We start from the raw sequence: 69,337 nt of genomic DNA on the forward strand, positions 1-69,337 counted from the left end.
GCCAGTGGATTGAGGGGTTGTTCGCCACTGCGTCCTCCCGGATAATGCTTAACGGAACACCAGGACCAGCAATCAAGCACCTACGGGGCGTGCGCCAAGGAGATTCCCTCTCGCCTACGCTCTTCATACTAGCCATGGACATCCTTCACCGACTGATGGCAAAGATAAGTGCAGATGGAGTGCTGAGACCTATTGAGCCGCTTGGGATCAAATTTTAGTGCAGCATCTATGCTGATGATGCAATCATCTTCGTCAGGCCAACCATACAAGAAGCCCTCGCGGTAAAGGATATCCTTTCCATCTTTGGAGCAGCGACCGAACTCCAAACCAATCTGCCCAAGTGCTCCATAACCCCGATCTATGGTGGCGAGGAAGTCTTGGATGACATTGTGCGCATCCTAGGCTGCCAGGTGCAGCAATTCCCGCTACACTTCCTTGGATTGCCCTTGACCACCAAGAAGGTGCCAAAGGTAAAGCATCAGGCACTGGTCGAAGCGGTTGCAAGGAAGCTCCCGCCCTATCATGGATCTCTCATGGCAAGGAGTGGCCGCTTGGTCTGGACCAAGTCTGTCCTAAGGGTGATTCCCATCTACTCGATGATGGCCGACAATTTACCTCCATGGGTGCGCAAAGAGATCGGTGTGATAAGCCGAAAGTTTCTTTGGGTCGGCAAGGATGCCTCGGTGCACGGTCGATGCATGGTGGCCTGAGAAACTTGTTGCCAGCCAACGGAGCTAGGTGGGCTTGGCATTTCAAACTTGAAGCTGCCAGCTACGCCCTCCAAACTAGGTGGCTTTGGCTACCAAAAGACGGATGACACTAGAGCGTGGAGTGAGCTGCCGATCAAAGCCGACCTTGAGGTATTGGCTTTCTTCAGGGCTTCCGCATTCACGCTCCTCGGTGATGGAAACTCTTTCTTGTTCTGGAAGGATTGATGGATCCAAGGAGCCGGTATCTGCGACATCATGCCCAACCATTCGCAAAGGTGCCCAGAAGAATCAAATCAACCCAGACGGTGTGCCAAGGGCTATTGGGACGAGCGTGGATAAGATCGATCAATGGCGAGCTCTCCCTTGCTGAGGCTGCCGAGTACCTAAACCTTTGGGCAGCCACCGAGAACATCATCCTTACCGATCGCCCAGACAAAACCATCTAGCGATGGACGCCCGATGGGGAGTACACGGCAAAATCGGCCTACTGCAAGCTCCAAGCAGGTGGAATCAATTTCTGTGGCCACAAGTTACTAGAGCTCCTGGGCGCCGCTCCGAGTAAAGATTTTTCTTTGGCTGACCTTCAAGAAACGACACTAGACCAATGATCGCCGAGCGAGACACAAACCGCAAGCACAACCTAAGTGTTTCCTGTGCGTCCAGACGAACGAGTCCATCGACCACATACTGACGTCCTGCCCTTTCACCAAACAACTGCCACCGGTGCAGCAAACAATCATCGCGTGGTGGAGGTGCTTTCGTGCGTTGTGGCATGGGCCGGCCAAGAAGGGGTGTGGACTCCTTGTTCGCTCTAGTCTCTTGGTATATTTAGAAGGAGCGGAACACGCGTTGCTTTTAGGCAACCACGCTTGAGCTGCTGACCATGATCAAAGCAGACGCCGAACAGTGGATCAGCACGGGAGAAAAAAAGCTTAGGAGTGCTTGGCTTGGGGTAGCTTCGCTGTCCACCGAGGTTGTTTTCGTCTTTTGTGTTTTCTTTTAGTTCCTTGCTACGGCAGGCGATTCCTTGCTACGTCGTTTCAAACCTCAATTCTTCTAATATAGTGATACACAATCCCTTGCGTATTCAAGAAAAAAATATAGACAAACGGCGTGCTTGCGTGGCCGGCAAACCGGAGACGAGCCCATGCGCGTGCAGGAGGACCCCGCCACCCCGCTGCCGCACGGTCACAGCTGAGTCGTGGGTGCGGGACGAACGCATGTCGCATGCAGTGACGACGCAGCCTTTTTCCGATCGGAATTCGTTGCCGCTGCGCCGGCTGACCAAATACTGAAACCTGAAATGCATTGTCAGGGCAGGGCAGGGCAGCTCGCGCGAACCGTCCGCCGGCGCCGTTTTGGCCTGTGGCCCCGTGCCGTCCACCCGCGCCAGCGCCTGTCCAAGCGCATCTCTGATCTCCAGACTCCACGATCGCTTCCATTGCTGGCTTGTGGCCTTGTACAGTTGTACACTTGTACCAGTAGTATCTTATACGAGTATCTTAACCAATATGCAGGCTGGATCATTTCCGTATTTGCTTTTTGCAAAGTAAGCACCGGCTACGTATATACTACTGCTACATCACATAGAGCCAAACACTGGAGCACATGCATGATGCCATCGGTCCCCCGCTCCTTGACTTTGACAGGATGCGAGGACGCTTTCGCATCCTGGACGCCGGCGACGTCAGCGCGTGCATCAACATCACCATCGCCCGGCCGGCTCCAGGAGCAGGTCGAGAACTCGTATATATAAACAAACAGGAGGGCACCATCGATCGCGGCTCCCCAGACCCAGAGGTGCTGTGCTGTGTAGCAGCCAGGAGGAGATGGGGAAGGAGGCAGCGGCGGCGGCGGAGACGTCGTCGACGGTGGTGCTGGCCGTCAACGGCAAGCGGTACGAGGCGGCCGGCGTGGCCCCGTCGACGTCGCTGCTGGAGTTCCTCCGCACCCAGACGCCCGTCAGAGGCCCCAAGCTCGGCTGCGGCGAAGGTACGTTACGTCAGATCAGATCAGAGCAGTGCCATTGTATTGTTGAGCTTTTGTCTCTACTATAGGCAGTTTTATGTTTCGTTCTTGGCTTCTTGCCAACTTCCAAGCACATATGACAGCTAGTTTTCTTTGGAGTATCTTATTATGTATATAGACATATTATTATATATAGATACATAGTAAAACAGATATACTAAAAAAATAAAAACAACTTATAATTTGAAATGGAGAGAGTATTTGCGTGCATGTGCATTCGCTTCGCCAACTTTAGATTGCAGATCGAGAGGTTTCCCTGATGCATGGGCGCTGGCGCTATCTCTCGTCCATTTCATCCATTGGAGTGGAATTTCGATTGGAAATGTCGCTTCGATTTTCTTGTGTACTTCATATTTGTTTTGCTTGGGATGTCACCATCTCACGGATCGGACATCCCAAGAAGCTAAGACCAATCCATCCATAGAGATCGAAAAGGCACAACCTTCCTTGGCTGCTACTCTTTCATCAACCTCTGTGCCTCGATACCAGCTACAAGGAAACACAGGTGCTTAAAGATGCTTCTTGCAAACAACAATAGTTATAGCTAGAAAGTCAATATGATGTGCAATGACTTTAAAATATACATATCCCTGAAGATGCTTCTGCATTTTTTATACACTACAACCAATAATGCAATACTGAAATGTACAGAGTTTGACTCTTTCTCAAAATAAAAAGACGTCTTGCATTTTTCTATTGAAGGAATACCGTCCTATAGTATTTGTTCTCAGGCAGGACTGGACAAACCGTCTCACTTAAAAAGAATCATTATATTTTACAAAAATCAGGTACTATTATACTATAAGAACGATGCATACTATGCCACTTTGTTATTTGGGACATACTATGCCATTGGAGTATTTGGGACATACTATGCCATTGGAGTATTTGGGACATATTAATATTATGCCATTGGAGTATTGGGGACATACTATGCCACTTTGTTAAAAAATATATATTTGGGACATACTATACAGGAAGCTAATACTACAAGAAACTGGAATTATCTTTTGAACTATACTATTGTTTCATAACGAGGTCATAGTGTGAACTTTGAAGGATCCAAGTATGCTAATTTCCTGCACATTCGTCATATAGAATTAGCATCAGCTTCTACATTACTCTGAATGCAAAAATATCTGCAATTCTGCATGTACAGTCAAGATAAAAGAGCTAAACTCATCCCACTTCTACAATTTCGCATTGTGGCAGGTGGCTGCGGTGCATGCGTGGTCCTCATCTCCAAGTACGACCCGGCAACAGAGGAGGTGACCGAGTTCTCTGCTAGCTCCTGCCTGACGCTGCTCCACAGCGTGGACCGTTGCTCGGTGACCACCAGTGAGGGGATCGGCAACACCAGGGATGGCTACCATCCCGTGCAGCAGCGCCTCTCCGGCTTCCACGCCTCGCAGTGTGGCTTCTGCACACCCGGCATGTGCATGTCCATCTTCTCCGCGCTTGTCAAGGCTGACAAGAAGTCTGATCGCCCAGCCCCTCCCGCTGGCTTCTCCAAGATCACTTCCTCGGAGGCAGAGAAGGCTGTCTCAGGCAACCTTTGCCGCTGCACTGGGTACAGACCCATTGTTGACGCTTGCAAAAGCTTTGCCTCTGATGTTGACCTCGAGGATCTGGGCCTCAATTGCTTCTGGAAGAAGGGTGACGAACCTGCAGAAGTCAGCAAGCTGCCGGGCTACAACAGTGGCGCCATTTGCACATTTCCAGAGTTTCTCAAATCTGAGATCAAGTCTACACTGAAGCAGGATAATGATGTTCCTATTGCAGTCTCCGACGACGGCTGGTACCATCCTAAGAGCATTGAAGAGCTTCACAGGTTGTTTGATTCCAACTGGTTTGATGAAAATTCTGTCAAGATTGTGGCTTCAAACACTGGGTCTGGAGTGTACAAGGATCAGGACCTCTATGACAAGTACATTGACATCAAAGGAATCCCAGAGCTTTCAGTCATCAACAGAAGCAGCAAAGGAATTGAGCTTGGATCAGTTGTGTCCATCTCTAAAGCTATTGAGGTGCTGTCTGATGGAAATCTGGTCTTCAGAAAGATTGCTGATCACCTGAACAAAGTGGCTTCATCGTTTGTTCGGAACACTGCAACCATAGGTGGAAACATAATGATGGCGCAAAGGTTGCCATTTGAATCGGACATTGCAACCGTGCTCCTAGCTGCACGTTCGACAGTCACAATCCAGGTGGCTTCCAAAAGGCTGTCCATCACTTTGGAGGAGTTCTTGGAGCAACCTCCATGTGATTCTAGGACCCTGCTATTGAGTATATTCATTCCACATTGGGGTTCAGATGATGTCGCCTTTGAGACTTTCCGAGCAGCACCTCGCCCATTTGGAAATGCTGTCTCATATGTAAACTCCGCTTTCTTAGCAAGGACATCAGGCAGTCATCTAATTGAGGATATATGCCTGGCATTTGGTGCCTACGGAGTCGACCATGCCCTCAGAGCTAAGAAGGTTGAGGATTTCTTGAAGGGAAAATCACTGAGCTCATTTGTGATACTTGAAGCAATTCAGCTACTCAAAGATACCGTTTCACCATCAGAAGACACTACACATCGTGAATATAGGATCAGCTTGGCTGTCAGTTTCTTGTTCAATTTCCTATCTGCCCTTGCCAACAGTTTGAATGCACCATCAAATATTGATACTCCCACCGGGTCATATATTAATGGAACTACAAATGGTAGCACCGTGGACTCACCTGAGAAGCATCTTAAGGTTGACAGCAATGATTTGCCAATACGTTCAAGACAAGAAATGGTTTCTAGCGATGAGTACAAGCCTGTTGGCAAGCCAATCAAAAAAGTCGGAGCAGAGATCCAAGCTTCAGGTATATACTCTTATACTGACGCATAAACTGATTCAGCTTGAACTTCCAAACATGTTCCACTGTGGTGAACCTCTTTTCTTCTGTATACTCCACAAAATAATCATCTCAGGGCTCTTTTTTTTTGTCTTTAGTACAATAGTTTGGTCAGTGCATAACCATCTGATAAGCTTCCATCCTAGCATGCTCTACTGATTGTATTTCCACTCTTAAAAAACACACTAAATCATATTCATTTTTCTTATACAGGGGAGGCTGTGTATGTTGATGATATCCCTGCTCCCAAGGATTGCCTCTATGGAGCATTTATCTACAGCACGCATCCTCATGCTCATGTGAAAAGTATCAACTTCAAATCACCCTTGGCTTCACAGAAGGTCATCACAGTTATAACTGCAAAGGATATTCCAAGCGGTGGAGAAAATGTTGGAAGCACCTTCCTGACGGTGCTAGGAGATGATGAACCACTATTTGCAAATCCAATCGCTGAATTTGCTGGTCAAAATATTGGTGTTGTGGTAATTTTCTTTAGTATTATTTCAGATTACACAAAAATAGAAATATGTTTTTATTTTACCAGGCAAGCTTACCGTGTCTTGTTGCTTTTCAATTCACTCAGATTGCTGAAACACAAAAGTATGCTAATATGGCTGCAAAGCAAGCTGTTGTTGAGTATAGCACAGAAAATCTGCAGCCACCAATTCTGACAATAGAAGATGCCATCCAAAGAAACAGCTACTTCCAAACTCCCCCATTTTTTGCTCCAAAACCAGTTGGTGACTACCACAATGGGATGTCTGAAGCTGACCACAAGATTCTATCAGCAGAGGTACAGAACACTATATATATATATATATATATATATATATATATATATATATATATATATATATATATATCACACACTCTGAATTTCCAGCAAGGCCAAACACTCACGCCTAGTATTTTTGTGCCCACAGGTAAAACTTGAATCCCAGTACTACTTCTACATGGAAACTCAAGCAGCACTAGCAATTCCTGATGAAGATAACTGCATAACAATCTATTCCTCGACACAAATGCCCGAGCTCGCACAAAGTTTGATAGCAAGGTGCCTTGGCATTCCATTTCACAATGTCCGCGTCATCAGCAGAAGAGTAGGAGGAGGCTTTGGTGGAAAGGCAATGAAAGCAACACATGTAAGTCTTGCCTATAACTAGAGCTTTTATTCACTCAATATTTTGCAATTTCAACTGATTGTATTGTCAATTGAACTTCATGATTTTACCAAAAAAACTGTCGAGATGCAAATGTGTTAGAGATGACCATGATTTTTTTCTCCTCTTTGTCAGACCGCATGTGCATGTGCCCTTGCTGCCTTCAAGCTGCGGCGTCCAGTTAGGATGTACCTCGATCGCAAGACGGACATGATAATGGCTGGAGGGAGACATCCAATGAAGGCGAAGTACTCTGTTGGGTTCAAGTCAGATGGCAAGATCACAGCCTTGCACCTTGATCTTGGAATCAATGCTGGAATATCAGCAGAGGTGAGTCCAGCATTGCCACGTGCTATCATAGGAGCTCTCAAAAAGTACAACTGGGGCACTCTTGAATTTGACACCAAGGTCTGCAAGACAAATGTCTCATCAAAGTCAGCAATGCGAGCTCCTGGAGATGTGCAGGGCTCTTTCATCGCTGAAGCCATCATCGAGCATGTTGCCTCGGTGCTCGCACTGGACACTAACACCGTCAGGAGGAAGAACCTTCATGATTTCGAAAGCCTTCAAGTTTTCTTTGGAGAAAGTGCAGGTGAAGCTTCTACATACAGCCTGGTTTCCATGTTTGATAAGCTGGCCTTGTCTCCAGAATACAAGCACAGGACTGCAATGATTGAGCAATTTAATAGCAGCAATAAATGGAAGAAACGCGGCATTTCTTGTGTGCCAGCCACTTATGAGGTTAATCTTCGACCAACTCCAGCTAGGGTATCGATCATGAATGATGGTTCCATCGCCGTCGAGGTTGGAGGAATTGAGATAGGCCAAGGATTGTGGACTAAAGTGAAGCAGATGACAGTGTTCGGATTGGGACAGTTGTGCCCTGATGGTGGCGAATGCCTTCTGGACAAGGTTCGAGTTATCCAGGCAGACACATTAAGCCTGATTCAAGGAGGTTGGACTGCTGGGAGCACCACTTCTGAAACTAGCTGTGAAGCAGTTCGGCAATCATGTGTTGTACTCGTTGAGAGGCTGAAGCCTATCAAGGAGAGTCTCGAAGCTCAGTCTAACACAGTGGAATGGAGTGCCTTGATTGCTCAGGTGAGGATAACACTAAATTCTAACTTTGTTGGTAACATGTCCCTTAATTTGATTGAAAGAGGTACCAAGAATTACAGTTACTTAAATCCTTTGCCTCCCTTCATTCCATCATTAATCAATCAGTAGCAATGTCAAATAAGTCTAAGGAACTGGAACTCGATATCAAGCAGTTTAAATTGTTCATGACATTTGTTCCTCATCTACAGGCAAGCATGGCGAGTGTGAACTTATCAGCACAGGCATACTGGACTCCTGATCCATCTTTCACAAGCTACATGAACTATGGAGCTGGCACCAGTGAGGTATTCTGACAATGCAACTGCAATTACCAAAGCCAATTGTTGTAGGTTGCAGCTCCAGTTCTTCTAAAGCTGGCATTTCATTGGAAACTTGCAAATGAACATGCAGGTGGAAGTTGATGTCCTGACAGGAGCAACCACCATTCTGCGAAGCGACCTGGTGTACGACTGCGGGCAAAGCCTAAACCCTGCTGTGGACTTGGGCCAGGTTAGTTACCAAATGAACACAACTCATGTAGACCATTGTCTCAATGAAAATGTGCTCCTCCTCTGAACATTGTTCATCATTCAATCAGATCGAAGGCTGCTTTGTCCAAGGAATAGGGTTCTTCACGAACGAGGACTACAAGACAAACTCCGACGGCTTGGTCATCCACGACAGCACATGGACTTACAAGATCCCCACGGTGGATAATATCCCCAAAGAGTTCAATGTTCAGATGTTTAATAGCGCCCGTGACAAGAAGCGTGTCCTGTCTTCAAAAGGCAAGCATCTCCTCACAATGTTTCATCCCCTCTCAACATTCATGCAGACATTGTTGTCAACTTCTGATAACTGCTTATGAAATAAATAAATAAATCTGACATACCGCGGACTTGTTTGCAGCTTCGGGTGAGCCGCCGCTTCTTCTCGCGTCCTCGGTGCACTGCGCGATGAGGGAGGCCATCAGGGCGGCGAGGAAGGAGTTCTCGGTCAGCACCGGCCCCGCGAACTCCGCCGTCACGTTCCAGATGGACGTGCCGGCGACGATGCCCGTCGTCAAGGAGCTCTGTGGCTTGGACGTCGTGGAGAGGTACCTCGAGAGTGTGTGTGCCGCCGGTGCCGGCCCAAACGCGACGAAAGCATAGATCCAGCAGGCCTCACGCTGCAGTCGGCGCATTGCCAGTGCCAGGGATGATGAGTAGCGCAGTGCTCTGAGGTACAGTACAGAAGAGATCGAATTGGGGGAGGTCAAGAGATGCGAGGAGCGATGAACAGTGTACAGAGTGAAAAATAAACTAAACTGTACTAATAATCATGTGTTGGACGGCCCGTGTGTGTGGATTGTAAATGAAATCGTGTGCTTCGACAGGATTTTGAAGAAATTTTGTGTGGATTGTGGATAAAATCGTGTGCTTCGACAGGATTTTGAAGAAATTTTGCAACGCATGGTCCGTGGGTGCATACCTTCCTTCTGGGTGAGTGCGCATCAGCTCAGAGCACCTAGGCTAGGCATCGCCGGTCGCCGCTGCGCTTGCGCAGGCTACCGCATCGGCCTCACACTATCGACGGCCACTCCTTGCTGGACTATCGGGTGGCAGGCGACTGTGACAACCACGGCGACGAGCCTAATCGAAGCGGCGGCGCGGCGCGGAGGCGGGAGGGAAATGCTCTGTTCCTGATTTTGCGAGACCGCTACCGGCTAGTAGTACCCAGCGTGCCCGTCACGATGAGGTTTCGCCGCTGCCGTTGGGCTGCTGCCGCCGGCCCACCGGGCTGCTTTGGAGTAAGATTTGGTGTTTCTCTTCCTTAAAGCATTGACAGATTCTTTTATATATATATATATATATATATATATATATGGAAAAAAACTTCAACTATACTCTTGCCACTTGTTTTTTTTCGAACGCGGAGCTACGGACGTTCAGTTGTGAGAGCATGTCCAAAGCTTTTCTAAATCTCGCTCTCCAAATCATTGTTTAGAGAGTTATTTGCATACAAATTGTTTTATATAAATTTTCACTCTCCAACAGTTTTTTTATATCTCATGCACACTCCATAGAATCATTCTTTTTTTTCTATTTTTAACTAGCGAGAAATTTAGAATAAAAAATAACTATATTTAAATAACCATTTAGACAACTTGTTGGAGGTTAGTTTTTTATTAAAATCTTTATTCCGCATTTAGGAAAAATTTAGAGTTTCTTAGAGTTGCTCTGATGAGTTTTTTTTTATGGGAGAGAGTATTAAGAGCATAAGGACCATTGGGGATTCACTTATTTGGACTAGCCTTCTTAATGCTAGTAAAAAGACAAATAAATTCATAAGCAAGGGACAAAACTCAAAGCGGAAAAAAGTTTGATGCTACAATGTTTTGGGAATATTCTTTGTCGTTTGATGAGCCTTTGTGTATCAATTTCCCTTAACTTTCCTACGTGATGAAGAACGCATGAAGTACGTGTAGTTGATTGCGTCGTGGCTCTTTGACATGCATCGTAGTTCTAGACTAGAAGATGGCCCCTACACGATTTGAGAGGTCTTTGTTTCTTTTGGGGTGGGGGGGACAAAAACAAAATATTTCAATTCCAAATTTTAAATCCAGATTTCAGAAAACGGGAGAAAGTGGTAAGTTATCAGTTAAGTTTGTTTATAACAATGAGAACCATTGGTTGATATCAATTTTTAACCGCGGGGTACTGCAACTGTTGCTAACTAATATACAAATGTCCTAGTATTACTGAATTTTTTACTTTTAATCTTTTTCTAAAAAAAATTACATCGATCAACCGGTGAAGTGAAACAGAGCACAACAGCGAAACGAGAGTAAAAATTAGGACCACCCTCATCACTCCACTCCCACCCTCCACACCTGGGCGTTGGACCACGTGATAGTGGTCCGCCAAGAGCTACTAGCCCAGTAGCCCTTTAGGCTTGTTATAAGAGTGTTTTCAATGTTTTCCAAATAGCTAGTTTGAGAAAAATTCTATTGATTTGTCTAGCATAATTTCTCGAAATTTCTCTCACAGCTCAGATAGCTCTCCACAATAATATTTATGTTTTTTATTATTATTTCTATGTCTTATCTAATTAGCTAGTTATAAATTATCGTTACGGACGCGAGTGGCCGGTGAGTAATTATGCACTGCCACTGCCCCCAAAAACAACTGCTTTCCCATCTCGAATCATTGACGCCCGCGCAGCGACAAAACGTGAAGGTCAGCATCTTCATTTAGGCCTTGTTTAGTTTCTAAAAAAATTTGTAAAATTTTTCAAATTCTTCGTTATATCGAATTTTGCGGCACATACATAGAGCATTAAATATATATAAAATAAATAACTAATTACACAGTTCAGAGGAAAAATTTAGTCAGAATGATTATCGAGGTTTTGTACATAAATAGATGATGTCATTAAAAAAATTTAGCACTATATGCACTAATTTTTCACTGAAATCATAAAAATCCGTTGGGGTCAGCGGACCTGACGAGAAGCCGTAGCTCCGCTCCTGGCACAGTTTATCTGTAATTTGTGAGATAAATTTTTTGAACCTAATTAGTCTATAGTTGGACAATATTTATCAAATACAAACGAAAGTGCTACAATGCCTATTTTATAAAAAATTTTAGAACTAAACAAGGCCTTAATTTGTCAAAATGAGAGCCAAGAAGGTACTGTACGTTGTATACATCCTACTCGCATGCAGCACTATATATACGGGATATATATTGCCTGCCTGAGCCCTAGGTGTGTCCGGCGGTGTGACTGTGTGAGTGTGACGCCGGTGAGAAGAATCGAGGCCTTGTTTAGTTCACTCTCAAAACTAAAAAGTTTTTAAGATTTTCTATCACATCGAATCTTGTGGCACATGCATAAAACATTAAATATAGACGAAAACAAAAACTAATTATATAGTTTAGCTGTAAATCATGAGACGAATCTTTTGATCCTAGTTAGTTCATGATTGGATAATATTTGTCACAAACAAACGAAAATGCTACAGTATCGAAAACTTTTCACTTTTCGGAACTAAACAAGGCCCGAATCGTATCGTAGTACAATTTGTTAGGCGTGTTGCTGCCGCTCGCGCTTCCACATCATCACACAGTGAAGTGACAGTGCAGTAAAATTAACACACTGATAGAGGTTAATAAGGCTAGTTTCAATGAAAGTTTCATGAGAGTTTTATTTGCACTAAATAGGTTGCTATATAGGCTTTTTTAATGACATGACACTGTGTATTTAAGAAGAGAGAAGAAATGAGTTTCATCTATGAGTCTTGGAATTAAATGCCTATAAAACTTTAAAATGAAACTCTTCATTAAAAATAAATATTTTATTCAAGTTTTATTTTATTTCAATGACAGTATCATAAAACCATCCATCGAGACTCACCAGCGAGGCGCATGCAATTTGCAATGCATGATGGCTGGCGCGCGCTATGGCTAGGCCCACTGGCCTCGGCAGGGCGGCGGAGGTACGGAGCGCTGCCCGGCCGCCAACCGACACGTGGCAGAGTACGGCAGGGGCCCTGCGAAAGCAACCGGCACGTGATGCCCAGCACACCGGTGTCAGCGGACCAGACGCGCCCTCTCGTGTCCCCCTCCCTCATCACACACACCCCCCATCCCCATGCACGAGCCTGCTGCTGCGACGCACGCTACCACGCCGCCCGGCCGCCCGCGACGCGCGAGCTAATGATCAGTTGATCACGAGCATACATCTGCCTGCAGCTAGCCTACTGCCCTATTCTATGCTGCAGCGCGCGGCGGCGCATGCATGCACGCCGCTGTGGCTGGCGCTAGCTATACGTGCGGCGGCGGCGCGGGCGGTGCATCCAGATCGATCCACATGCTCTGCATGCCCACGTACGTACGTACGTATGAGTACGTGTGAGTGCCAGCCAGAGCCTGGCATAAAAGTATGTACTAGTACGTGGCTACGTGCCAGTCGATATACGTACGCGCTGGTGCTGGAAATGCACTGCCACCGCCGTCGTACGTCGTCTTCGATCGACCGTTGTCGTTGATGGGTCTCACCTATGTTACGCGGATACTCCAAGAAGGGTGACGTATCCGTATCCGATACTCGTCGGATACACGGATACAGATACTCGGATACACTATTTTAGTAGGTTTTGTTTTTAGAAAGTACGTATCCGTATATCCGATACGTATTGTATCCGATACTCGTACCCGTACTCGTCGGATACACGGATACAGATACTTGGATACACTATTTTAGTAGGTTTTGTTTTTAGAAAGTACGTATCCGTATATCCGATACGTATTGTATCCGATACTCGTACCCGTACTCGTGTAACGTAGGGTCTCACTGAAACTGACGCCACGCCTAAACGCAGGACCTGTGGTCGTGATCATTATGCGCGCACTTCCATCGACGCGGTGTCGGGATGTGAACTATTGTTGTGTACTCCGTACTGTATCGTTGATGATGCATGGAAGACAAGTACTACGTATATATGGCTGCCTTGCCAAGTTTTCCAACAACCGAGACACATCGCGTTTCGCATGCATATATATGCGGTTGGCACCGCGGGGGACCCGACCCCGGGGCGGAGCCATGCATCACGACCGGCAACACCAAATGTATCAGTGTCAGTTTCCTGTGAAGTGCAGCGGTTCTTTTTTTTTTTTTTTTGACTGAGGCCGTGTTTAGTTCACATAAATTTTAGGCTTTTGAACTACCGTAGCATTTTCGTTTTTATTTGACAAACATTGTCCAATCAAAGAGTAACTAGACTCAAAAGGTTCATCTTACAAATTACAGGTAAATTTTACAATTAATTTTTATTTTTATTTATATTTAATATTTTATATATATGACCAAATATTCAATGTGACGAAAATCTTAAAAAAAATTTCGAACTAAACAAAGCCAGAATGCAGCGGTTTAATTTGCAGGGAAGGGTGCGATCAGGTCTGGGCGCCAGCTGCCAGCCTGCCAGCGGAACCTGACCACGCCGAGCTGGCGCCGCCGGAGAGGTGAGCTGTGTTAAACTAGGCTCGTGGATGGATTCTAGGCCTTGTTTATTCGTCGCGAAATTTAAAAAACTTATACTACAGTGTCAAAATCTAAAATCATTTCACAACTAAGAGCATCTCCAATAATTTTACATATTGCTTTTTGCATTTTGATTTTTTGTCAAAATTTAAAAAACACATCTCCAACACTTTTGCATATTGATTTTATATTTTTGGAAACTTGACAAATTTCAGAGAAGGCTTGGCATTTATGCAAGTCCATCTGCGACTTGGCAAACACCGATCTATCGCGTCCCTCTGTATTGCCATGGCGCGCGGGCCTCACCACCGCGCTGCTCGTGCTCTACGGCCTCTATCCGCTACTCGCCGACTTCCTTCGCCCGCTGCAGTGGACGCTTCTCTGCTCCGTCCTACTCCGCAAGACACAGCGTGCTCTCGTCACTTTCTAGGAGCCCCCGCTCTGTGGCGGCCTCAGCGCCGCACTGCTCGCGTTGTCGCTCGCCGTGCTCCGGTCCTCGACCGCCACGCTCACCGTAGTGTGCGCGCGCGCTCTTCAGTGGCGGAGCCAGGGGGCTGGCAGGGGCCATGGCCCCCCCTAACATGTGTCAACAAACATTTTTATTAGTATAAATTTATGATTTTTATTTATATTAAGAGAAAAATATAACAATTTTTCTTATATATATTCATCAGTATACTTTATATAATAAAATTGTACTCCCTCCCTTCTAAATTACTATAAGTCATTCTATGAATTTTAGAGAGACCAAGCATCCTAAATTTGACCAAATTTATACAATAAGATAGTAATACTTATGATATTAACTAAGTACCGCTAGGTTCTTCATTAATTATATTTTCGCAGTATACCTATTTGATGGTATAAATCTTTGTGATTTTTTCTACTTTGATTCTCCAAAATTCTTAGAATGATATATAATTTAGGATGGAGGGAATACAAAACATAACTAGATAATACTAAAAGTGCCTTAGAAAAATAGAGACGCGTCTCTCAAGCTAGTTTACAGAATCATCTCAAACATCTTTCTGTTAAGGGTGTGTTGTTTACCACCGGAAAAATAACACATTTGATCCTAAAATACATATAGAAAATGTGAGCACCTACATCAAGTCGATAAATCAAGCTAGGCGGTCGCCGATTATGCTTAGTTTTGATAAGTTGGATTTTTTTGGTTGGCCCTCCCTATATGTAATTCCTGCCTCCGCCACTTGCGCTCTTACGCCATCCGCTTCCGGACTCGCTGGCGTTCCCTCACCTCCTCCGCTGGCTCGTCTCCTTCTTTCTCGTTCTCTTCGAGCGCCTCAACGTGAGTGACGGCAGACTTCCTCAACGTGAGTGGCGGCCAACCGCGCGAAGAAAGCCCACGAACGGACCGAGACCGCGCGTGAAAACTTTCGGCAGTTGGGTCCACATTTTGGTAAATGACAAGTCAGATTTGTAAAATTTTTGAAGATATTTTATTTTTCTCCTTTCCATTTATTTTTTAGAGTTGATAAACTACAATAAATAACAAAGAAAAAATATGTGCTGGAGATGCTGGCCTGATTTTTGATGGGCTTGCATTGCATCCCCGGGGTGGGCGGGCGCGCGTCACGTGGGCGGGGGACGGGACTGCATGCGTAAGCACGAGTGGGCACGTGCCGCGTTGATTCTGGGGACCCCCACCCCACCAGCGCGCGCCTCGGGATCCTCGTCGCCCTCACGTGATTCGATGCCACGTTTGGTTGTATGTATGCCCGGCCGGCTGCTCGGAAGCTTATCAGCGGCTAAGGCCTTGTTTAGTTCTGAAAAGTGAAAAGATTTCGATACCGTAGCACTTTCGTTTGTTTGTGACAAATATTATCTAATCATGGACTAACTAGGATCAAAAGATACGTCTCGTGATTTACAGCTAAACTGTATATTAGTTTTTGTTTTCGTTTATATTTAATGTTTCATGCATGTATCACAAGATTCGATGTGACGGAGAATCTTGAAAACTTTTTGATTTTCAGGATGAACTAAACAAGGCCTAACAAAAAATGCCTCTAGGTGAAAGTGAAACTTCATTCATCTCCGGAAGTCAGAACCATACAAATATACCATGCACATGCATGCATACATGTTGTACCGTGAATAATCTATGATAGTAGGTGTGTGTTAGATGGAAGATCAATACAGTTTAGTCAATAAAACACATTAAGATCATTCAATAAACTATGGATTTTGATGTTCCGCCATCAGTGCTGGAGCAGGGACGTGTAGACAAGGTCGATGTAGTTATTCAGAGTTAGGATAATGCCAATCTTTAGGACGCCAACGACACTGGCCAAAAAACTTGATCGGTGTCGGAGTTAAGAAAGAAGGGCGGCGGCCATCGGGTCGATCCAGCGTCCTCTTTAGATCAGACTGAGGAAGTGTTAGGGGAACTTTTCTCTGTTAAGCCGTAACCCAATGAGAAGTCGGGTCCTCCTTTTATATTGCGATGTTCGACTCGAGCCCACATTTATTGGTTGGCTTGGGCGCTACCAATCATCACGTGTACGTGGAATTCCTTCGTAAGCCTTCGACTAATTCGATCAGGGAAAACAGTCTTACCCCTTCGTAACGGCTCGAGACAGAAATCACATATCCATTAGTTTCCAACAATGTGAACTTTGTACAATGGGATGCTGCAGAAGCAAAACTAACGAGACAGATGCCCACGCACAAACTGGCCCTACATGTTAGCTGTTTATTATCACGCCGTGCTTGTCTCCCAACATATACAGTGTGATATTGCTTGATTCAATGGTAGATGTAGCTAGACGGTAAACTTTAATAAAACAAACCAAAACAGAGCCCTGACCCTACCGTGACCGGGCCATAGAGCTCAGAGGCCCTGCCGGAGCCCGGAGCGAGGGATCCCCACATACAAAGCGCCGACACTCCACGTTGCCTTGACGTACGTACGTCAAACCCTTTAAGGTACTAACTACCACCGTAACCAGGCAAAGCAAATCCCTCTTCCTCAGCAGCAGCGCTAGCCGCTAGCCGCCACCGCCAGGCCCCCCTTGCCTCGCCGTCGTTAAATTGCCCGCGCACTCTCACGGCTCACCTCATCATTGATTACTGCATGCATGGAGGTAGTACGAGCAGTAGTGTCAGTCGTAGAAAACTCCGGTGTAGAAAACTCCTGTTGCAGTAACATTATCTTATCTTAGCTTATCCGAACTCTCAGCGTAAACGCCACTCAGTCCAACGGCGACTTAGGCCTTGTTTAGTTCACCTAAAAACCAAAATTTTTTTCAAGATTCTCCATTGAAGCACATACATGAAGCATTAGATATAGAGAAAAATAAAAATTAATTATACAGTTTGCCTGTAAATCACGAGATGAATTTTTTAAGTTTAGTTAGTCCATAATTAGATAATATTTGTTAAATAAAAATAAAATGCTACAGTATCGAAATCTTTTCTGAACTAAACAAAGCCCTAGCTCCGATCCGTTCCCTGCGCACACCCGTACCCATGGCCATTGGAGGTTCACCTCCTAATCTCCACAAGCCAGCTAATTTATTATCTACTCGTCAGATCGGGAGCTGCCATTGGCGATGGCTCGATCATGACAAGTGTCCACTTGTCGAAACCCAATATACTTCTCCACAGTTTAAACCGAACTGTAATTAATTGGCTTGTTATAAACATCACATACGTACTGTACGTGTATTTTTCAAAAAATGGAGACAACTGGAGTACATCGATCACACGGTGTGGCCGGCAGGGCCGGGGAGAGCTAACGTGTAAAACGACAGCTTCGCATCATAGCTCACGAATCAATATTCCGTGTGTGTCAGGCGCACCATGTGTCAACATGTCTAGTGTCGGGCTTTGTCGCAGCTACTACTACTACGTGGTACCCGCAACCTACAGCAAGCTAGCAAAAGCTGGCTACCCCACCCCAGTTTAGGCCTTGTTTAGTTCCAAAAAAATTTTACAAAATTTTTTAATTCTCCGTCACATCAAATCTAACACATGCATGAAGTATTAAATATAGATAAAAATAAAAACTAATTGCACAGTTTGGTCGAAATTGATGAGACGAATCTTTTGAACCTAGTTAGTCTATGATTGGATAATGTTTGTCAAATACAAACGAAAAAGCTACAGTGTCAATTTTGCAAAATATTTTGGAACTAAACAAGGCCTTAATTGGGCAAACTGTGTGTTACAGCGACTAGTAATAATCAGGCTTGTTTAGTTCACTCTAAAATCTAAAAACTTTCTAAAATTTCTTATCATATTGAATTTTACGACACATGCATAGAGCATTAAATATATATATATATATATATATATATATATATATATATATATATATAATAACTAATTATATAGTTTAACTATAATTTACGAGATTATCAAATATAAACGAAAGTGCTACAGTATTAAAATCAAAAACATTTCGGGTCTAAACCAGACCTCAATGAGCCTGATCATATAATTCACCGTACGAGAAGGTACCACACGCCCCGCCGGCCTCTGTCATCGTACGAACCGGCACGGCCGGCCGGTGACCGATCGTTAACCGAAAAAACGGCAGTAAAATACTTCCGTCGAATGGAGCCGGGACGACGACACCGACTACCATGAGACGGTGCATGCGTGGCTGATGCTGACATTTTTTCCCCCCTTTTCCCTGCTTGCGTACGAGTACGAACACCCCTGCGAGGCGAGCAGCATATTGATACGCCAGGATGCTTCGGCATCCAGTTCCATGGACAGCTGCATGCTCAGGTTACAGCAGCTCATGGAGTCACGTGGTCGTGTGCGTGCATTGCATTGCGGTTAAGGCCCCGTTTATTAGTTCTCAAAGAAATTCTTTTCATCCTATCACATTAAATCTTTATCCTATCACATTAAATCTTTGAATGTATATATAAATATTAAATATATATATTAAAAATAACTAATCGTATAATTTATATATAATTTACGAGACGAATTTTTTAAATTTAATTAGCTAATAATTAAATACTAATTATTAAATAAAACAAAAATACTATGGTAGTTAAATCTAAAAAATTCACAAACTAAACTAGGCCTAAAGTAGTAACCGGATTCTTTCTTCGCCCCTGTCTATTTCTTCAGTTTTTTTATTTTATTAAAAAAAATAGGGACTGCTGCTACGTACGGGTAGTGGCACAGACAGTAACTAACGGAATTATTATGCTAGGGAGTAGGGAGGGAAGAGATGAGACGAACGGTGGTGGTGGAGTTGAGCATATGAACGTGGGTGGGCATAGAGAGTGGATGGATGCAGTACATGCGACGGGGCACGTGCTGCCGTGCTGGGCTGCAGCTTCCTCGCCCCTGCACTCTCCCTAATCCTATCTTATAGATTTTTGTCCAACATAGTTTTGTGCACACACATGCACTGGTGCCACTAGCTAGCTAGCTACTGTAGCTCCAACTCTCTCTCTCTTCCGATCACCTCACTTCCCAACAATCCCTTCCTTCCTGAAAGGGTAACTTTAGGTGTACCTCCAAATCTCTTTATTAAAGAAAATTTGTACTACTTTTTAATTTTTTTACAGAAGTAGTATAAATATTTGAACTAAAGAGGTAAAAGTGCATCTAATCATGAGCTCCTCCGACCCCCCCCCCCCCCCCGAGCGCAGCACTATTTCTTCCCCTTCGTCACGCACACCTCTCCCCCTCTCATCAGGCATCACTCCACTCCACTCCATCCCCCTCCTCTCTCTCTCCTCACCCCTCCCACGTACTCACTCTCGTCACTGGGACTAGTAAAAGGCCACTGCTAGCAGCTACTAGCTCGTACTCTGTAACGACCAGCACTGGTCACTTATTACTCGTTTCAAGCAGTAGTAGTACGTCGTACGGTTAGCTAGCTCTTAGGCAGCTAGCTTAGTTCTTGTGTTGGCGATGGCGTCGGAGTGGGAAATGGCCATGGGGGTGGAGCTCGGCATGGGAATGGGCACGTACCACCACAACGCCTCCAGCATCACCACCGCGCCGATGATGAGTAGTCACCACAACGGCGGCGCCAGCTACTCCACGGTGCACCACCACCACCATTACTACGGGATGCCGCCCATGGGTGACGACGCCGCCATGCGCGTGGACGACCTCTCCACCGGCGGCGGCGCTGGCGCCCACGAGTTCTTCCCCACCGCGGCCACCTCGGGGCCCATGGTGGGTGAGCCGTCACCCACCGTCAACTCCTCGGATCACCAGACGTCGTCGCTCCTCTCCTTCGCTGATGAGTTCTACATACCCGTAAGTACATGCCAAAATTAAACACATGAATGTGTCACCTTCTGTACTTAGACTAGAGAGTAGGTTTCGATGCATGAGATCATCGCTAAACAAATATAATTGCGACATGATGCATGATTCAGAGCGAGGAAGCTGCCGAGCTGGAGTGGCTATCCAAGTTCGTGGACGACTCATACTCGGACATGCCGAATTACTCGTCGGCCGCGCATCATGCCGCAATGGCGGCGGCGGCGGCTGCTAACGCAGCAGCAGCCGGCAATGGAGGAGGCACCTCGGCCGGTCAAGACAGCTGCGTCACCGCCGCGGCGCCTGGCCGCGGCGCGCGTAGCAAGCGGTCCGGCCGCGCGACTGCCGCGGCGTGGCAGTCCCTCGTGCCGCGCCCACCATCGCAGTCGTCGTCGCCAATTCCATCATCACCGTCCTGCTCGTCTTCGGACTTCACGTCGTCGTCGAACAAGCCGGCACGCCCGACGAACGGCGGCGGCAGCCGCGGCAAGAAGAGCCCGGCGGGGACGGCTGGGGAGGAGGTGGGCATGGTGGACGGCGGCGTGCGTCGGTGCACGCACTGCGCGTCGGAGAAGACGCCGCAGTGGCGGTCGGGGCCACTGGGCCCCAAGACCCTGTGCAACGCGTGCGGCGTGCGGTTCAAGTCCGGGCGGCTGATGCCGGAGTACCGGCCGGCGGCCAGCCCCACGTTCGTGCTCACGCAGCACTCCAACTCGCACCGCAAGGTCGTGGAGCTGCGCCGCCAGAAGGAGCTCATCCTCATCCGCGGAAGCCACCGGGACGCCGCGGCGGCCGCGGCTGCAGGATCCGCCGGCGGGCCGAGGCCGGAGGAGCTCATGTTCCGTGACTATAGCGGCGTGTGTTAGCTTAGCTGCTCGGCAAGGCAACCGGCCGGCACGGAGGAAGCTCTCTCGCATCGTGTGCATTGCATTGCATGCATGGAGCTTAGATCCTTTAATTTTGCGAAATATTTCAGATATTTTCATTTCCCTTTTTGTTAATTACCTGCTTGTAAGTTCTATGAGAGATCAATGAATTCTTTTCTGTTGGTATACATATACATTGTGATCGTTTGTTGAGTGACAGAGAAGCTCAACAAATTTGTTTTCAAAGGAAACGAAACCATGTAAATACTTTTAATGTCTCGTCATTCAATCTGTCACTACTCGATCGATGATGTAAAAAAAAAAGGTATCTTTCACTACTCCATGCTTCTTTTTTCCTTCCCTGGTTAGTGGTAGGTACGTCAAGCTTTTCAATTTCAACGGAGTAAACGAGAGAGAAGAGAGCCGACAATAATGGTGGGTGTGGTCCGGCACAGCACGTGACTTGGGCCTATGCATGGTGGCGTTTATGGCAGAGGACGGAAACGGAAAGAGTGGGCAACGTTCCGGTCACGTGATCGTTCGTGCCTCCCGGCCCTGCACAAAAGGCGTTTGTTTTCTCCGTGGGGCTACGGGCTAGTATGCTGCACAAAAGGCAGGACGAGCAAAGCGGGCTCGAGGTCTTGCTTGGGCGGCTAACTTGTACAGTGCACAAGCTCTTACCAAAGCGCTTAGAGGGAGAGAGAAAAAATTACCGCAACAAGCGTCTCTGATAGCTAAACTTACAATAAATAAAAAAATAAATAAAACAAAGGCGCTTAGCTCGTTCGGTACGAACTGTTTGTGCGGCGATGAAGCCTAATTTGGATTAGGCTGGAGTACACGTTGGCAAAAAAGCAGCCCAACAGCCCATAACTGTCTATAAGCGTTGACCAATGTAACTAGGCTCTAGCTAGTAGACTGGCCTTAAGAGTCCGAAGAGCTAGGCTTTAGCAACCCACCCATCGTCCTGGCTCAAAAAAAAATGCATAGGATGATCGTTCTTTTGGACGCTTGGCTTCAACCACCACCGGCTTCTTCTCCCTTGCGTCACTCTCCTCACCCTCCTCTCTCGCACGTGTGTCCCGACGGCCGCCCCGCATGCCTCCCCATGCAGCGGCACCCCAACGCCCCCTCCTCCTCCTCCTCAGTGCAACCCCCATCCCTCGCGCGCGGTGGCCCCCCGGCGAGGACACGCTCCGGTAGCAGCCATCGAACTTGCATGCATGGAGGCATAGGCAGGGGAGGCGCCGTCATCGGACTAATTGGCCATGGACCTCGTGCACCGCCTCTGGGGGGTCTTCGTGTCGGGCGACTCGGCCGGCAGCACCATATATAGCGCACCACATCGTCGTGCGCTTCGGCTCGCTCGCGGTGCTGGTCCCGTCACTGTCCGTGGAGCACGAGCGGTCGGAGGTCTAGTGCCCTGGCGATGCCTTCCTCAATCGGCCCCTCAATGACTGTCGAGTTCGCGCTCGCGACATCCTCCACGACCGCGTCGTGGACTAAGCTCACGGCGCTCGAGAAGCCCATCGAGGTGCACGTACGATTTCGATGGCCAGCAACACACCATCGACAATCATAGTCACACTATCGCCACCGTATCGTATCTTCCTGCTTAGATCGAGGCTACCTCAATGGCAACAAGACACTTGTGGCTATGGATCGAGGCTACCTCGTCTTGTGGTTGAAGAGATTGTTTGGAAAGATTTCGGATGGAATCATGGAAGAAGTAGAAAGACTGCAACAGGGCTCACCACCTATTCGACACAATGCTTCAAAGAGGTGACCATATCAAGCTAAAGATGTGGTGATTCTGTGTGAGACAAGACCAAATAAACTTTTATGGAAACCAGACACATCCATACTTGTGCCTTGTTTAGTTCCGAAAAGTTTTTGGATTTTGATACTTTAGCAATTTCGTTTGTATTTGATAATTATTATCCAACTATAGACTAAGCAGACTCAAAAGATTTATCTCGTAAATTACAGACAAACTGTGTAATTAGTTTTTATTTTCGTCTATATTTAATGGTCCATGCATGTGCCGAAAGATTTAATGTGATAGTGAATCTTGAAAAGTTTTTGAATTTTAGAGTGATCTAAACAAGGCATTGCTGGGGACCGGCTTAGGCTAACCAAGCTTCAAATCTAGCCATGGAGTGTGTGCGCATGCGACGACCTCTGCCGACTTCCATGTGGTCGTGGTCTCCGGGTGCCTGCCACGTTTGGTTGGCCTGCTGCTGCTATACGCCTGCACTGGCGGACAGAGTGTTTAGTACCGCTGCAGCCACCGAAGATCGTCCAGCACGCCCTGGAAGTAGAAGATGGCAATGGGCACCCGAAATCCGAAACTCGATGGATTTTTACTCTATTAGGTTAAGGGTTTGAGTCAATTTCTCTACCTATGGGTCTGTTAATGGGCAAAATGCTAGACCCAGCGGGTTTGTGGGCATGGATCTAGGAATGTAATACCCAAACCCGTGAACCCATGGATTTTTCAAATCCATAAACTTGTATTTAGATAATCATAAACATTTTGTGAAAGATTAATTAAGAAAAAAGAACTAAGAAAAGGATAGCTGATATATGCCTAACCACTAGCACGTTGGTACTGCATAGGTGTTGATACAATTGTAGCCTAGTTAAGCCAGCAGCCTTTGGTGTAGATGGATAGAGGCGGCAGCAGCACACTGCACACAACAGTGCTTCATTTTGATTGTCCGCCTCCAATCCATGGCATGGTTGGGAGGAAAAATAAAATTAACTATTTACAACAGCTATAGTTATTTATTTTGTATGTATATGTATATTATTCTCATATATATACTAATTGAGTCTATTGTTACTGTTGGGTATAGGCGACCCGTGGGTACCCGAAACTCACGTGGGCACAGGTTTGGGTCAAATGTTGTATCCGTCATGGGTCATGGGTTTTTTAATGGGTTCATATAATTTTGATGGGTATAGGTTTGGGATAGTAAAACCCAGCTTCTCCGACCCAAGAGAAGCGCGCTAACACACTCGTGTATGGGCCACAGTGGGCTTAATTAGTAGTTGATAGAAGGCAGCTGGGTCTGTCCAAGGCTGCCAAGCCAAACTGCCAAATAAAATCAGGTGGGCATTTTTCTCCCCATTGAACCTTTAAAAAATACCTACTTATAAGTGCTGCTGCTCTTACAAGTGCTGCTGTTCCATAACAATGGACATATATGTGTATAAAAATTCTAATTCCACTAGTTCTGTAATACTAGAGTGTATTCTTATTGGTATAGCTTATTAGAGCAGATTAATACAACATTAGTGATGCAACCTTATTTTTTTCCCCAAAGCTAGATTACTTGGCATGAAATCCATAAACAATTTGCATCAATTTTTTGAGATTGAGCCAAACAGTACTATTTGAAGAGAAATTTTACAATAGTTAGAAAAATATGAACCGTCCATGATTCGAGATCGGACGGTGTAAAAATAGGAGGCACCAGCATGAAAGTACTCAAAAGTACTCAGTCCGTCCCAAATTGTAAGTCGTTTGACTTTTTTAATATCAATTTTGACCACTCGTCTTATTCAAAGTTTTATACAAAATATCACTTTTTTTGTTGTGTATTGGTTATTAATAAAAGTTCTTCAAGAATGACTTAAATTTAACTATATTTGTACAAATTTTTTTGAATAAGACAAGTGGTTAAATTTAGAGTAAAAAAATCAAATGACTTAATTAGGTGGAAAAGTACCAAATCAGATAGGACCAGTACCGAAATTGGCTGCGCGCGAGGGAGGGGAATCAGTACCGTTTGAATCGCGGGAGCTAGCAGAGCCTGCCAGTTCGGTTGCCGGCGGTCGGTGGTGATACTTGGATTCGTCGCAGCCGCAATGGGCGTATTCCGCCGCCGCCGCCAGCGTCAGGTTGCCGGCCGTCGGTGGTAGGCGATCCCTTTGCTTTTGCTCTGGTCTCCCTATTTCTCGACGGGTTAATCAGATGCGCTGAGTTTTGATCTGACGGACGTCGTGCACGTGCGGGTAGAGATAATTAAAGTGGACCCTTACATAGGGCACACAGTGCCGCCAAGACAAAACACCAGTAATAATAACTTCTTTCTCCGATAAATAATAGTAATAATAGCTTCTTTCGTTATTACGTATATGAGCCTAAAATTAAGTGTTTTTTTTGCCCAAGTATTAGATCACTTTCTTTCAAGATGTGGACAAATTAGCCAGCGACGGACTTGTGTCATCATCAAAGCAAACGAGCTAAACCGTCCCAGCGACAGTCATCGATGAGCAGGGCGTCCAATCCTTGGAATGCAGCGTCATCGTCTTGCTGCTGCAGAGGGGCTGCCGGCGCGTGCTGTCCCGCCGCCAGCGCGTCCACCGCCGGCGCCGGGCGCGCGCGAACTGCGGCTGCCGCGGCGTGCACGGCGATCTGGGCCTGCGTCCTGGCCAGCTCGCACTGCGCCGCTCTGATCTCTCCCTGGAGGCGGCCCACGATCCCGGCGCATCCGTACACCGGGTCCTGCACCCGCCGGCGCGCCTCCATCGCCATCGTGTCCGCTGCTCTGGCTCGTTCGTGGACAGGGAGATTCTACACGTACCACAGAAAATAAATAGCACAGCAATTTACTTGATTAGCTTTTAATTATCTTTTATGACGTCGTCATGCATGCTCCATGCCAAATTGCCAATGGAAGATGGTTCACAATGAGTTTAGCTAAACGAAGAAGAATTGTGTTATTATGCTTATATGTACAGCATTAGCACGTAGTAAGTACTTACTATGTGTTGTTATGCTTAAATATTTAAGCACCAGGATGCTTAAATATGTAGTTACTACGTGCTAATGCTGGACGCCAAAGTATCCTGGTTAGCCAGTGGCAAGGAACTAATAAAAAGAAAAAAAGTTGTCTACGCATGCATGCAGTATGGTGTTGGATGAAGTGAGGTGCATGATTCATTTATTTACCTGGAGCATTCTTGCGACATTGCTGGCGCCGAAGACCCTCTGCACGCATGCGTATCTCTGGGGATCCGATGCCGGGAAGTAGGGTGCGAGGACGCAGTCGTGGCCGCACTTCCTGCGCTGGTTCTTGCACGCCGCGCACCGCTTGCCCGGGCTGCTGCTGGCGGCGGCGGCTTCCGTGTTTGTTGCGCTCGTCGACATGATCTAGCGCAAGATTTTGCCGAGGGGGAGAGAAGATTTTTGCAAGATTTTGCAGAGAGAGGGAGAGAAGATTAGCTGGGAGATTTCGAAGATCTTGCAAAGATACGCTGGGTGCTGAGAAAGATGTTGCGTTTTATGTATAGCATGGGCGTGAGTGTGTATATGGAAGTCTTCAACGGCTAAATTCCATGCCGGGAAAGAGAAGAAATATGGCAAGTGGCAACGGCTCTCCATCTACCATGCATGGAAAGCAAGAAAGGAGAATTGCTGCTGCCCCATAACAGCCCAGCTCAATATCAGATGGCATATTCTTTTCTTCTCCATCCTTGTTGTTTCCTCACAGGTCCCCGGCGGGCGGCGGCGGCGGCTCGGTGGCGGAAGCTGCTCGCAGGTGGAACGAGTTCCGTCGGCATGGGGCGCAGGAGGGGTGGAGCAGGTTCCCCGAGCTAGCCTCCTCCACCATCGCAATTCGCACGTCATCGCTCCCCTCCTTCCTCGTGTTCTTGCCCCTCGCAGGAACCATGCTGCTGCTTTCAACAGCACTTGCTTGAACACCAGCGTATTCACTTTGTTCTGACAAAGCTGCCGGCCAACGCTTCTGGCAAGTCTGCACCACGGCTCAAAGTCTTGTGGACTGAATGTGATCTGAATGTTTGTTTCAGAGTAACTGAAGGTGGTTTCTGAATTGAGATTTGAGATCGAGGTCGTGTGGACTGAATGTGATCTGAATGTTTGTTTCAGAGTAACTGAAGATTGTTACTGAATTGAGAAAGCGGATGTAGACTTGTTGTGTCAATTTGAACATGTCAAGACTCTAATTGGCTCAATTTACTGATGTTAATTTAATATGGCAAAAGAGATTGAGGCTTTAACGTGGTAAAACAAAATCAATTTCATGTGAATTTTCAGAAGTGCTATCCTTCTTCACTTCAGCTACTGCATATTGTCAGCATATGTGGATAACTGGCATGCTACTAGAATGCTCATATGTAAAATAGCAAAAGAAAGTTAAATTGAACCAGTATTCTGCATGATTTTCATCTCTCGAAGTCTTGTGGTTAAACAAAAACAGAATTCTCCATGCTGAACCTTGAACACAGAATTGCATACAGTCCTTCACCGTGCCTAGGATTGCCCAAAACCGAAAGTACCTCACCAAAACATCAATCTCTAAATAGTTCAGCATCAAGAATGTCATTCGTAATTGGTCTCTGCAAAGCAAAATAATATCTAATATTTGTTTTTTGTAAAATGTCCACTAATAGTTATTTGTTCACTTAGCTAATAAGTCATGGCTTAAAGTACTGTTCACTGATTTATTGTAAGAGAAAAACTGCTGAATGGTTGATAGATTTGACAGCTCAAGTGAACACTACTCCTTTAAAGTACCACTTGCTTCTTCCCAAACTTGTTGAACCTTGCGAGAAAGCGTTCCCCAACTTGATGGGCCGTGTTCAGTTGGTGAAGGAAAAAAATTCGCGACACTGTAGCACTTTCATTTATTTGTGGTAATTATTATCCAATCATAAACTAACTAGGCTCAAAAGATTCGTCTCGTAAATTTCGACCAAACTGTGCAATTAATTTTTATTTTATCTATATTTGCTCTCGTCCGCTCCGGCGGAAACTCGTTTGTTTCCGTCAGCTACACGGCGATTCTATTTTCTCGCGCCCTTTTACTAGTCTTCCAGCCGTTCCCCCCTCGCTTCAATTGCTCTGCGCCGCGTCGCGCACCAGGGCCGACGAGTGCTCTCTGTTTTGGCGTTGGTTGATTCTTACCGTCGGATGTCCCATCTACGACGCACAAACGTTTATGTCCCAGTGACGTAAAGCAGAGTGTGTTAGAGGATCCCCTTCCGCACAGGTTTGGGTACGCCCAAAAGCAGCACATTCTCATCACACTTCCATTTCGTGCAGATACTAAATACCTATTATTATTTATTTACACAAACACATCTCATGGAGCCACCAAAGAACTAAAATTTATCGGTTTTCGCTCACTGAATTCACCTCTAAGAACACTCGCGGCCCTTTGAATTGCCCGGCAGACTTTCCACACTTCATGCTGCACTGCCACCTCCCGTTCCTTGTCACTCAGATTGGCCGACCGTGAGATGGCGTCCGCGATCCCCGGGAAGAACGAAAACTTGCTTTCATAATCCTCCGGAGGCGAGTACAACTAGGGAAAGAAATGTAAGTTTTAGTTTTGAAAGGAAAATAATGTACAAGTGCGCTGAAATGTGTTTCTCACCAGATGCTTAAACCATCCTCTTCCTTGGAGTCCTTCAGGTTGCAGGAAGCTTCTTTCGGCAAGTAGGAGGCGATCATTCAACAATCGCCTTCTCATCCTAGCGTGATCATCATATAAATCCAGCTGCTGTAGTTTCTGGATTTTGAATCCAAACCAACAAAATAGCACATCATCAACTAGCTTCAAACACCAGTTCCAAATTGGAGAAGAAATTATTCCATTGATCACTAGATTGTTGAAATTGACCGACACTACTCAAATCCATGAAACCAGAAGCATGGCATAAATTGATACCTTCATCTCCTTCACAACTTCCATAGCTGCACCAGAAAGATCATTGACGAACCCATTCATCAAATTTACTGCGTGGCCATTGTCCGTCAGCGCAGAAAATGTTTTTATATGCTCCTGTAACATTGTAAATTTCAATCAGATACGCAATAATAATGACTGAAAGCAAATTGGTGGTGTTATGCAATGTGTGAGTTGTCGTAGATAAGATTTACTCAAATGTACATCTCCATGTTCCAAAAAAAATCACTGTGAAGTTACAGATTCAACCAAAGTCACTCATGTCACACATATTAAGTGGTATTCTCCAAGCAATACACCTTTGCAATGTAGAAATCAAGTGTGCACATGAAAGTCAACGAACCTGTAACTGTGAAGAGTCAACGTACCTGTAAGTCTGAAGTGTAAGCTTGATAATCAAAAGGTAACACGGGATCATTGGCCAATCGAAGAGCTAATAGTCCCCAAATTTCTGTGACTGATGAAGCAGAAAAACTGCATAAGCACTCCTAGGATTACCACAAGAAATGCTAGCAATACATTATTTTGGTGCACCAAAATTTCGAAAATTGTTGAGTATTTAGTAGCTAGCTTTACAGGCAACAGTTCATTCTTATTGTTGACCCTTTTTGTATCAGTACATATAGTTAAATCATAATTTTGATCAGAAATGTCACAAGCAAGGCAACCTTGTGCTCTTCAGAACAAGTTTCTATGCAAACTGTGTTTTTACTTACTAGCCAAATGACGAAGAAATAATGGATCGCCATGCTTTTCCATCCAATTATAAGTGTCAAGAGCAGTATGGTAACCAGGAAATTCTGCATTAGCACTGCATTGGTTAGTAATGATGACCACACACCATGTTAGAAGAATTTACATGACACGTGATAGAACAAAATAGAGTTAAAGGAGAAACTGTAGGTGTGAACTCCAAGGTGATTCGATAAAAAAATATTAAGAAATAACTATAGGTGCACATAGCCTCAAAATTGCATGTACAGCTAAGACAAAAGACTTCAAAATGGTTGAGTTGCAATGATCCTCAATTGAAGGTCCAGCAGAATAAATATACATTAGCAAATACATTTTGGACATGTCTGATCTCCAATATGTTATTTTCTCTTAAGGAAAAAAAAAACTATTCTGTTTTGACATACCTTCTCCATAGTACAAGTCTACAGAGGGAATTCCAGCATGATGTAGAAATGGAGCAAAATCGGAATCAGTTCTGGCAAGCCTTTCTATCTGCAGAGTTGACATTGTTTAGAAATAGGACAAACAAATAGAAGGCAAGCAAAGTCTTGACTTGGCAGCATTTTCCCCTCAAATATATATATATATATATATATATATATATATATATATATATATATATATATATATATATATATATATATATAAAGCAAGCAGTGATCAGTCATTCAAAATAATCGAGCTCTTTTTGTGAAGAGCTGTGAGCTGTAGAAGTGTTGTGGAATGTTGCAAGTTACTTGTTTGATACAACTATGAAAACTAACCCCTCTCTCTATCTTCCTTGAAACAGCTCTCTATTGCCATCCATTTGTAAAAAGCAAAAGACCGAAAGCCGAAAGTAGAGTCCAAGGTGCTGCGAAAATTGCACGAAAGCAACAGCTTCTAGAAAGCAGCTTTAGATTCCATGTTTGGTTTAAATGCAGAAGCACTTCAAAGTTCAAACACAGCCTAAGCCAAGCAGATAAGGAAGTGACGAGAAAACTATGAGAAAGTAAAAGGGAGTTATAGGCAAAGTCAAATTTAAAGAGCATGCAGAACCAAATTGTTCTGCCCTATTTAGTCTAAATTCAAACAGGTCATGGAATAAGGACAAAACTATCATAAAGCAAAAGAATAGGGTAGTCACATGCAGAAACCAAGCATGTTCTTTCTTCTTTCTTGGTGGTAGTGGGGTGCGGGTGTGGTGGGGTGGACATGGCAAGATCAAGAGGACTGATGGGAGCATATGCCCTCCTCCAAGTGGGATTTGCAAGAGGCAGGCACCTCACATAAGACAGTACATTCCTGCCTCTACTACCATCACAACACAAAAGGTTCGACAAAGCAGTACAAAAACTGCAATTAACAAACTATGCTCGATGTGGCTCAGCTGTGGTGTAACTGAATAACCATCTTGCAACTAGAACTACATGACAATGCTAGATAATAGTGCGAACAATCTCTACATATGCAGAACAAATTTTCAAAATTCTTAATTCTTACTTTGATGCTGCCACTCATTTCATTCCATGTATCATGAACCATCTTTCCTGTAACATCAGGATCCTTTACCTGGGAAACAAAAGTTTCAATTATAATCCAGGTCATGTATTCATTCTGGCAGTCTGGCTTAGCCATACAGCAGAAAATGGTATTAACATTATAATTTTGAGTACTACTATTGATCGATGCCTCAAGTTGTTTCAGACATATGCAAAAGGTTTGATGATGTTAAATTTGTCCAATAATAAATAATTTGGTTTCAACATCATTTCAAAGCTTAGCTAGTTTGTAGACCAAAACCAGAAAAATACAATAGCTCGACTAAAAAATGCTTCTACCTGTCTCGTAATATCAACCAAGAGTTTGTCCAACTGGGGAGTAGAGCCAGCAAAAAATCCCACACCTTGCACAGCACAATCAACATTCAAGTAAGCTACAGCTTTGGAATGCAGATCTTCGAGGTTCTCTTCAACCCATTCAGTTGATCCAATCTGGGGAGGAAAAGAACATTCAAATTGTAGACAATAAAAGTAGCAAGAAGTAAATGTGCTGCCAATTAGATATCACATACAAAGTTGATCTGATATAACAGCAAAAGAAAAAGGGGGGGGGGGGGGGGGGGCATGGGGGGGCATTATATTGAATCGGCAAGAATTAGACTGCAACACTGCTATTCAGCATCACCTGTGTATTGTCATGAGTCAAAAGACAACATATCCCAGATATTTAGGTAGTTGTGTCATTTGTGATTTTTAAACAATAAAATGACAAAATGTTAAGGGCATCTCTTGGTCCATTTGCAGTTATACGTCATGTTTATACAGTAGCATCTTATCATCTTTCTTCCATGTCTACTTACCATCCCAAATTCTTCAGCGTCCCAACTACAAAGAATGATGGACCTCCGTGGTTTCCATCCTGATTGCAGCATTGTTCCAAGACGCCGAGCGATGTCTAGAAGTGCAGCTGTCCCGCTGTTAGGATCAACTGCTCCATAGGTCCATGCATCTCTGTGGTTACCGAGTATCACGTAACGGTCAGGTTCTTCTTGCCCTTTTATGATACCAAAAATGTCTCGTATCTTATAAAACTTCCTGTCCTCCTTAAACAAAGAGATAATAGCAATCATAGTGTATCCATCTATAAAGTACATGTACAGAAGTATTTACACAGAACTTGCAGCAATATGGAAGTCTAAGCACATATTCATGTACATTCCATACCACAGGTAACAATGATAGAAACTTGCATTCTAAAATACTGTTGGTATGAACAATTATACTTCACAAGAGCAAAAACCTTATAAGACATGGATTTATGGGCAGTCATGCATTTAAAAGGTAACCTGGTTCAAGTACATGGTGACAAGGGCATAATACAGAATAAGCGCAACACAAATGCATAAATGTCAACAACAACAGAAGAAAGATATAAAAACATACTACTTGCAAACCTATGGCATTTAAATGCTTGTTAATAGCTCTAAATTTGGTTCAGGAAAGGGTTTGATCCTAGTAAGCGGTTGGTCCAGTATTGGTAAATATCCACATAGCACACACTATTCCTGATCTTCTATTGGCATTGTAGTCATGTAGATCGGCATGCTGATTGAATAATTCATGCAGTTTACAAATTAAACAAGAAGATTAATTCAGGGATTAGGATATGACAACTCTATAACCAACCCATTTCCTAGATCAAACATGAGAACCCCCCCCCCCCCCACCCACCCAACAACATGTATATCAAACCAACCTCAGCACTCACTACATATGGTATGCAGAACTTTTTGCTTGGTTCATGGAATGGAATTGATTGATCCATCACCGCCTCATCCCCACAAGCTAACAATCCTCAAACCAAACACCCTCTTAAGTTTCATATGAATGAAATGTCTTAAGTTCATAACAAAATCAGATAATGAATTTCACTTTACGAAACACGCACCCATGGACATTCTATAGATGGAAGCACACAAATATAGACAGACAATCCAGCAAGATATAACAGAAGAAGCAAGCAATACCATATTAAGCTAACGTCAATTCACTACATCCGGTTCCCAATCGAGACACCACAAATGTGCCATATGACTTCACAACAACAAAGCAAATCCACATAGGCTTTTGGATCTAGCTGTCCATCCAGTTTGTCCGTATATATGTCGTGTTGTTGTCTCTTGATAATCATAGAAACAAGACAGCAAGGTATACCTGATAGGTGAAGTTGACCAGAGTGGGGCCAGGTCCAACGCCACCGACATCCACCCCAAGGCCGTCTTTCCATTCCGCCGGCATAGCCGGACCGCCCAGACTTCGAATGATCGCTGCTGCCGTCTTGGCTGACACCGGCATGGAGGGGATACTCGGAAACCGCCTCTTGACTGCCTTATCGTCGAACCCCAAACGCTCCGCACCGCTGGTGGCGGCCCACCCGGGGGTGAGCGGATCACCGGGGCCGCCGAGAAGAACGACTCCTCTCTCGACGCCGCCATCCGCGTTGCCCGCGATGAGCACGGCGACGGCTCCCTTCTCCGCTGCGCGCGCCACCACTCCGCCGCGGTACCCGCCCCCGCGGCGCGCCACCGCGACGCGGCCGCGCACGCCCACCCCAAGCCTCTCGAGCGCGGCGTAGTCCTCCTCGCGGCCGAGGTTGACGAACACCGCCTCGGCGACGGCACCGCCGGACGGCGCGTACGCGTGGTACGGCCGCACGACGCGGCGCCCCACGTCCGCGGGCTCCTCGAGCGACAGGCGCGCGAGCAGGGAGCCGTCGGGCCGGAGCAGCGCGAGGGAGGCGTGCCCGGGGTACGAGAGCAGCGGCTCGTACTCGCGCGTTAGGGTTCGGAGCCCCGCGGCGCGGAGGCGGGCGAGCACGTGCGCGGCGGCCCCCGCCGACGCGCGCGTCCCCGCGAGGTGCGGCCCCGCGGTGAGCGCGCGGAGGTCGGCCGCGATGCTCGCGTTGGCCCCCGGGGATAGCGACAGGAACAGCCCGGCGGGATCGGAGAGGCGACCGCCGGCAGCGGCGGCCGCCGCATGGGGCCTCCCGGGGCGGCGGTGGAGGACGAGCAGCGAGACGAGGAGCAGCAGCCCGAAGGCGACGACGAGTCGGATGGAGCCGTGGGGCAGGCGGGCGAGGACGGAGTGCGGCATTCCTCAGGAGTCAGGCCGCACGCAGCACAGGAACTAGCTGCCCACAAGCGCCAGTTCCGGCCGGCAAGCGAATGAGCGTTTGGAATGGTGAGGAGGGGCGGTTGGTGGCGCCGCCAAATGCTTCCGTGCGTGCCACCGTGCCGCCGTACGCAGCTTTACGCCCGGACCCCGGTCATGGAGCTTTTCCGTTGCCACTGCACTTCTCACTTGAAGTCTTGAGGCGACTGCGGTCCGGGGCCCGGTACCCCGTTCAGGTGCCCGCACGGGATTGGCTGGGTCCGGCCGGCAGCGGCAAGTGGCGGCGCGGTGGTGGCGTCAAGGTCGAGCAGTGCAGCACAGGCCAGGCCTAGGCGGCTACGGAGCTGAGAATGCGGGATTTTGTGGAGGGTATTGCGGACCTGTTTCGTCGTCTCTGGCCCAGCCGGAGTTTGACGTCGGAGTGATGTGTGGTGCCGCGCCGCGCCGCCACGGTGCTGAGGAATTATCAGCGTCTTTTGCACCACCAGATGATCAGATGTGATGTGGGACTTAGCCCTTGGGCTGGACCGGGCTGGCCCTCGGTACCTTACGCTACTTTTGTCGTGCTGTACCGGCCCAAAAACTCCAGTCTGGTACTGGTGGTATGGTCAGTTCATGACAGCCCAAGGCCGGACGCTCCTGATTCAAGATAACTCTAGGTGGTTGGCACGTGGCACCCACAATTTGTCGATAACCAAAACTCCAGAATGAGGGTCCGTCTTGTTTCCTACCCCCTTTCATATCCATAAACAAAGTCATTTTAAACGAGATTTAAGTTAAATATTGAGAATATAAATCATGAATATTTTTTAAGTTGTTGGATCTTAAAATGTGAAAACCATCTTGAAAAATACTTTCACAAAAGCATATATATCACTTTTTGATAAATATTTTTATAAAAATAATGAGTCAAAGTTAGGCTTTGGAGACTATGTCGTTGTTCTAACCAACTTTCTTTATAGATATAGAGGGAGTACTTTTTGGGTGTTGTAAATTCTCGGCGTTGTACCACATGCTTATTTATATATATTCGCTATTCAGATAAAAATAAGCCAAAATATCCAAAGATGATAAATATGACATGTAAAACACCTTAGCATGCTAATGTTTTTGAATAACCCGCATTAATATTGAGCCTACTGTTTTTTAAACAAAATATTAGAGCACTTTCGATGCAGAAATCATCATAATTTCTATAGATATTAATTGTACGATCACCTAAACGTTTTGCTGATGTGACAAGGTAGTTATTGAAGAGAAAAAGAAAAATTATAGAAACTGAGTTTAAGTTAGAAACCATATCTATACGAGAACTAAGACATGAAAGAATGTAATCGGTAGAGAATGAAGAGAATGTATGTGGTTATATAAAAAATGGTTCTGTATAAACTATCTATTGAGACTATATTTTCTGTATATAGTATATATATATGAACATTAATACTAGGGCGTTGTTTGGTCTAGGAGTGGGTGCAAGAACGGTAAGTCGGTAATGCAATTAATTACCAACGCTAGCTGTTATAGCCTCGTAGGGAAACTAAAAACCTGGTTCCTAGTGTGAGTGCTACATGTTCTTCTTGTGCTTGGAGGAAGAGGGTGGCTTCTCCTCCTTGTTAGCGTGGGGACGGGGACTTAGGTAGGCTTAGACTAGCCACAGTGTGTGAGTTGTGCGATGCTTGAAACAAGAGAGAGAGTGTGTTTGAGCATTGGATTGCACATTGTAGTTGTCGATGCACTACTACATAAAATATTTTGGGAGGTGTTTTCAATTTTTTTTCCGAGGTGGGCGGGCCTATAAACCGCCTCGGTTAATGCCAGACATTAATCGAGGCGGTTATTTTTTATTAACCGCGGCGGTTAAAAAAAACCGTTTCACAAAATCTATTAACGGAGGTGGTTATTATAAAGGAGCCTGCCTCCAGAAATAGCCCTATTAACCGAGGCGGGCCACTTATAAGGTTCGCCTCGGTTAATATGGCCGAGCCCATGAGAAAGCCCACTCAGCCAAACTCTGTCACAACATATATATATATAAAGTCGAAACCCTAGCCCATCTCCTCTCACTCCCGCACATGGCCGCCTACCTCACCTCTCCGTCGCCCATCCCCTCCCCTTCCCAGCCCGACCCCACTCCTTCCCATCCCCTACCCTCCCCAGCCCGTCGCCTCTCCTCACCAAACCCTCCCTGGCCTGCCCCCTCCCATCCCTTCCTGCCGACGCCCTCTCTCCTACCTTCCCCGGTGATGCCGCCTCCCAGTGCCGTGCAGGCCAGCCATGGCGTAGAGTAGCCAGCGCCCTCCCCGGCGGCGGCGCGGGAAGGCCATGGTTCAAGGAATGGCGCACGGCGGCCCAGCTCCTTCCTTCGATGGTGCAGTCCGGCTCAGATCTGCAGAGCTCCCTCTCCTGCGAGTCGCTCAGATCTGGCGGTGTGGTGGCTGCTGCGAGTCTCTCTCTCCCTTCGGTGCTGCTGTGGTGGTTGCTAAGATTCGGGCGGCGCCACCACCTCCTCCTACTAGATCCAGGCAGCCGTGCCAACGACGATGAAGGCGGCTACAGATCCAGGCGGATGGTGGCCGGGTCTGGCTCGAAGCGCGACGGAGCGAACGAGGTAGCGACGGGTCTGTGGATGGGCTTTGGCGGGCCAGTGGATGGGCTCAGCGGGCCTGTCCATGCATTTTTCTTATTTTTGTTTTTTTATTTTGATTTACCGAGGCGGGCAGGCAAACCGCCTCGATAAAGGCCACGATTAACCGTGACCTTTGTTCCGAGGCGGTTGTAAAAAACCGTCTTGGAAAAGCCTTTTTGCCCGCCTCCTAAAAATAATATTGTAGTAGTGATGCTTAAAGAAAAAATGTTGGCACCAGGGATTGTTGGTTCCTCGATGCTGAGAAAAATGCACAGAGGAGGCGCTGAGAGAGTGCAAAGAGGAGAAAGCAAGTGCATGTATCACTGTTTACCTTTTTTATGGGTCCTACTTTAATGCTTGTACAATGTGTGAATTTAGAACGATGTTGAATACTGTTTCAAGAGAAGGGTGAAGGTTGTTCGGCGCAATGGTTGGTTTCGAGATCATGGATACAGGCGCAGGCGCAGATGCGAGAAGGGTGGGGTGGAGCACACGGGGCCGCGTGAGGATAGGAGCAACACTGATTTCCCCGTCCCTACAAGTGGATCCCTCTGGGAGGGGAGGGTTAGTAGAGTTTGTATTAGGGTAGGGTGTATTCATTCACACTGCAATCTATTATCATCCGGTCATCCAAACACAAAGCAAGGGATGTTTGATTAGAGGTGTTAATGTTTAGTATGTACTGTATTTTTTTCATTTTATCTGATAATATCTAATTATAAGCTAATTAGACTTAAAAGATTCTTCTCGTAAATTACTCTCTAACTGTGTTTTTAGTTTCCTAAACAGGACATAACTCATTCATGTTGTGAATCGATTGCGGACTGACCAAACAAACTCTAAGTAATGAATGGTTCGTTTCTTCTTTTGCTTTCTAACAATATATAGCATATTGTCATAATATAAGTGAGCGTGATGATAAATAAATGGAACAATGCTGCGAACAACCAGCGCTACCGGGGACGCCTTGCTAGATTCTTATGAATGTGTGCGAGACTTGGGGACCTATTCGCTGAAAAGTCATAGCTAAAAACATTATTCGCTGATTTATCATGAGAGAAAAATACTGTTGGCTGATAAAAAAGTACAGTTTATAAGATAAGCAAACAAACTCTAAAGTCATCTTCGATTTTGTAACTAATCAAGGCTTAAGTGAATTTTTTTTTGATACTATAATATTTTTATTTTTATTTGATAACTATTATTTAACTAAGGACTAACTAGACTTAAAAGATTCATCTCACAAATTACAGACAAACTATATAATTAGTTACTTTTTATTTATATTTAATGTTTTATATCTGTGCCGTAAAATTTAATGTAACAGGGAATTTTGAAAAGTTTTGGCCTGAGTCGCTGATAACAAGTACGCACTCTATCTTCATTGGTCTCCTCTTGGTCAATCTTGGAGGCGTCATCGGTTGACTGATACTACGTGCTTGGGAAACAAGCTAGCGAAAAGCAAACAAAGGCGGCATTGCCCATTGCGGAGAAGACGAAAGGCTGATTTGCATTTGCCTCTGATATAGGAGTATTTGGGAACGCCTCGTCAGCGTCTACTCCTATATATAAACGCAGTTGCTGCCTTGATGTCCGTTGCTCACAGTTCGGTGCACTGTGCTTCTCGGTCTCTCGTACCAAGCTCCAAGTCCAAGCTAGCTAGCTGTCAGCTCTCACGGTCTCACCAGCACCCGCGATGTCATCCTCCTCGCCGCCACACGTCGTCGAGGACATGCCCCATGTCCTCCAGCTTCTCAGCGATGGCACGGTGGTCCGGTTCGCCGACTACGACACGCTCCCTCCTCCGTCCGTGCCTCCCGCGCTGCCCGTCCAGTGGAAGGACGTCGTGTACGACGCCACCCACGACCTCAAGCTCCGCGTGTACAGACCGCCGCCGGACTCCTGCGGTAATAACAAGCTGCCCGTGCTCGTCTACTTCCACGGCGGCGGCTACGTCCTCGGCACCTTCGCGCTGCCCAATTTCCACGCCTGCTGCCTCCGCCTTGCCGCCGAGCTCCCGGCCGTCGTCCTCTCCGCCGACTACCGCCTCGCACCGGAGCACCGCCTCCCCGCGGCCCTCGACGACGCGGCGTCCGTCATGGACTGGGTGCGCGCTCAGGCCGTCGACGCGGCGGGAGGGGACCCCTGGCTCGCCGAGTCGGCTGACCTCCGCCGGGTGTTCGTCACCGGTGACTCGGCGGGCGGGAACATCGTCCACCACGTCGCCGTCCGCCTCGCCTCGGCATCGGGCGAGCTCTCCCCCGGGCTCGACCCGGTGCGCGTCGCCGGGCACGTCATGCTCTGCCCGTTCTTCGGCGGGGCGGAGAGGACGGCGTCCGAGGCGGAGTTCCCGCCCGGCCCGTTCCTGACGCTGCCGTGGTACGACCAAGCATGGCGGCTGGCGCTGCCCCCGGGCGCCACGAGGGACCATCCGTTCGCGAACCCGTTCGGTCCGGAGAGCCCCGCGCTGGGCGGCGTCGCGCTCCCGCCCACGCTCGTCGTGGCCGCGGAGCGGGACCTGCTGCGCGACCGCCAGGCGGACTACGTCGCGCGGCTCAAGGCGACGGAACAGCCCGTGGAGCACGTCGAGTTCGAGGGGCAGCACCACGGGTTCTTCGCCGTGGAGCCCGCCGGCGACGCCGGCAGCGAGGTGGTCCGGCTCGTCAGGCGGTTTGTGTATGGCAACTCCTACTGACTGAACTGATTGAGTTTGGGACTCTGGGTGCTCGGGCTTGAGCCTTGAGTCTGTCCCATCATGACCTTTGTTGTTAGCACGAGCACGAAGCACTCGTGTCATGGTTATAGTGAACGTTTTGTGTTCACTGGATAAAATGCTCATCAATAATAGATTTTTTTTTGAGAAATTGCTCATCAATAATAGATGCGTGTATGCATGGGGGAGGGGGACAGCCCACGCGCCATGGGTCCATGGCTTAGCGAGTCGAACTGTGTGAAACGCACAGAGCTGAAACTAGCACGAGCACCAAGCTGGATTCGGGACTAGAAATTGGACCGGCCAAATCGGATTGAGTAATAATCTTCAAGAAAATTACCTGCTTTCGAACTTGATGAAGAATTGAACACTGTTCGATCAGCGACAAGCCATGTTAGATACGGCTACGGCGTCACGATCAGTCTATCACCAACATTATTCGATTTCGATCCGTTGGCTTTAGGGCTATCTTTCATCCAGCTTTTATCAATTCAGAATTCAGATATGAACAGCCAGCAGCCAGGAACGCGGATCTCGCCGATTAATTAATCCATTAACGTGCGAGAAGCTGCTAAGACATGTTCGGTGAAAGAAAAATCTCGCCGGTTAATTAATCCATTAACGTCCACAACCGTCGTCAACGCGACGCTTACCCTCGCCGGCCCGTGTTCGTTCCCCCAGACCTGTTCTGGACGAATCATTGACCCGGAGAGAGAAGCAGCAGCAAAACGAGAAAGTCAGCCGGCGCGGCGACCCTACGAAATGAGGTAAAGTTATTTTTGCCTTGAGGAATATGCTTCTACTCTTTTTATCATAGGATTCGTATTAAGAAATATGTAAACATATGTCTTAATACTAAATCGTATTAAGATGTGTTTTTGCACATTTTATTTAATTTTTTTATATAATCTAAAATGCAAAATGCTTATTATTTTGGAGTAACGAAATGCAAAATTCTAAAATTTTCAAGGTAATGTTTAGTTTTATTCAAAATACAAAATTTATTTTCCTCGTGAGAGTCTCTTGAGATTCATTTTGGATTTTTTTCGCTACTTGAGGTCAAAATCTAAAATAGAGAATAATTATTTTTTATGGAAAATTTGCATAATATTTAGTTCTATTTTACAAAATGATAGATTAAAATATATTTTTTTAATAAAAAAGAGGAACTAAAATCTGAATTTAGTAGCGAAGGGAGTGGAAGCATATGTCAAGGTAAAAAAAAAACTGTGTTAAATGAGGTAAGCAGTTTCCGCGACCGCGAGCCAGCAGCGCCATTTCCGTCGCCGAACTGGTTTCCGTCTCCATTTCAAGTACGAACTACTGCTACGAAGGAGACGAGACTCCGTGGCCGGCTACTGTTTCCTGCCGCCGGCCGGCGACGTGAAATTCGCACCGAATTCTTTCCCCGCACGAACTTTCCGCGGTTAGTGGCCGTCCACACTCCACATATAGTGGGAGCGTGACGCCGAATCATAACCCCCACCAGCTCCGACTCCGTGAAGGTGCAGCCGCCCGCACCCGCAGCACCTTTCCCTTCCACTTCGCCTTTGCTCCGCTCCCCTCCGGAAAATCGATGTCCTCCTCTGACCTCTCCTGCTCCTGCTCGAGCTCGCGCTCCTCGCTTTGCTTCCACGGCGACGGAAAGGAAACGGTTTGTTTGGCGTACGGCGACGTGGAAAGCTCACCCGTACCGTAGTATAATGCAACAATGGCCCTCCTATCCTTTTCCGAATCACATCTCGACTGATTGAATTATTCAATTCAATGCTGCTCCTGCTTCCTCCTAATCCAGCTGCTCCAGCCTAGCTCACGTCGCCTCCGACAGACGCCACCGCCACCACCCACCAGTCCTCGCCTCACTGTCACAGCACGAAGCCGCGGCGCTCCGTTATCGCGCTGCCGCCGTGCCGCCCGCCCGCCAACCGATAGCTCCCGACGGCGGCGGCGGTCGGATCGGGGTTTGCGACTTGGGAGACGCGAGTCCCCGGGCGCGTACTTCATGCCTCCATGGATCCGGTCGCGGACCCGTCGCCGTCGCGGCGGTCCCTGAAGCGGCGGCCGCCGGCGCGATCACCGGAGCTGTCGCCCAAGGCGGGTCCGGGTCCGGGGCCAGGGGAGGCGGCGGAGGAGCTGATCCGGCGGGTGGAAGAGCTGGAGGCGGCGGCGGCGCGGCTGCGCGGGGAGAAGGAGGCCGCGGAGGACGCGGCGCGGGGCCTGCGGCAGGAGCTCGACGCCGAGCGGGCCTCCGCGGAGACGGCGGCCAGCGAGGCCATGCTCATGATCGAGCGCCTGCAGCGGGAGAAGGCCGCCGCGCAGATGGAGGCCCGCCAGTTCAAGCGCTACGCCGAGGGCCGCGAGGACAGGGAGCGCGAGGTGCAGGAGGAGCTCGCCTCGCTCTCCGACCTCGCCGCTTCCTACCACTCCCGCCTCCAGTCCCACGGCATCGACCCGGACTCCTTCACCGACGAGGACGAGGATGAGGAGTCGTACGAGGAGGTGGGCGCCGAAGACGTGGAGCAGATCGACATGACCGGGCATGAGGTGGAGCTGAACGCCCGCGACTCGAGCAGTGGCATGGAGGTGAAAGCCATGGTCGTTGCCAACGACCGCGAGGAGGAAGACGACGAGGAGGAGGAGCCGTCGTCCCCCATGGAGAAGGAATTCGAGTACACGGTGGATGTTACCTGCGCGAGCACAACGAAACCAGCTACGTCTGTGGTCGCAGAGTATGTGGGCGACGGGAACTCTCGGGGATTGTATGCAAGGGTCGAGGCGCTGGAGGCGGACAGGGTGGCGCTGCGGAGGGAGATCTCTGCGCTGCGGGCGGAGAGGGCACAGCTGGTGATGGCCAGGGAGATGGCGCGGCGGCTCTGCTGGGAGATGGTCGCCGAGCAGAGAGCCATTGTGAAGAAAGCAGTAGTCCCTGCGAACAATTTCTCAGTGCTCAGGATTTTCAAGGTACTATACATTTGCTAACCATATTGGTCATTGTTATCGAGCTGTTTTCTGTCACACTGCAGGGATTAACTTGGTAGAAAGATTTTCCTGCTGTCTTTGATAAAATGGAATGTTGGCAAGTCTTTTCTAGACGGGAGAAGAAATAGATAGACTCTTGACATTCAGTGTTTGGAAGGAGCCATATAATTCGGTGATCTCTTGCTGTGGCTTAGAGGAAATTGTCTTTTAGTTCAGGTGAACTGAAGCGTCATACCGTAGAGTGGCCTGAGTACACAAAACTAGGGTTTTAGCCTTTTTTTCTTAGGTTTAGTGATGAGGGAGAGGACTACATTGTCCACCTTTTGATTTCATTTTAGGGCCTTAACATTCTTGGTTAGACTTGTAGGGTGAACTTGCAAACCGAAGCGTTTTTGTAAAACTCCAAGTGCTTCAAAATTCAAAATATTGAAAGGAGATTTAATATTTAAGTTTTATGTGGTTTTGGTTCTTGGAGAGGTATAGTAGTTCTCATGGCAAAAATATGTTGGTCTTTTGAATTCACAAGTATGTGATATTAACATCTTTGAAGAGTTGCCATTTTTATCATCTTCATTTGTACCTTTTGGGTCAGATATTAAAGCATCAGCATTAAATTTACAAACTTTTGCTTTAGTGGTTTGGGGGCATAGGAAGTTATCATTATCAATTATCATATTATTGTACCCTATATATGTGTTGTGCAATTAAGTTAAGATCCATTGCTGCAGTTCATTACTAGACAGTGTTGCTCGTGGGATATTTAATATTCTCCTTGTAAGTATCCATATCCATTGACGGTATATTATTAATAGTTGGTTGTTTGCACATAATCATATTTATATATTTTTTAGTTAAATTTAATACATGCCTGCATTGATGTTTACAAAATGATGCTCGAGTTGTGTGGATGTCATAAACAAGTATTTATATTGTTCTACCTCATATGCATAATGTCAAGTTCAGTAAATATACATTAATGCAGGCCATAATGGAATTACTAGACAAAATTGTTCTTCCAAAACGTTACCTTCTGACAGAAACTGTGGACTGAGAGGAGCTCATTTACCACTGTACCTGAATATGCCGAGTAAACTGCTGGGACATTTGAGCTTATTTTCTGTCAACCATTTGTTCATGTTAGATTTTTCTTGGACATGTCATGGCATGTTGCGTACCATTGAGTACTGAAAATTGATACGATGACACTGATAGTACAAAAAAATTGTGTTTTGTGCCATTACAGTTCCAATTTGTCACCACACGAAGTTTTATTTGATACTTGTAGTTTCCACACCCATAACATTGCCATGGTTCGTCCTTGAGAAAACTAACAGCTATTTTTTATATCTTTTCTGCAGTGGGTGCTCTCAATACTATTTTGGAGAAACAGAAGCTCTACAGTCAAGTAGGTTATCTATGATGGCTTTATCGTGCATCGCCTATAATGGCCCTTTCCACTCTGAAGCGAAACTGAACTGGTGCCGTGGATATTTCGTAGGTATACCTTTGGTTTGTCGACTACATTCCTTGGCCTCCTACTGCTTCTCAACAGATCTGCATTGTTGAGTCCCTGGCGACGTCTGCCAAGGCCACAAAGATGAATACAACCTTCTCCATACCAACAGCCAAATGCTCGTAAATCTAGAGATTTGAACAATTGAGCTTTATTGTGCATGTGTATTGGTTCTTTGATGTTTCTTTTAACTCTTTTGCCACGTGCAGTATTGGAGCTGTACGTTTTGGTTCTGAAGCTTTGAGCTGCCGTATAGTGTGTTATTCAGACTACTAGGCTTGAATAGCTTGTAATTTGGGGCTAACTGACATGCTCTGTATACAGTGTACATCATAAGTTGTGGAACTCGATGTTTTGAGTGGTGGTGGTGGTTTGATGCCAGTGTATAGTGTATTATTCTCGCTCCAGAATTCTTTGGTTAGCACTTAGCACTATTTGAACCCTGACGTGAAAATTAATGTCAGCGCTGAACAATCTGTTTCCCTTCTCATTGCTTAATTCTTTGCTGCAGGCGCTGTGTCCTTTTTTTAAGGTAAAGTCCAATTGTCAACCTTCACCTTACACGTTAGTTTGATTTTTAAACCATGAACAATGAAATTGGGCATCAGGTATTCAGGCGTCCTTCAGTTATTCAAAACCGGACAAATTTGTCCTCTGGTAAGCTTTGAAAGTGGTTCTTATTTTCTAAAAATAATAAAAAACTGTTTTACTCTCTAAAAACTTACATATAATTTAATTTGAATCATGAACATATCTAATTTATTTTGAATCATGAAAATATTAAAATAGTGTTTTTTTTTCTAAAAGTGTTATCCATTTGTCGTTGCTCTGTCTAGAGCTATTTGTATCTTATTCGTTTTTAAATAAATAATAAGCACATCACAAGCAATAAAACAATATGAACAAAAAAAAGTTGTAAACAATCCTAAATATATCACAAATAAATAGGTACTCCTTCAATTCCAAAATATAAGTTGTTCTGATTTTTTTAGACACATTACTTTTAATATGCATTTAGACATAATATATATTTAGATGTATAACAGAAGCAATGTATATCTAAAAAAAATACACAGTGAAATAAAATTTAGAATAGGGAGAGTAACATTTAAAAAATAAATTGATACCAGTTTCATATTTTAATTTAATTAAAAGATCATAACAGTTTTTTTTATTTTTACAAAAACAGAAAATCACCTTTAAAACCAGGACCAGACTTATCAAGCGCCGACAGTTGTAAGACAACCAGTATCTAGTTTAGTAAATCAAAGCCAAATTGGTTTCGATTTTCTTATGTATTGGGATTTATTTCGACCACTGGGATTTTTAAGTGTTACTACTATTGAATGGTTCTTCAAAGTCAGACATATAAATGTAGAAGGGAATCAAGGGATGTATAACAGTTTGAAAATAATGCACCTTGTCTATTTGACACTAATGCAATGATGCTGATGCTTATACAATTACACCAAAGACTTTTCGAGAAGGTAAGTCACCATTTCTCCTGTCATACAAACTGTTTGAAGCGTGAGCATTTGGAAAAATTCAAACACAGATGAAGGTGAGGTTGAGGAAGAGAACAACTTCTGTATTATAATATGTTCTCCTGTACATTATCTACTAGTCACCTGGCATCTGAACTAGTCAGGATGCTTTATATCAGGACGCAGAAACTCCCATGGAAATGGAAATTAAGAAGAAATTTACAAGTGCTGCTGCGTGACATCATGGCATGCCATGCACAGCAGCAAGTAAACCGCTGTGCGTGTGAAATTTGCCCACCCTCTGTGCATGTGGAAATTTTGCACGAACAGCGCGAAAAAAGGAAACTGAAAATCTTCGTAATACACTCACTCTATTTGTAGTAGTAATAAAACAAATAGGTTGTGATTAGAACAAGGGGCTGAGCTCCTGGATGGCCTGCATGGTGTTAGGGGAGAAGATGAAGCCCGGGGACATCAGCATCCCGGCGGCCATTGGGGACGGCATCATCGTCGTCGTTGCTGTCGCCGGCGGCGCGGCCTGGCGCTGGCCGAGCGTGAGCAGGAGAGGGTCGCCGCCGCCGCCCTCCTCGGCCAGCGCGGGCGAGATCGGCATGTACGACGACGACGACGACGTGGCGGGCGCGACGGGGGGCTTGCCGGTGAGCCGCTGCACGACGGTCATGAACTCCTGCGGCCTGGCGTGGATGACCTTGGGCGTGTGCTCGTACACGATCACCGGGTGCTTCTTGGTGGTGGTGGACGGCGGCGCCTTGTTGGACGTCGTGGTCGGCGGAGACGAGCCCCGGGACGACGACGACACCTTCAGCGGCAGCGGCCGCGGCCCTCGGAGGCCGCCAGCGGCTCGCTTGGAAGGGGACGACGCCGCCTCGGAGGAAGGCATGGCGACCGCGGTCATGGTCATGGCAGCGGCAGCAGCTAGCTAGCTCCTGCACCAAGCTTCTCGATCGATCAACTGGCGTCGCGTGCTTTGCTCGATCTACTGGCGATGCAGTGCAACGCGCGGGGGATTTATAGATGGGGAGGGAGATGAGCCGGTGAGGATGGAAGCGAGTGGTCGTCAGGCGAGCAAGTGGCGGTGCGATATGTGTGACAGTGTGAGCATACATGTCCAAAGTCGCCGGTCAAGTACGGCAGGTGACCGTTGACATGTACCGCGCGCTTGCTTCAGCTTGAGCTCTCGTGAATGAAACAGTCAGAAGTTCCGTTCGGAAGCGGAAGGTGTCTCTGGTCAAGGAGGTAGGTTAGAAGCAGTTAATTAGCGGTGCACTGCATTCCATGCCTTGTTTTTTTTTTCCTGTTCGGCCGGCGCGCATAGTACGTGTGCGTGGCACGTCCACAGCTCGCTCGAGGTGTTCAGACTCTCTGTCTCTCTGTGTCTGTGTAGTGTGTTTTCGCTCTGCCTTCTGTTTTTGTTTTTTTTTTTAACGACGAAACACTCTACTAGCTTCTTGTTTTTGACTCTCTCCGGTAGTACTTAAGAAGTACAACTGCAGGCGTCACGTCGTGGACTTTCGTGGAGTAGCTCCGGCCGGCAGATGATCTTAAACCCATGCACTCTTGACCGAATTTGTTCTCGCTTAATTAATAAATTGTCGTGTCTCGATTCTCCAAGTTGATACATATACTCTCATGCATGCATCTCCTCGAGGAAAAGAAAGAAAGAAAAAAGGTAAAAATATCGATTGGATCGGTCATTGGTTAGTGAGTACCGATCCTTCACGGATGACTTTTACCAGATTCACATCTACTAGCACAATTCAACTCTGTCGCGTCAGAACTGAAACGGAAGCTGGAGATGGGGTTGAAAACTGAGATGTCCCAATGTGCAAGTGACAATTGGTCTTACCTTTTGTGACCGGTAGAAGATGGTCGTCGCCCTGTTGTCACCGTGGACGACTGCAGCTATAGCTCAGGATTGCTGCTGGTCAAATAACGGATTTGAGACGAACTCGATGCGAAAAGGAGGAGTAGGAGAAGAAGAGTAGTAGTAGTACCAGCAGCAATAGTAGTGTAAACTTGGAAGACCGTTTTACCAAGGCAAGGCCGGGCGTACGTCGTTTTGAACAAGCTAAAGTCAACCGAGCTAGTGAAAGAAAATTGCGTTCTACTATTTCAGCTAGCCAGCAGCATCTCTCAGCCAATCACCCGATTGCCCTGTTCAGAGTTGCGGCTGCGTTGCATTGATTAAGCGGCAGAGACGGCGCCGGCTCACCCACGTCATTACCTGTGCATGGAATGCGATTGCATGTTCAAAGCCGTTGAATTTGGATCGGCATTAGATAACTTGTAATACACTAGAAGTTTTCAGAGTTGTATTCGAATGTGTACAGCCCAATTTCAACGCGTCAGGCCATGAGAAGTATGGAACATGAAGTGATTTGACGGTTCTTTATTTTTTTTTCTGATTATGATTAAATCGAATTATACATAACATTAACGATGCACACCCGTCCTCGTCTAGTGGTTCCGTGTCCCAGTTTCTAAGTGTATTCCATATATTGCAGATAATATGGTGGACCGGTTTCGTTTCCATAAAACTTTTATCCCCTTTCTTATCATTCATAACTTTGTGCCATATTAGCATACTTGCTAAGAGCATCGCCAACGGTTCCCAAAATATCAGTTGGTAAAAACAACGAGATTTCGAAATGGCTAGAAAAATTGTGAGCACATTTGTTGGGTTTCTTTCAAATTCTCTCAATTGCTATCCAATTTCTCATTGCTGGTGAAGAATGAAGTTGCTGATATCTGGTGTCGAAGTCGTCCTTCCCTGGCCTTCCGTCAAACTCCGCCCTGGCCGTGCAACACTCCGTAATATTAAGTGCTCACCGGTGACACATAGCTGTCTAGGTGCAAAGCTCCAAACTAGGGTAACGAATGATTTACTTAGCTGCTTGATGCAGCCACAAAATGCTCAAGACTTGTGATTGTTCACATGTGTTGTCACTAGCTCACACAACTCAAACCTCTAGCTTCAATCCAAAGGATATCTCATAAATCCCACAAAAAGGAAGAGGGTGGCTCTAAAAGCTTTTCTAGCAGATGTTAGATGGGCGTAACATGCATAAGCAACCCCCTATGGGCTTGTTTGGATGATCATGTATATGTTATCTCGATCAACCCACATGTGTTGAACTAGATTGTTGTGTAAATTAAAATAAGTTACACTCTGATTTACACTAACATATATATGAATCGAGGCAATACATATGGATTCAAACACGACCATTTTGGGAGAGGTGAGTAATTCCCTGAAATAGCCATTTGAGGGCAAAGTCACTAAAAATCGGCCTGGCAGCCAGAATCATGTTAGCAGCTAGCGTTCCATGGGCAAAGAGCACGAAGTAAGATTTTTGTTACGAGGAAGATTAGCTGATAGATTAAGCTATGTAAAACTAGATTTTTGTGAGCAAAGATAAATTACTCATCTCATCCCAAAAAGAATACTATATAGGTTTTGGACAAGTTATATTTTTCTAAATTTAGCCAAATTTATATAAAAAATGTTAACATTTATAACACAAAAATAGATTTACTATGAAATATATTTCATATAATCAATATAGTCTATACTTATTTGGTATTATAAATGCTAGTAATTTATTGTATAAACTTGGTTAAATTGAAATTATTTAATTTCTTAGGAAGTCAGAATAACAATTTTTTTCAATTGAGGAAGTAATTTATATAAAAAAAGAAAATGCTATTGCAGAAAAAAGAAGAAGCAATTGGACTGGAAGATCGATAACCATTTTGGTTGCGCCATTGAATAATGCCACCACTTTTTGTTTGGTAGAGCTAAATTCTGCCACATCAAGTCAAAGTTAAATTCAGCCAGTGATGAAACGCGCCGTCCAGTTCCCAAATACGATTTGGAATTTGGCCATCCGATTTGGCGCGAAGAGCCCAAGACCCCGATCCGCATCCCGCGGTGTCACTCGCCTCCAAACGCCGGACCACGACGCTGACAAACGGCCCCATATGCAACGGATCCACACGTCATCCACACGAACCCGCTGCCCGGACCCACCTCGGCTCCGTTTCCATTCATCGGTTCCTCTCCTTCCGCCCCCGCTTCCACGATCGATCCAACCTGAACCACCCAACCGGTAACCGCCTCCTCGCCGCCCCCGCCCCCGCGTCCAATGCCACCGCCACCGCCATCGCCGCCGTCGCTGCCGTCCGTGTAGCGTCCCCGCGGCGATGGGCAACACCTGCGTCGGCCCCAGCGCCGCCGGCCGCAACGGCTTCCTGGCCAACGTCACCCTGTGGCGGCCCCGCGGCGACGACCCCGCGGCAGCACCATCCCTACCGCCGCCCTCCTCCCCCGCCTCCGACAAGGCGCCCGATCCCGTCACCATCCCTGATTCCGAGCATTCCTCGCACCACTCATCCCGATCCGCCGACCTGCCACCACAGCCCCCCACCTCCCAGGCGCATGGGCAGGCGCAGGACAACCCTCCGGCGAAGAAGCCCGCGCCCAAGGTCAAGCGCGTCCAGAGCGCGGGCCTCCTCGCGGACTCCGTGCTCAAGCGCGACGTTAACACGGCCCGGCTCAAGGACCTCTACACAATTGGCAAGAAGTTAGGGCAGGGTCAATTCGGCACCACCTACCTCTGCGTCGAGAAGGCCACCGGCCGGGAGTTCGCATGCAAGTCCATTGCCAAACGGAAGCTGCTCACGGAGGAGGATGTCGAAGACGTGCGCCGCGAGATCCAGATCATGCACCACCTCGCGGGTCATGCCAACGTCGTCTCCATCGTCGGCGCCTACGAGGACGCCGTCGCCGTGCAGCTCGTCATGGAGCTCTGCGCCGGTGGGGAACTTTTCGATAGGATCATCCAGAGGGGGCACTATTCCGAGAAGGCGGCCGCGCAGCTGGCCAGGGTGATCGTCGGCGTCGTCGAGGCGTGCCACTCGCTCGGCGTAATGCACAGGGATCTTAAGCCGGAGAATTTCTTGTTTGTCAATCAAAAGGAGGACTCGCCCCTCAAGACCATCGATTTTGGCCTGTCCATCTTCTTCAAGCCAGGTATATATGGCATCGATTCCTTGACTAGCAATGCAGTTTTATCTGATTGCGAAGTTATTTTAGTATAGAAATGTGAGCCTGCTCAGTGGAGCTGATATTTGGTTAGCAACTGAGGCCTTGTTTAGTTCACCCCAAAAACCAAAAACTTTTCAAGATTCTCCATCATATTGAATCTTGTGGCACATGTATGGAGCATTAAATATAGACGAAAATAAAAACTAATTGCAAAATTTACCTGTAATTCACGAGATGAATCTTTTGAGCTTAGTTAGTCCATGATTGGACAATATTTGTCAAATAAAAACGAAAATGCTACAGTATTCAAAACCAAAAGAACTTCGGAACTAAACAAGGCCTGAGGTGACAATTGCCAAACGGTTGTTACAGAATGGAGGATTTTTCGTATGTAGAGATACCAGTCCTCGTGCATGCAAGAGGCCACCATGTAGTCATAACAAATTGTAGATCGACAACTGTTACATGCATAGTGGCGCGTGTGTGTGTGTACTTCACACGATGGTTACATCACTTTTACTAATCAACATGTTGAGATCACTTATGCTGCTGAACTACATTGAGCAAGTAGTCAGCACTGGTTTTATTTTCTTCAATCTCATTATAATATCACTACAACCTGCTGCAGTTGATAAGCATCACATTCAAGGCTTAAAAAGTTATAATAAACCCATTTGCACATTGATTTTTGGTAGGTGATTTAACACCAGGCTTCTATGTTCAGCACAAATCGTACATATAAAAATATGCAGTAGATTATGTCTGTTTTTTTTAAGGAAATATGAGTTGGTAGAAACCAACCATATGAATGTTATCAAATTCTTTATACCACATGCAGTCCTAATTCCTAAATAGCATTCTTCTGATGCCATTTGGTCTAAGATAATTGTTTGTGCAGGCGAGATGTTTACAGATGTCGTTGGAAGCCCATACTATGTAGCACCTGAGGTTTTGCTAAAATTCTATGGCCGTGAAGTTGATGTCTGGAGTGCTGGTGTCATAATCTATATCCTGTTGAGTGGAGTCCCTCCATTCTGGGATGGTGAGGTTATATGTAGCCATTTCAGAGAAATATTGCATTACAATTTTATATGTCATTGACCGTTGGCATTAAATTGAATTTCCTATTGGTTTCTGGGGCAGAAAGTGAACAAGGGATATTTGAACAAGTTTTGAAAGGTGAACTGGACTTTTCGTCAGAGCCCTGGCCTAGCATCTCAGAAAGTGCAAAGGATTTGGTCAGGAAAATGCTTATTCGTGATCCAAAGAAGAGATTGACTGCCCATGAAGCCTTATGTGAGTAGCATGTACCAATAGATAATTCTTTCCTAATTTATTTAGCCTCATCTCAACCAAATTGGCTATAGTGATTGACCTGGGTTTTCATAGGTCACCCTTGGGTTTGTGTTGATGGAGTTGCTCCTGACAAGCCTCTTGATTCTGCTGTTCTAAGCCGGTTGAAACAATTTTCTGCAATGAATAAACTAAAGAAAATGGCCCTTAGGGTGAGTAATGATGGCAATGCTCTATCTCTACATTATACCGATGCTACTCGTGGTTCATTTTCTTTGTGCTTGCAGGTTATTGCCGAGAGTTTATCCGAGGAAGAAATTGCAGGGTTAAAAGAAATGTTCAAAATGCTTGACACTGACAACAGTGGTCATATCACAATGGAGGAACTAAAAAATGGCTTGCAGAGAGTTGGTGCTAATTTGATGGACTCAGAAATCAATGCTCTAATGGAAGCAGTAAGTATTCCAAGATGATCACCCCATATTCATTCCCATTCAATACAGTTTTTTGAACTTTATTCGGCAGACCAATTTGTAGTCACCATGTATCATTTACAATATAAACCATGAACAGGTGTTAATAATAAGTTCAAGAATAAGCTCATTAATTTTTTTTCCTAACCTTCCATACTTTTAAACATCCAGTTAGCCTCAACACTGTCTCATGTTTTGGTGAACAAAGAAAATACCACATTACAAGGAAAGCTTAACCGTGTTACCAAGTAATGAGATTTATTTTGGGACGTTTATCGAAAGAGTAGTGATACTTTAATTTTCTGATGATGACCATCATTCCACTTTACGGACTGCAACTCAGTTGAGGCACATTTCATGAAATTATCAGGCGGATATCGACAATAGTGGCACAATTGATTATGGGGAGTTCATTGCTGCAACTTTGCATATAAACAAAGTTGAAAAGGAGGATAAGCTCTTTGCTGCTTTCTCATACTTTGACAAAGATGGCAGTGGTTACATAACTCAAGATGAGCTCCAAAAGGCATGTGAGGAGTTTGGTATAGGCGATACCCGACTTGAGGATATTATTGGGGACATCGATCAGGACAATGTAAGTAGACCAGATTTTACTATTCCAATTAAGATTGGTAAAATCAGTATGTTTAATTCATCCATCATATATTTTGCAGGATGGACGGATCGACTACAATGAGTTTGTTGCAATGATGCAGAAGGGAGATAATCCTCTGGGAAGAAAGGGACATCAAAGTAATGCTAATTTTGGTCTTGGAGATGCACTTAAGCTTCGGTAAAATAGGTAATAGATGCTTGTTTTCCCTAGTTTACCTTTTTTTATGGATGGCTTTGCATCATTAAGGTATCTGATTGATTATTTCTCTTAGAGTTAGTTTGTTCCACTTACTATTTGTATTATTTTACAGGAGCAGATGTTTCCCTTCATAGCAAAGTTAGCATTCAGCAACTAAGAAAAATTGACCAAGCAACAGCTCCAAAAGCTTGTCCCATGTCGGTACTCTGGTCTTCAAGCTTCAATGATGCCCTATCAAAAATCCGGGGTCCCTGAAGCAACCTAGGAGCCTGAACTTTTGCCGGAAAGCATCAACCTCACAGAATTAACTATAGAGTCCTCATGCTCAACATGGCATCTTTTGATTTCCCTCCTTTCTAGTTCATATGTAGTGGCAACGAAACCTTCTTCAGCCCATCGTGTATCTGCGTTGTAATTTAAGTAAGCAAGTGAGTAGGTGAGATCGCTTTTTTCTGCCCCCTCTGCTCTTTCCATTCGGAATCAACGGCAGGAAGAGAGTGAACCATCCTGCACTTGCATTCCAAGACTAATGTTTCAATTATTTTCATCCATGTTGGATAGGTGTAGTTCTTAGTGTCTGTAAGAATATAAGATTGTATTATTGTAGGAGTCTGACCAACGAAACAAGTCTTCTGTGTTGATTTTTCTCTGTTACCAAAACGTGGTGAATGATTAGCCGCTTTTTTTTGTCCTATGTTGATGTGGTTGTATGTTTGTAGTTTGTGCCGTCACGCCCGGTTTGCTGTGTCCTATACTAAAGGCTTGTTTGACAGGGCTCTCACGAAGAGTTCCTCTATATGAACCAAAGCGTTTTGGAGAAGCCATACGGCTTCTGTTTCTTACTTAAAAACGACTTCTTTTGACGGGACTCATTTGAAGGAGCAGGAGAGGAGCCCTGCCATATAAACCCTAAAGAATGATGATTCTTGAAAATGTCAGTGCACTCGATACTACGCCCTTGTTTAAATCATGAAAAGTCACCGTGACTGTTAGTTTAGAATCAAAATTTGAAAAAAAATCTAAATATAAAAAAAAAAGTATATGCAAAGAATGATTTCTGAAAATGTCCGTGCACTTAGATGCTAAGAATGATGATTCCTGAAGATGTCAGTGCACTTCGATGCTACGTCCTTGTTTAAATCATGAAATGTCGTCATGACTGTGGGGTTAGAATCAAAATTCACCCTTGTTGAAATCATGAAAAGTCCTGTGTCTGAGGTTAGAATCAAAATTTGAGCAAAGCTACATATATAAAAAAAAGCAAAAAAAGGGCCCAACCGGGTTCGAACCGGTGACCTATTGATCTGCAGTCAATTGCTCTACCACTGAGCTATGGACCCTTTGTTGAGATTGAACAAAAATATAAGTATTAATACTTACAAATCACGCAGAACAGCCGCAGCGAATGCTGCAGAGGCATGCATCGGATGGCCGGATGCGAGACGTGAGTAGTGTTGCTCCGCCAATCACCGACGACGTGCATTCCTGAGCGAGCCCAACCGCGCGGCCATTAAACGCTGGTCCCACACCTCGGTGGAGAACCCGTGCGCACGCCTCTCAATTTTGGCAAACTCCCTGCAATAGCATGACTAGATAAGGCGGGCCCACCGTTAGCCAGCCCCACCTGTCATTGGTTCAAGGGGAGGGGAGGGAGCGGCGGCGGAGGAATTGTTTAATCCCCCCGTCACCGTCTCCTCTCGCCATCACCCACACCACCCTGGTTCAGGCGCGAGCGCGACGTTGCCGGCCCGTCTCCGGCGTTCGGCGGCGGAGTGGAACGACCCCATTCCCACCAGGAATTCCATCGTTTTCGTGGCGTTTGGTGGCGTCCCGGGGCGGGCAAGCAGCATCAGGTACCCCCTCCCGAATCCCCCCCCAACCGTTCCGTTCCCGGCCGGGATGCCTCAATTCTGCGGCGTTGGCTGCCATTTCGGGCCAAAATTTGTTGCGTGAAGCGGGGAATTTGAATGGCACGCGTTCTTTCCAATGGACGCCCTCTTGGCTTTGCCTTGGCCGTAGGAAATTTCACCGAGGATACACGTGTTCGGGACGAGAGCTAAGCAAAGCGGAGATGGACGAGAAGGCCAAGATGGAGAGCAAGCTGTCCTCGGCGGCGGCCTTCGTGGAGGGGGGCGTGCAGGACGCCTGCGACGACGCCTGCAGCATCTGCCTCGACGCCTTCTGCGACAGCAACCCCTCCACGGTCCGCACATCCGCCGCCGCCGCCAAATACTTTGGTTGCTTCTGACCGATGCGCTTATCGGGCCTTTCATGTTCGTTGGTGCTGCTGTGTTCTTTGCAGATGACCAATTGCAAGCATGACTACCATCTCCAGTGCATTCTTGAATGGTAACATCTCCTGATGCGTTATTCTTTGCTCCAAGAACATCTATGCCTTACCTTTTCGTTTGCAAATTATAAACCTTATGCAGTTTTGCCTGTTCAGTTTATAACTGCATATTCTGTATTCTCTGATCAGCCTTCAGTGCATCCTGTTGTCTTGTATGGTATAAATTATGACACCAATCCCTGTGTTTCACTCATGTAACCTCAACTCTTGAGCTTTGAATTTATGGAGTAAAATGGCACTTGCCTGATGTTCTCATCTCAGAAATGCTTTTGTGATGCAGTTGATTGTAACTATCTGGCTATGGCTTTAGTTTCAATGCTTGCAGAATTTTCCTGTTTCATGGTGATATAAGCTATTCACAGTTTAGTTCTTGCTCGTCAATGGGTTAAGAATGCACTAAAGGGGCACTACATTTTTCTGTAACTGCATTCAACTTGTCTAAACAAGTTGGGAACACTGAATGATCGTGCACAACATGTGTGTCTCTCTTTAGCATGAGTTATGATTTATGAAAACACATTGTACGTAGAACATATGATTCACGTCATTGCATTATTTCAGCTATTTTATTCTTCTAGATGGTGGACTCCTGCAGCAATTCTTATTAATAACTTAGAAGTAGTTGACCGAGCAATTGTTCTGCTGGAAGTCTTTCTGTAGTTCTCATCACTAACTTAGAGTTGTCATGCGTGTCAGAATCTTAGTTTTCTTGAAGTTCTTAGCATGATTATTCGTCTATAATGAGCTCATAAAGCTAATGCCTGGCCACATGATTTTTTAATGGCTTGTTATGGTGTCACAGTCACAGATTTATAGGGATTTGTGCTGTAGTTTTCATGAAAATAAAGTGGAGCTAAATTGAGTATGTGGTTTCTGATACTGGAGTAAGACAGAAAGTAACATCTTGTGGTCAATCAACAATTCAAGAAAAAATAATACATGTAACAATCCATGCTGCATGCATGGAAAGAAAAACCTATCAAACATTTACCGAAACTACTACTCCCTCTATTCCAAAGTTTAAGTCCGGTTAGTATTGTCCTAAGTCAAAGTTGCCTAACTTTGACCAAGTTTATAGAAAAATATTTTAACATCTACAATATAAAATAAACCGTCAAAACATATTTCATGGTGTATCTAACATATCTTGCATGATGTCATAGATGTTTTTGTGTTTTTCTATAACCTTGGTTAAAACTACAGAAGTTTGACTTAGAACAAAGCTAAAACATCTTACAATTTGTAACGGAGGAAGTACTTTTGTTCACCATGTTTACAGTTCCCATTTCATGTGCTTGTCAATATATTCTAATTCATGTAGTAATTTAGGTGCCAGAGAAGCTCCCAATGCCCCATGTGTTGGCAGCCTATCAGCATGAAGGATCCTTTGAGGTGAAAATTGCAACCTCGTGTCTTAACTCCTAAGGGACTGAATTGCTGGGTCTCACTTATTCTTGTGACGTTCTGTAGCCAAGAGCTACTAGAGGCTGTTGAACAAGAGAGGAACATCCGAGCTAATCGTTCACATAATACTGCTGTTTTTCACCATCCAATGCTGGGTGATTTTGAGGTGGGCATGTTTCTTCATGCCTGTTTGGGGAACTTTTCCAATAGCATTCACCTTTCTGCTATGAATGTGCTTTTAACACACGTACTTCTGTTAATACCACCATTTGTATTTCCAGATTCCTGTAGGTGCAGATGATGCAGAACTTGAAGAACGCATTATTCAGCACTTGGCTGCTGCAGCTGCAGTGCGCAGGTCACACCGCCATCATAATAGAAGAGATGGGCACCGGAGCAGATCAGGAGCAAGTAGCCACCCACAATTTCTGGTGCTTTCAGCAGACGAACACACAACCTCAGGTGAAGAAGGGGATTACGAACAAGCCCCTGCTGTAGTTTCTGGTCGCCCTTTAGGTGCTCTTGTTGAACAAGAACGCACTCGAGGGCTAGTGGATGCTTCCAGTCCATCTCTCCGCTTTTCTACTCCTGCTGATGGTAGATCAAACAATAGGTACGTCCTACATCCTATGTATGATACTATGCTTCTGCACTTCTCTTCACTATCATCGAATGCTGAGTGTTGAGCCTTTACTCTGGCCTGTCAGGATCTCTGGGATTCAATCTACACCTGTGGATCAAGATGGGGCAGGACCATCTGATTTACAATCGATCTCCGACACTTTGAGATCCCGTCTACAGTCAGCTTCAATGAGGTACCCTCCTAACCCAAATACCCAACCAAATAAAACTCCTGACAAATGGATCACAGACACGTATCTTAACTGTGGGCATTCTTGACAATGGCAGGTACAAGGATTCCATAACCAAGAGTGCAAGTGGATGGAGGGAGAGGTGGTTTTCTCGGAGTAACTCTTTATCAGATCTTGGTTCTGAGGTAAGGAGGGAGGTCAACGCGGGTATTGCTGCAGTGTCTCGCATGATGGAACGGCATGATGCAAGAGACGGCAGTGGGCCTTCTCCTACCTTTGCGTCAGGTTCTGGTTCTCAGTGAGACACCCCTTCGTCCTTGAAAGGACAGATGCAACTGTAAAGAAAAGGTATAATGTGCTAATGTTGTGCAAATGAAAGCCTGAAATTCAGTGTTTTATTAAGTTTTTCTAGTGGTGTACTGTCACTGTTGACTGACCTAAGGAGCTGAGTTCTTCTTTAATTGTCTGGAGGCAAATTCCATGGCTCCTATGTAGACTAGTCTTATAACCTTGTCGCAGAAACGATGCGGTAGTTTCTCTGTCTGCTGCTGCTAAATAGGAACTTGGCTTTGCTTCAGGTCCAAAGGGACAGAGTTGAAGTTGAGAGCACCTGAGATCTGCCGATGGTTCATAGCCCCTGATAGCCCCCCCTGCTTCAGACTCCCAGAACTTTGGTGGAGCCTGAAGGTCTTGCGTCGAGGTCACGGGAAAGGAATACATGTGGTTCCAATGGAACATTCACACTTTTTTACCCTGTGTAAGATTTTGCAAGGGTGGGTAATGCATGAGGTGTCTGTAAACAGAGACAGTATGACTGTATGAGTGATATGTTGGTCATGTGGTTCCAGCTTATAACACACATATATGCAGTATAAGTATAACGTGCCCAGGCCCCAAGGGATCGTTTGTCATGGCTTTATGTTGCAGCTGGGGCAATTCGATTTGGTTGCACGATGCGTGCCGTTCTTTCTGATTCGCATGTCTGTTTAGCGTGCAAGGTTGAGGACCTCTGCACGGTAACTCCAGGCTCTTGTGGTTGTTCCCGGAGGGTATGGTAGCCGAGGTGAGTAGATCAGTTTGGCAAAAGGAATAGAGGAGCATAAGCCAGCACGGCAGCATCCCAGAGTCCTCAGGAGGAATGAAAATTTTGTCGTGGTGTCATCGGAGTGGGAGTTAGAAAAATGCAAAGGCTTGGATCAAGGGAAGCTGAGCTTTTGACGGCACGAAGACAATACGGCCTTCACGTGGCCAGCCCATCCCAATTCCTCCAACTCCAAATAGAAGAGCAGGAAATAAACTCGTGCACGTGCAAGCGCCACAGGCGATCTCTTATGAGCGTACGGATCGAGCCAGCACGCAGGTGACGCAGAACGAGCAGGTCGGTCAATCGTCAAGAGCGGGGGAAAACAAAGGAAGAGAGCAGCCGAGGAAGCGGTAGGCCTACGCAAAAAAGGAACCAAAGAAAAAAAAAACAGATGATGAAGCAGTCGATGGAGCACCACACCAACTACCAGAGCCTCTAGCTATTGCATAAACAAACATCAGCTTCAGCACTTGCACGCCGTCTCGCCTGCCGGGGCCGGGGGCGGGGCCGTCGCATCGTATCCCAAGTCCCCGGCCCGACTGCCCGAGACGAGACGTGGATGGAGGTGGAAGTGGAACCCCCGAACCCACCGACACCGACCGACGCTTTCCCGCGAGGTGCAGATGCAGATGCCAACGGTGGCAGATGGACACGACTCCCAGCCCGCAACGAAACGACCCGGCGTCTTCGTCGGCCTCTCTCTCTCCCGGTCGATCGCTTGCCTTGCTCGGGCCGTATCCGTGATCAGAATCGGTCGGACCGCGCCCGCGCTGTTCTAGTACACTAGGCCTGGTTTACTTTCAAAAATTTTTGTAAAATAGGAATAATAGCACTTTTATTTATATTTGATAAATATTATTTAATTATGGACTAATTAGGCTCAAAAGATTCATCTCGTCAATTTCGACTAAACTGTGCAATTAATTTTTATTTGTATCTATATTTAATACACCATGCATACGTCTAAAGATTCGATGTGACGGGAAATCTAAAAAAATTTTGTAAAATTTTTGGGAACTAAACAAGGCCGACTAGTATATACACGTACTTTTTCTTCTCGTAATAATCTGCGGAGGAGAGGGAGGGAGGGAGGACCAGAAACGTGGCGTCCGCCTGCGTTTGGTTTGGTGGTGACCAGCTAGTCCCCGCCTGTTGCTTCTGTACGCTACTAGGCGGGCGCTACAGCTACACTGCACAAGCGGCAAGGCAAGGCATGGCTTGGCTTCGAAGCGGGCCGTGTATGCAAAGGACACGCGAGGCAGTTGGTGTTGGTGTTTGGTGGGTCTGAACGGCATGTGTCCAGCGTTCGTAGTCAAAACTCAAAAGTTTCAGACGAGGCGCCCAAAGTACTAGTACAAGACACACATCATCAGAAGTAAACTGTGAGATGGAAAGGCACGTCGCACGTCGGAAGGCAGCAGGCAGGCAGGCAGGCAGAGAGCGAAGAATCAATCCGACGGCCGGCGGTAGCTTAGCGTGGAGACTAACCCACGTCAAGCGACCGTACCTGCCGGCGACGCCTCAGCCCAAACCATCCGGAAAAGTGACGCCTCACTTAATTTACCCTGCACTGACACACTGTTGGGGAAAAGCTGCATCCTTCCCCTGGTAGCGTCGGAGGTTATCCTTCACCTGAGGAACCTCCGACGCCTGAAACGTCGGAGGATATCCTTCGACGGGAAATGCTAATGTTGACGACTCGTCTGGTCGTGCAAAGTGTGTGCAGGGACTGAGACACCGGCGGAGGTCCACGAACGAGGAAAGGTTGGAACCTCCGACCCTCCCGGGTCCGAGGATGGCGGGAGAACGCAGCCAGGCCAAGGAACCTCCGACTGGACCAGGCTAAGGAGGAACTCCCGGGGTGGCCGGGTGGAGCAACCTCCGACCAGCCGGGCTGCGGAACCTCCGACACCAAAGCATCGGAGGATCCGCAACTGGGCGGAGGATCCGAGCCTCCGACCTGCTGAGGCCCCAGTCAAAGGATGAACGAAGGGTTTGCAATGTGAAATTACGCGGGTGTATTAGGGTCAGTAGACTGCGATGAAAGAATATGCTGGAATATTCCCCCACCGTCACGGGGCATTTATGTAAATGTCATTGGGTCGGTTTCCGGGCCCTATATAAGGGGCGTGATGCCGCCATTAATAAGAGAGAGCATTCACTGTTTTCACCTACTGTTGAGCCTGCTGTCCGTTGGAGCTCAGACCTCTCACGGCACCGAGTGAGAAGGTTCACTATTCACCGTACTGCTGGGGAGTGCGGAGAGCATCTTCCCAACATTGGCGCCCATCGTGGGGCCCCGAAGTATAACCTGCGATGGCTGGAAATAGAACAAGCACCACAAGACCTCGGGCAGAGCCCTCCAGGAGAGGAAGGCCGAGGAGGGCCGTGCGAAGCACGTACGCGACCGTGGAGGGAGAAGGTTCTGAGGGCGAGCAGCCAGAGAACGAGCAGCCGGAAACACGCCAGGAACCTCCTCCCGCCGCAGACCCGGCGCAACCCACGGCCGCGCAAGAGCTCCAGCAGCTGCGAACGCAATTGCAGAACCTTCAGCAAGAGCGAGACCGGATCGCTGCTGCCTACGCCGCCAGCCAAGGGGCAGCGGTAGCCGCGACGCAAGCGGCCGAGATCAGGCAGCAGCTTTCACTCCTGCAGGCAGAAATCCTTAGCATGCAACCTCCACCTCAGCCGACAATTCAGCCCGTTGTTCCGAACAGCGCCGGCCCAACATTAAATGTGCAACCGGCAGACTACGGTGGCATGCTGCGGGGCACGTTGGACCTTCGTTCCCCTTTGTCCGAAGGATTGCAGACCTCGCCTTGGCCAACAGCCTACAAACCTATCACGCTCCCTAAATTCAGCGGAAAGGCCGATCCGCGCCAATTCCTGATGAGTTTCGAGGCAGCCGTGGCCTCAGCTGGAGGGAACGAGACTGTGATGGCAAAATCCTTCGTGATTGCAGCCGAGGGAGACGCCTTGGCATGGTATTCGATGCTGAGACCCGGGTCGATCTATTCATGGGAGAACCTTCGAGACAAGATTTTAGCGAATTTCCAGGGATTCGCAGTTGAATCACTAACCTCCACGGACCTGTTCCAGTGTCGCCAGAGTCAGGGAGAGGCACTGCGGGAGTACTTCCAAAGGTTCGTGCAGACTAAGGCGAGAGCACCCGGCGTGCCGGAGGAGGTTGCCATTGAAGCGGCCATCAAGGGTCTTCGCATAGGGCCCTTCGCGGCTCATTTGGCCAGAGAAAAGCCAGCATCCATGCACGAGCTGTACCACGAGTTTGAGAAGTATTGTAGGTCGGACAACGACTACCGCAAAAGGTTGGAAGACCAAAACTCTCAGAAGAGGCAGAGCAATGATAGAAACTCACAGAAGAAGAACCTCAGCCAGAATGAACGCCGGCCACAGCGAGAGGCTGGTGGACAGATGATGAATATCGAGCAACCGAAAAATGACAGGCCGGAAAATAACCGTCCACCAGCGGAAGCGCGAAGCTCGGAACGCATACCCAATCAAGCCGGAAGAGGGGGTCGAAATGCGGGATGGCGAAAAAATCAAAGTCAGCGACCACGGAAACAATATTGTTTCTTCCATGGAGAGGAGAAGGGTCACTCCACCAGAGATTGCCCAGATGCAAAAGAAACTCAGGAGAGGATCAAGAGCAGGTCGGCTCCGCAACCTCCGATACCAGTTGCCCAACCTCGGGAAGTAAATCACACATTCCCTCAAACCTTCTACCATTCATACGTCGGAGGTTCAAGCCAGCAGCACCCAACTCCACTTCAGCCCAGCGCGCTAGCCTCCGCTTACTGTAACATCCCTGATGTTACGGTTACTAAAAACGAATCATGTCATCATAAGCATTGCAAAGCATAATTGTTAAAGCATATTAGTATGCATCAACTTAAAATAAGTTTACTTTGATTGCTTGAACTTAGGGAAGTAGAGTGTGCTTCTGTGATGTGTTGTTGCTTGTGTGGTTGCTAAAACCCTAGGGTGGAAGTTTTCCGAAAAGCTAAGGGGGGAAAAACCCTGATTTCTGGATCCTAGATTTTGCCCCTTTTTGTTTAATTCAAAAACTAAGCAAAATTTGAGGTTGAGTTTAAAAGCAAAGTTGTAGATCTTGGCAAGATGTACAACTTTGGTGTTTTGAGTTTTTGGAGTTTCAATACAAAATTCAAAGTAATTTTGAAAATACAGGTTTCCAGAAAGTGTCCCCTTTTCCAACTTAAACTTCCAATTCAAAATCCATTTGGAATTTTGAAAAGTGGTCAACATGAAAGTTGTAGAACACAAAAAGTTGAGCAACTTTCATGTTGGGAGTTTTTCAAGTTGTTATGCAAAATCAAAAGTAATTTTGGAAATTCTGTTTTGCCCCAATTCAAAAATTTGGAATTTCTTTGATTTGAGTTTGATTTTCAAACTGTTTGGCCAAATTCACCCTGTTACACTCAAAATCAGCTCTGGTCACCAAAACATGTTTTGTAGCTTATAAAATTTGGAACAACTTTTGTTTTGACACAAATTTGACTCCAGTTCAAATTTCGGTTGAATTTCGCAAAATCCAGAAAAGAGGGGATAAGGGTTGCTACAGTGACCCGATAGGGATCACCGGCTCCCTGTCCAACGCGGCCGCCGTGCGCGCAGCACCGCGAGCGCCCGTGCGGGCACGCAGCTGCCTGCTTGCCTGCGTCGCCAGGCAACGTGGACGCCCTTGGCTCATCTCCTTCTCCCCTTTGAGCACCAGCGTGGGCGCCGCCGCGCGTTTCCTCTGTTCTGAGCCAGAGAACCCGACGAGCTTCTCTTTTCAATTCACCGCAACCAATCCTTCCCGAGCCAAATTGACCGGTCCATAGCATCCGCCACCTCCTTGCGAACCCAGTGCACCTCCGAGCTCACTCCCTAGTCCACTCAATCGCCGGAACACCCCCCTCTTCTCCAACTCCGGCCAGGGTCACCGCCGAGGAATCCTTCACGTGGACACGCTGCTCCAGTCGGTACCACGCCTTGAAGGCGGTCGTTTCGAGCTCTTCTTGTTTCCCCGGTGCTCATGCGCTCGTTTTCCCTCCTTGGACGTGAACAGGGCCACCGAGACGACCTCACCGGAGCCGGGGCGCCGCCCGACTGCACGGCCACCGTCGCCAAGCTTCTCTGTTGTGTCTTCCGCCGTGGTGGTGTGAGCACCATGATCCCCATTCCTTCCTGGCCCTCCTGAACCTGTTGGTTTGTGCTCTACCAAGCCCCGAGGACCGGTCTACGGCCGGCCAGGGTGGCCGCCCGCCATTCGCGTGGCCGAGGAAGGAAGAGAACGGTAGAGTGTCCTCGAGTTGTACCTATGGGGTCGCAAGGTCGAAGCGCAACTGATGCGCACCCTGGTGTGGGGCTTGAACCTCGCCAGCGGCGACCGAGAGCGCGGCAAGGCCGCCGGGTGCGAGGGAGATGGAACTGACGAGCGGGGCCCGCTCGTCAGTGTCCACGTGAGAGGAGGGGCGGCGCGCACAGCGCGGGTGTGGGCCGAGCCTGTGGGCCGCCTGCGCAGCGCGGGTGTGGGCCGAGCCTGTGGGCCGCCTGCGCAGCACGGTTGTGGGCCGCCTGCGCAGCAGTGTTGCTTTTCTTTTTCCTTTTTGATTAAAATTGCTTGATGTTTGAAATTATGTGATTAATTGTGTGCTAATCCAAAAATCGTGGAAATTTTTGTGTAGGCTCTCTGAAGTAAGTAGAACCCAAGAAAAATATTAAGTTCTGTTTTCTGGTAGTTTACATGTCTGTAAAAATTTGCCCTTTTAATTAGCAAATAAAACTTGTATGAATTTTAATAATTTAATTGTATGTCCAAAAATCACCAAAAATTATGGGGAGCCTCTGAATATTATTCCCTGGCTCCACCCAAAATTTGGTGGCATTTGGATAAGGTTTGGTTAAAAAGTTAATAAACCCTTATTTAGTATTTAATTAATCATTCCAAAATAAGTAAATAGTGATTAACTAAATCTTCATAATTAGAGTTGGGTGATTTTGGGATTGTGTGATGACCTGAGGTCATTAACCCTAATGACCTTTGGCATTTAATTATTGTTTAGCCTTAATGCTTAATTACTGTCATTAGTAATTAATTAAGAATTAATTAAGGTAAATAGGTTTAATAATTACTTAATGTAAGATAATTATGAATTAAGTAAAGTCTTAGTTTACAGATGAAACCTCTTGGGTAAAAATATTAAGTTATTAAACAACTTTATTTAGTGACAATTCTGTATTACATTAAAAAGGCAAATTGTACTTAATTCGGTCCATCTTGCATAATTGCCATACACATATCATAAGCATTCATCATTTTGCGTATAGTGTCCGTGACCGAAGGAGCGCCCGTTGAACCGAACCCCGAGGTCGGTGCTCCGTTCGAGGAAGTCGGATCCGAGACTTGGGAAGTCTCCGAGGGTCCCTCTCTGCCCTGCAACCAAGGCAAGCCCCGGATGCATTAACCCCTCCTTGGATGTTTTAAATCTTTTATCACTTATGAATTGAAAATGCTGCATTAAGTAGATGAGAATTGGGTTAACCTACTTGCTGCATTTACTACCTTGATATCTATATCCTGTCCTTGACACCTGTTTTATTTTAAAACTGCGTAGCGATGCTTAGCCCTGCTACTAGTTAGGTTTTCAAACAAGAAAGTTTGAAGGGTTGTTGTGGGATACACTTATGGCCAATGATGTTTCAACTCGAGACCGGTCGGTGGACTTGCTTTAAGAATGGAGTCTTAAAGTAGTGTCTCCAACTGTGTCGGTTAAGGACCGGTCCGTTGATGGCCTGCTGGGTTGAGAATTTATAGTACTAGCCACTTGCCTACGGTAAGCCCAGTCTTGTGATCCCTCGACGCGAACAGCTACTCGCGCACTGGGAGTGGAAAGATGGCGAGAGTAGTGTGTACCCACCTTACGGATCTGAGATGACCGGAAAACATCTAGATCGGCTGTAGGATGGTGGAGTACTGTGCTCTCGGGTGCCGCGAACCTGGTCAGATTTGGGGAGAGCTTGATTTGGGTTGACATATGCAAGATTTAGTTCTACATATGTCGGGTGGTTAGGAACTCCAGCTGGATTGCTAAGCGATTCGAATCGTCGTTGCTCCCCGATTGGGAGACTCAATTCCTTCGACCCTCATCGTAGTTAAATATGCAACTGAATGATAACATGAGAAAAGGGAAAATGTCTCATGAGGTTCGGATCCCAATTCCCGGACTCATAGCGACATGAAGCTATGGCCATCAATAAATAATACTTAATGATAGGACTAGGAACTCACGGATTCGTCTGTGGGGAACAACTAGTTAGACTATCCTCGAATTCTTCTGCCTCTGCGAGGAAGGAATTCAGGGTAAAACTTGAAAATAAGGATGCACTACTAATAAGCTTTTCCGCAAAACACTTTGGCTCCTTGCTCAGCCACCCCTTGTCTACCTTAAGCCTGCATCCCTAAATTCTCCTATTTTCCCGTCGGATAAGTCTTGCTGAGTACTCCCGTACTCAGGGTTTCAATACCCCTGTTGCAGGTGAAGCTCAGGAGCCGACTTGTTTCGGACCCTGTTGTGTGACCGTCGTTGAGGTTGACGACGAAGAAGAGTGAGCGTGACCCATGGGCAGGGTCTGTAAATTTGTTCTGTCTGTACTAAAGTTTCAGTTGCTCCGCTGGACCAGGCTTGTAATAACACTCTACTATTTGGAAGAACTCCTTTTATAAATTAAGTTATGTAATACTTCCGCTGTTTCACTCTGAAATATTATTTTGGTCTCGTGTCGTTGAGTTACTGCTTTATCTTCGCAACGAATGATCCTGGTGTTAAAGTGGCCACTTGCTATCCTGTAAAGGCGAGAAGAAACAGTTCTCGTTGTTTGACCATTACCAGTGGTCAGGACGAGCCAGCTTGGTACGCCACAGGTAGCAGTGGTATGAGCGCCCAGCCATGCTCATCGGACTTCTAAAGTGGGAGGACTCCCGGCATCACCGTCAGAGGTCCTTAGGACAATGACAGGTGTCGGTGGGCCCAAACACTTAGGAGGTTCTGCCACAGCTGGTATCAGAGCATTCGTTGCTAAGATGACTGCTGAACCTTTTGAAAAATTTCAAAAATTCGTTTGGAATTAATACTATGAACCTGCTTATTTTGAGTCCAAGTGCTTAGTCTTAACCTACCTCTGTCTATAGGTTTTCTTAGAATTTTTGAAGTGGTTTGGAGGAGCAACCTAAGGTATTGCCCTATGTTGTAAAAGTTTAAAGTAATATCGTTACGAATTGTTAGTAGGAATCGTAAGTTCGTGCATGCATCATAATGTATTAACTGGTTAAGTTCCTTCCTCCTTGTTTGGGTTGGGTGAATAGAATCAATCCTATTCTTGCTAACCTTTAAGGTCTCTTTTACTCATCTAAACTTACCCTCTACAGGATGGCTCGTCAGAAGCAGACCCCGCGTAAGCGGACGGGTCTAAAAGGAGTTCCCCGACATCAGCTAGCTCCACGCAGTGATCAAGCCAGTAGTAGCCGTACCCCGCCTCAGCAGGAGGTGGACAGGCTGTCCGCCGAGTTGACTGAGGTGATGCGAGAGAGAATGTACAATGTTATGGAGATTGGCAAACTCAAAGCTCAACTGGCCAAAGAAAAACAAGCTACGGAAAACTGTGAAGCCATGTTGTCCCGGATGGTGGAGGAGCGGAATGCAGCCATTGCCCGAGAGGAAGAAGCTAGGAGTACCCATAGGCATGAGCTAACTAGGATGAACGCAAAGTTGGGCAAGGCAAAGTATCTCAAGGATTTGTATGTGAAGATGGCGGCCACGGTCACCGCACAACGGGATGTCGCGTGGCAACGAGAGGATCAGCTCCAGCTGGAGAAACTGGAGCTGGCATATCACTTAGATACAGTCAATGACCTGGCTATGCAATATCGTGATATTGCATTTGATCTGTATCATCAACTCCACCCACCTCCCGGCGAAGGAGAAATGGATACGGATGGCGAGTTGGCAGACGATGGAGAACCCGATCCAGGCCTCAGTGGTGAAGAGGAGTCCGACCCCGATGATCACAACCCAGGGGGTAATCAAGATGATGGCAACGACGACCCGGGCTATAGCTCTGGCCACACCGATTAGTTCGGTGAAACCGAGGGCAACGTCGTTGTAGGGGTCTTAGCTTGCCGTAGTGGGGTTCGGGTTTGTAATATAAGTTTTCTTTCGGTTTGAGAAGTTGAACTTGTTTACTCTTGGTGTGTATCTAACTAATGTTTAATAAGTGAATGTAAGATATGTTCTGTGTTATGAATTCTACGTGGTAACAGGTATCTACGATTCTTGTAACAGATGCCGATGCGTACTCGCGGATCCGATGGAGCTGGGACATCCCAGGGAGGGGATGATATCCCCAACCCTCCACCTGCTCCACCTTCTTTGGCTGACGCCATTGCTGTCCTGTTAAGTGCCACAACTGACAACGCTCGCTTGCTGCGCGAGCTAGCCCAGCGTCAAACACACCCTGCTTCAAACTTCAGGGCACCGCGCAACGGGGATGGAGAGGCTCGATATGTAGATTTCACCGAGACCAGGCCCCCGGTGTTCACTAAGGCCGATGAGCCTTTAGAAGCGGATGACTGGCTCCGAACTATGGAGCATAAGTTCAGTTTAATTCAGTGTTCAGAAACTCAGAAACCCTTATTTGCAGCCCAGCAGCTTCGGGGAGCTGCAGGTGCCTGGTGGGAGAACTTCTTAGCTATTCAAGCTCCCGGACACCAAGTTACCTGGACCGAGTTTAGGGACGCGTTCCGCGCCCACTACATCCCCGAAGGGCTCATGGCCATGAAGGCCGAAGAGTTTCTCGCCTTGCAGCAAGGCGACAAAAGTGTTATGGAATACGTGGCAAGGTTTAATCATCTTTCTCAATATGCCACGGATCATGTGAACACTGACAGAAAGAGGAAAGCCTGCTTCATGCGTGGTCTAAATACTAAACTTCAGACCATGATGACCACATGCCAAAATGCTACTTTCTATGAGGCGGTAAATATTGCTATCGCCTCAGAGGAAAAGAATAGGAAACATAAGGAAGCCAAGAAGAAGGCTGCTTCCTCTTCTTTCTCTGGTCGCGGTCAAAAGCGCCAGAGGATCATTTATCATCCACAGGGCCACGGACGTTTCCAAACGCCGTTACCTTATCGTGGTCCTTTCTCCCCTCCACAGTACAGACCTGGGCAGCAGGTATATTCTCGACCTACTGCCATCGCTTTTGCACCACGCCAGCCGAACGCCCCGGGTGTTCGCCCTACTGCTCCGCCCAGCCACAATTACCCTTGCTTCAATTGTGGTAAGCCTGGGCATTTCTCTAAAGAGTGCCCTTTTCCCCGCCAAACCAATCCTACCTTTCCAAGGCCACCTATGGGCCAACCCCAGCAGGGTCAGTTCAGAACTGGGGTTCAAAAAGGGCAACAGGTACAGAAAGGTAGACCGGTAAAGAAGACAGGGCAAGTCTTCCATACTGAAGTGGAGACGATTCCAGAGGGTGAACCAGTGATGATGGGT

At 46.6% G+C, this 69,337-nt stretch overlaps 8 protein-coding genes and 1 non-coding gene across 9 annotated transcripts; 6 read left to right on the forward strand and 3 right to left on the reverse strand.

The window, feature by feature from the left end:
* LOC8061191 (indole-3-acetaldehyde oxidase) lies at positions 2,482-9,296 on the forward strand. Its single transcript, XM_002463717.2, has 10 exons — positions 2,482-2,702; positions 3,951-5,594; positions 5,841-6,109; positions 6,211-6,420; positions 6,551-6,769; positions 6,923-7,888; positions 8,095-8,190; positions 8,297-8,395; positions 8,484-8,673; positions 8,795-9,296. The coding sequence occupies exons 1-10, from the start codon at positions 2,540-2,542 to the stop codon at positions 9,034-9,036; spliced, it is 4,098 nt and encodes a 1,365-aa protein (XP_002463762.1). The 5' UTR covers positions 2,482-2,539; the 3' UTR covers positions 9,037-9,296.
* Positions 19,574-21,309, forward strand: LOC8061192 (GATA transcription factor 2). Its single transcript, XM_002463718.2, has 2 exons — positions 19,574-20,170; positions 20,293-21,309. The coding sequence occupies exons 1-2, from the start codon at positions 19,817-19,819 to the stop codon at positions 21,040-21,042; spliced, it is 1,104 nt and encodes a 367-aa protein (XP_002463763.1). The 5' UTR covers positions 19,574-19,816; the 3' UTR covers positions 21,043-21,309.
* LOC8061193 (LOB domain-containing protein 24) lies at positions 25,280-26,200 on the reverse strand. The gene is made up of 2 exons (XM_002466282.1): positions 26,003-26,200; positions 25,280-25,624 (listed from the first exon to the last, which is right to left on the reverse strand). Exons 1-2 carry the CDS (start codon positions 26,198-26,200, stop codon positions 25,280-25,282), a joined length of 543 nt encoding a protein of 180 aa, XP_002466327.1.
* Positions 28,072-34,570, reverse strand: LOC8084129 (probable glutamate carboxypeptidase VP8). The gene is made up of 10 exons (XM_002466283.2): positions 33,194-34,570; positions 31,840-32,082; positions 31,319-31,471; positions 30,981-31,049; positions 29,903-29,990; positions 29,480-29,563; positions 29,132-29,220; positions 28,746-28,859; positions 28,452-28,586; positions 28,072-28,379 (listed from the first exon to the last, which is right to left on the reverse strand). The coding sequence occupies exons 1-10, from the start codon at positions 34,130-34,132 to the stop codon at positions 28,158-28,160; spliced, it is 2,136 nt and encodes a 711-aa protein (XP_002466328.1). The 5' UTR covers positions 34,133-34,570; the 3' UTR covers positions 28,072-28,157.
* On the forward strand, positions 38,145-39,651 carry LOC8084130 (probable carboxylesterase 15). The gene has a single exon (XM_002463719.2). It carries the CDS (start codon positions 38,473-38,475, stop codon positions 39,469-39,471), a length of 999 nt encoding a protein of 332 aa, XP_002463764.1. The 5' UTR covers positions 38,145-38,472; the 3' UTR covers positions 39,472-39,651.
* Positions 40,940-44,409, forward strand: LOC8061194 (myosin-binding protein 7). The gene is made up of 3 exons (XM_002463720.2): positions 40,940-42,450; positions 43,827-43,873; positions 43,967-44,409. The coding sequence occupies exons 1-3, from the start codon at positions 41,500-41,502 to the stop codon at positions 44,067-44,069; spliced, it is 1,101 nt and encodes a 366-aa protein (XP_002463765.1). The 5' UTR covers positions 40,940-41,499; the 3' UTR covers positions 44,070-44,409.
* Positions 49,491-53,909, forward strand: LOC8084131 (calcium-dependent protein kinase 11). The gene is made up of 8 exons (XM_002463721.2): positions 49,491-50,518; positions 51,432-51,575; positions 51,677-51,829; positions 51,923-52,038; positions 52,114-52,281; positions 52,670-52,894; positions 52,974-53,101; positions 53,226-53,909. Exons 1-7 carry the CDS (start codon positions 49,690-49,692, stop codon positions 53,094-53,096), a joined length of 1,758 nt encoding a protein of 585 aa, XP_002463766.1. The 5' UTR covers positions 49,491-49,689; the 3' UTR covers positions 53,097-53,101; positions 53,226-53,909.
* TRNAC-GCA lies at positions 54,382-54,453 on the reverse strand. Its single transcript has one exon. It is a non-coding gene; the product is annotated as a tRNA-Cys (tRNA).
* LOC8061644 (E3 ubiquitin-protein ligase RHF2A) lies at positions 54,746-58,568 on the forward strand. Its single transcript, XM_002463722.2, has 9 exons — positions 54,746-54,966; positions 55,133-55,316; positions 55,416-55,462; positions 56,793-56,855; positions 56,934-57,033; positions 57,149-57,480; positions 57,575-57,682; positions 57,777-58,027; positions 58,258-58,568. Exons 2-8 carry the CDS (start codon positions 55,185-55,187, stop codon positions 57,979-57,981), a joined length of 987 nt encoding a protein of 328 aa, XP_002463767.1. The 5' UTR covers positions 54,746-54,966; positions 55,133-55,184; the 3' UTR covers positions 57,982-58,027; positions 58,258-58,568.

Source organism: Sorghum bicolor, chromosome 1, assembly GCF_000003195.3.
Source record: "Sorghum bicolor cultivar BTx623 chromosome 1, Sorghum_bicolor_NCBIv3, whole genome shotgun sequence".
NCBI lineage: Eukaryota > Viridiplantae > Streptophyta > Magnoliopsida > Poales > Poaceae > Sorghum > Sorghum bicolor.

Coding starts and splice junctions, on each gene's coding strand:
- LOC8061191 (XM_002463717.2), top strand. CDS start 2,540: ATGGGGAAGGAGGCAGCGGCGGCGGCGGAGACGTCGTCGACGGTGGTG. Junction 5,595..5,840: donor AGCAGAGATCCAAGCTTCAG/GTATATACTCTT, acceptor TTTCTTATACAG/GGGAGGCTGTGTATGTTGAT. Junction 6,421..6,550: donor ACAAGATTCTATCAGCAGAG/GTACAGAACACT, acceptor TTGTGCCCACAG/GTAAAACTTGAATCCCAGTA.
- LOC8061192 (XM_002463718.2), top strand. CDS start 19,817: ATGGCGTCGGAGTGGGAAATGGCCATGGGGGTGGAGCTCGGCATGGGA. Junction 20,171..20,292: donor CTGATGAGTTCTACATACCC/GTAAGTACATGC, acceptor TGCATGATTCAG/AGCGAGGAAGCTGCCGAGCT.
- LOC8061193 (XM_002466282.1), bottom strand. CDS start 26,200: ATGTCGACGAGCGCAACAAACACGGAAGCCGCCGCCGCCAGCAGCAGC. Junction 25,625..26,002: donor ATGTCGCAAGAATGCTCCAG/GTAAATAAATGA, acceptor TGGTACGTGTAG/AATCTCCCTGTCCACGAACG.
- LOC8084129 (XM_002466283.2), bottom strand. CDS start 34,132: ATGCCGCACTCCGTCCTCGCCCGCCTGCCCCACGGCTCCATCCGACTC. Junction 31,050..31,318: donor TGGTTGATATTACGAGACAG/GTAGAAGCATTT, acceptor TTTGTTTCCCAG/GTAAAGGATCCTGATGTTAC. Junction 28,380..28,451: donor GAGGATGGTTTAAGCATCTG/GTGAGAAACACA, acceptor TTCTTTCCCTAG/TTGTACTCGCCTCCGGAGGA.
- LOC8084130 (XM_002463719.2), top strand. CDS start 38,473: ATGTCATCCTCCTCGCCGCCACACGTCGTCGAGGACATGCCCCATGTC.
- LOC8061194 (XM_002463720.2), top strand. CDS start 41,500: ATGGATCCGGTCGCGGACCCGTCGCCGTCGCGGCGGTCCCTGAAGCGG. Junction 42,451..43,826: donor CAGTGCTCAGGATTTTCAAG/GTACTATACATT, acceptor TCTTTTCTGCAG/TGGGTGCTCTCAATACTATT. Junction 43,874..43,966: donor AACAGAAGCTCTACAGTCAA/GTAGGTTATCTA, acceptor GATATTTCGTAG/GTATACCTTTGGTTTGTCGA.
- LOC8084131 (XM_002463721.2), top strand. CDS start 49,690: ATGGGCAACACCTGCGTCGGCCCCAGCGCCGCCGGCCGCAACGGCTTC. Junction 50,519..51,431: donor GTCCATCTTCTTCAAGCCAG/GTATATATGGCA, acceptor TTGTTTGTGCAG/GCGAGATGTTTACAGATGTC. Junction 51,576..51,676: donor AGTCCCTCCATTCTGGGATG/GTGAGGTTATAT, acceptor TTTCTGGGGCAG/AAAGTGAACAAGGGATATTT.
- LOC8061644 (XM_002463722.2), top strand. CDS start 55,185: ATGGACGAGAAGGCCAAGATGGAGAGCAAGCTGTCCTCGGCGGCGGCC. Junction 55,463..56,792: donor CTCCAGTGCATTCTTGAATG/GTAACATCTCCT, acceptor GTAGTAATTTAG/GTGCCAGAGAAGCTCCCAAT. Junction 57,481..57,574: donor GATGGTAGATCAAACAATAG/GTACGTCCTACA, acceptor CTGGCCTGTCAG/GATCTCTGGGATTCAATCTA.